We start from the raw sequence: 72,089 nt of genomic DNA, 5'->3' as shown, positions 1-72,089 counted from the left end.
CAAGTTAAATTTTGATGGTTCATCTAGGGGAAATCCCGGTGCTTCGAGAATTGGGGTTTGTATTAGAGATCATTTAGGCTCTCTCTTGGCAACTAAGTCCTCTTCCATTCCTCCAAGAACTAATAATGTAGATGAATCTCTTACTTTACTATAAGGACTGACATTGGCAAAAAAACCTAGATTTCATAGGTTGCATGTTGAAGGAGATTCCTCTATAATAGTAAAAGCTTGCATTTCCAGATGTTCATTTAACTGGAAAATTTTCTACATTTTAAAGCAAGCATGGTCATTAATAGACTTGTTTGAGGAATGTTGCATTTCTCACATATTCAGAGAAGGTAATAGAGTGGCAGATGTTCTAGCCAATTTGGGATGTGATAAGCTGGTAGTGGATTCTGCATCCCCAAGTTTCAAGCTAGAAAAATTTCCTCAACTTGCAAGCACTATCAATGAGGAAAGGAAAATTATTTAAATAGTTGTCACACTCACCCTACCATCAACCTCTCACCTGAATGATTTTATTTTGGATTTTTTGAGAGAGCATTTAATGAAGATCCCCATAATGTAGTAAGTGGATTATAAGTATGGCACAATCGAACTTTTTTATGCAATTCATTGTTGGAAGTATGATGGCAGTTTCCCTTTGAAATTTGTGAGATCTAAATCATTTCTAGGATTAATTTCACACATGTGGCTTCCTCTATCACCCTGCAGAATAATTAATAAGCTCAAAATTAAGCATTTTTCCCTTTCTTGCTATTTATTTCACAGCAGATGAAGATATGAAATGATTTGGCAGAGTTTGAGAATTTAAGATAGACAATGCTTCCTCTGGGTTTCACTCATAACTGGCATACATTTGCTTCAATAGTATGCCTTGTTTATTGCATTATGGACTACTCCCTAAGAAATTATAGAGTGCCTGTGTTAATGGTTTATTGGGAAAAGCCACTCAAGGATCATATTTTTGAAGATCAGTTGGGTTTTGTTTTCAACACCTCTTGTCAACACTGCATATGAAGCATCAAGCAGATTATTGGGGAAGAAATTTTGTATTCGCAGGAGAAAACATTTCTCTTTTCTTCACAACTATGCTCCATATTTCTCTCCAATGTAGTGGATTTTCTGGAGTCTTGGGCTCTATTGGAAAATATTGTTCATAAAATGATTCGAGATGATTATTTGAATGATAATCAACTCTTGGTTGCCATCCATCAATATGATTTGTGGAATGGTCAAACTTGTGTGGGTGGACTTTTCTCCAGGCAGCTTTTGCTCTTGCATGAGGAATATCCTAGAATATTTGATAGTATCAAGTGGTCTCTTTCCTTCCAAAATGTGAGACCCTTCCAAATTGCTGCCCATAATGCTAGGAGAAGCTTAAATCGAGAATTAAATAGGAGAATTTTCTCTAAAATGCATGCCATCCTTGCAATTTTAGGTCATGATCATGAACAAACAGTCATCTGTTATTCCTTGGGTAATGCCAGTGGCTGATGAAATTTCTATGCAGGTGAACAACATTTCTCCTCCTCCTTGGCTCTCCTTTGATCAAATCAATGAAATCCACGGTTCACAATTGATGATCTAATATCGGCCTTCACTACACTCAATATCGGTGATGGATTTTTGTCAAGACTACAAGGTTTGGGGCCTTCCGGTTCAACTCATTGATTCTTTGCAGTATCGATATGGGAGTCATTTTGTATTTCAGCTCTATATAACCGATTTTTTTAGTGCTTTTTTAAGCTAGTAAATTACTTTGCATACTAGTTCTTCCTGGTATAACATATCTGGTTGCATCTGCGTTATGGTATTTAATGCTCTGATAACATAACCGATTTTTTATTTATTGTTTTCTTTGTGATTCAGTACTCCAATCTGCTATTGGGTATTGTCAGCACTCTGGTTTTACATCTCCATTGGTAGTAGCTATTAGTCTTTTGGAATCCGGTATTAGTGATGTATTGGTAAAGGTCCCATCTGCTATCTAGTTTTGTCAATGTTCCGGTTTCTCATCTCCACTAGTAGTAGGTGTTAGTCTTTTGGTATCCGGTATCAGTTTTGGTGATTTTGTTGTATCGGTAAAAGTGTCTCTATGGTTACCAACTTCATTTTTGGTGGTTGTGATAATTTTGTACCAATATTTTAGTTTTGGAATATTTCATTCGGCTGCGTTCCTCTTTCTATGCTTTACAAATACTGGAATATGCTCTTTGGACACTGGTGATGGTTGGTTTGCAATACTATGGACTCTAGAGATGGTTGGTCTGCAATATTGATAACCGGTTGTCAGGGCCAATTCTAGGATCTCTCTTAGTTTATCCTCTTCCACTATTCCCATATGTGGCCTTTTTGTGGATTGCAATGGTTCCTTATAGCTCTATTTTATCGTTCTCCTTTGTATTTGAGAAAGGATATAGGGTTTTCTTCCTCATTCTTTCCCTATTGAGCTCTTGAATCAGTTTCTTATTTATATATATATATATATCTATATGTGGCTTGCCACTTTTGCAAAAATAAAATAAAAAATAAAACATTAGGTTTTTAATTTATCATGAGATGGTGATTTTATTTATTTGATGTAATTTGAAATTAAGGTGAATTTAGAGAACCTTGGTCGAATTGGCATTTTAAACGAGATGGAAAAATTATTATCAATTTAGGTTAGCAAAGATGTAAGTTTATTTACTGTATTCACATTTATTTTTTGTAACTGCAAATCCTTGATCAAATTTTTAGATGTTCTCATGTGGTGGTTTTTGTGGTCGTTTACGTCTTCGAATGAGGATTTGTCAGTTGGTTACATTGTGTAAGGGCTTGTTTGGCCAAGTGATTTTATATTGTCTTGAACTCCATGTTCTTTTCCATGTGTATAGCTTGGTTTTGGGAGTTCATCTGATTTGTGGTGAAGTGTCATGTGGGAGAGTGGCTTTCGAGTGGGGGTTGCTCCCAAAGTGGTAAGCAGGACAACCCATCAAAATTTTGTCTAAGAAAGTGATAAATTAATAATCTATTAGGGGGTTTGGTAGATGGAAACACTAAATAAGATAATTGTGCCTCACTCATGGTTGAGTGCTAGTATAGGCTCAGGATATAGTGAGAAGGCCTAGAATGGAAAACTAACAACCTTGTCTTCACGAAAGGATGTGTTAGGTCCACATGAGACTTGGATGGGGCCGAGGGTTTGGGAGAGGTTACCAGGATAACCCATAATGGGGGTCAGGATCTATGGAGGCCTTCCAAGATAGCCATACCAAGCTATGTGATGAGACTCTTCCCTTATGTTCACTAGTGTGCATTTTTTGTTGATTTTGCTTGGAGCACTTTTGTGGGAGTCATATCTATTTGTTTATGCTTTTTGTGAGTACCTGATATTAATTTTAGATCATGTGACACTTAGGATAGATTACAAGGATTTAGTTTTATTGGCGCTCTAATTGTTCTCTTGTATTTACTGTATATCATGTTTCAGATGGATCCTCTTTCTTCTTCTTGGATCATTCATGTATCTCTTGGACCCTATGTGGTCATATGTATTATTTTATTTTGTATGCCTTGATGGCAGGATGTAATTGATGTGAACCTTATGTATTTTTCATCTTTAATTTATAGAATGGTCTTGCTCTTGAAGCAGACTTGGAGATGTAGCCCATTAGGGGTGAACTCTGATATCAATTGGTGTTGTATGGTGTATGTGTTCATTTGGTTCCTTTTAATTTTGGATGAATAAATGGCATTATGGTTAAAATATATAATGTAATTTAGGTGATATTAATCTTAATTGTATGTATAAGGTTATTAATTAAATGTAGTAATATGGATTATGATGGATGCAACTTGGTGATGTAATGTAGCTAATGTCAGATGTATATATTCAATCATGCTAGTTAAATCTCTTATGGAATTTAATTTCTTTGTCCTCATGGTAATCATTTTATCATGAGTAGGTTTAATCATTCTCATTGTTAATTGGATTAATAAAGATTAATGTTCATTGGATTAATCGAGTAATCTTCGTTGGAAACCCTTTAGGTGTTTAAGTTAAGTCTTCTGCTTGTGCAAATGTTATTGCAATATTTAATTTAATGCATCTTTAAGTTCTCTAATGTTAAAAAAAAAATTATTTGCACTCTTTTCCAGATTTTTAGTTGAATCCTTTAGGTTTTCTTGGCGGGGCTTTACAGGTTAAACTAAAATGATGTGAATGTACCGACTTTATCTTTGATACTCAACTTTCCCTATAGGATACATAAAGATCCTAAATATTTTAAATTTACCAACGTATGTGATATTTGTCCTACTTTAAATCCAAATAGATTGTTCTACCCTTAATTCACACACATTTAAATGCAATAAACGAATTTGAAAACCATATTAATATTATCCCTTATAGTAATAGTGTTATGGTTATAATGTATATTATTACTTTAGTTACATTACTAAATTTGTGTTTTTAGTACAAGAAAATATTACTCTAGATAGGAAGTTAACTTATTCTATAAAGAGGTTTATAATAGAGTCTCTTTTTTCTCTTTCAAATAGATATCTAGATAGAATTTATTATTGTTATTTGAGGAATAATATAGATACTATGATTAAAAAAAATATATTATTATATAATAGTTAAATAGAATATTTTAGTTCAAGTTATGTTATGAATGATAAATAAGAAAGTCTTTTAATGTTTCTTCAAGAGGGGTAGTTAGATTGTAAAATTAAAATCTTTATTTATAGGTTCAATATTGTAGTTCAAAGGAAATCAAAATGATTTACACTTGGGTCTTTCTAAATTTGAACACTTTGAATACTTGAAGGTTGATATATGCTTAGGAATAAAGATGCCCAATTTCTCTTAACAAGATTATGTTAAATTTATTAAAATTCTTTTAATAGCATACTATATAAAAATATAATTAGTTAATAACATCAAGCTTAAAGGATCATAGTTAATAAATACCTTTAAATTTGATGCATGTGAATATGAGAGAACCTTACTGCATCCTACTACAACAACCAATTTCTCTCTATGGATTAGAATTGGGACAACACAAGAAGTCTACTACACCATACCAAGGTGACATCAGTCAAGGAATTATTGTCTATATGTTCTGTTCACTAGAAGTTCACCCTTTCAAGCAACCAAACCTTAGACCTATGAGGGATATGTTGACTTGGTCAGCACCTCCTTCGAGATTTGCAAGATGTGATTCCTCCCACCTCTTATGGATCCTTATTTATGGCTGCTCTCTCATTCATTGATAGCTTGAGCTTTTGGCATAATGACACAACAATTGGTATCCCAGGAGGTCTCCTTCATTTTTTAGTGTGGATCCTTCAGTCTGTGATGAGGGGGATATTGTTGACTTGGTCAACACCTCCTTCAGGACTCACGACATGTGCTTCTCCTGCCTCCTATGGATCCTTGTCTCTAGCTACTCTCTCATTCATTGACAACTCGAGCTTTTGGTGTAACCACAATGTTGATTCCAATAGGATAGTGTGAAAAACCCTTAGGTACCTTGCAAATCCTGCACATTACCTCACATAGTAGCTATGGGTCAAGGCAGCCCTCATATGGATGCACACTCCCCCACATTGAGTTTTGATGTTTCCTCATCCTCCTTGGGCCAACATAGATCACTCCCAATACTTGGAGGTACTATATAACCATCCTCTAAATTCATTGGAAAGGAAATTTAGTAGTTAGGAAGTTAGAAGATATGGAAGTAGGATATAAAACTTACTTATGCATATAGTTTGTAAAAATCTTGTGGCAGCTTGTGAGATCACATGTGCAGCCATTGGAGCCTAATGTAATTTGCATATGGGAAGGCTTGTAGTTATGTATTTTTGCTATTTTCAGTCGATAAAACTTTGTGTTTCTTTCAATTATTTGTGTTTTGTTGAATTTTGTTGCAAGGCTAGATAGTTCATTCTGGATCCTCCATCCTTAACTGCATCAAGTGGTATCAGAGCGAAATTCAAATCCCTTGAAAGTGTGTGTTTCAAAAGACCCTAGTGTGGATAGATTGTTTACCTAAGGTAAATTGCGAGTGTTTTTAGCTAATCACAAATTTGTAAGGTAGTTGCAACCATGTAGCTAGACCATCAATATGAGGCAGTCACACCTAATCTAAAGGAAAGATGTCACCGAGGAGGATGTTTTTAATAGAATATGTCACTAGAAGGGTAGATGAAATGATAGAAATGATAAGGTAAATGAAGAATAGGTTGGATGTTGTGGAGGAGGATAGGCAAAAGCCCATACACCCTAGATCAGAAGATCAAAATGATAGTAAAGAGATAAGGATCTTAAAACAAAATGAGGATAGTTAGGAAGAAGAGTCTAGTCAAACTAGGTCAAGATGATGAAGCCTATTGATAGGATTGGAAAATGGCCAAGAACAAATATTCCTAGTAATGTTGGTAGTTTGAATACAAAGGACCTAATTGAGTGGGGATAAATGAAATGGAAGAATAATTTAAATATGAAGAAGTTGAAGATCTAGAGCAAGTTGGGTTTGTAAAGAATAAATTGAAGGGACATGTTGTTATCTCATGGAAAGAACTAAAACTAGACAAAAACCAAAGAGAAAAGGAGAGGATCACAAAATAAGAGAGGATGGTGGTGAAATTGAAGAGTTAATTTTGTTGGGAAAATAGGTGTTGTACACCTTGCATAATAGTATTTATAATTATAATATTTTATTTATTATGCAAGTTACACATGGACATGTAATATATAGAGATTCCTTTGAAATATTCTTGGGGTCACTTTATATTGCATTGTAACATTTGGATATAGTATAATTATTTATTATTATAAAAACATATTAAAAAAGAGAAAGCTTAATACCAAATGTTAAATGCGGGGTCAATGGTTAGGTAGCCCATGTTTTTAGCACATTGTTTTGATGTAATACCACATGGTGGTTTTGTGGGAGCTTGATTCTATAAAAGAAATTGCAAGGTAGTTATTTAAGGTTATGCAAGTTAGCCACATTAAAATTTGCGGAGGTTGGAACCATAACATGAGATGCACAGATACATGCTTGTTCACATGGAGTGCTTGTAGGTGGCTTGTAGTTCAAAGGCTTTCATGGCTGTATTGTAATTTTGCATTACTGATTAATTTATGGATGATGGGTTTTTCCTTCATAAGGATTTTTCTATGGTATATCCTCTGTCAGTTTTGATGGATATGTTGTCTATTCTTTTGCATGTGGATTTTGAGAACTTGTTTCCATTGATTTCTTAAACGGGTTACGTGGAAATTGTTATATGAGGCTGCAAGTTTCCTTTCATTTAGTATCAGAGCTATGGTTGTGGTGGTATAACCCTAGGAGTTTAATCTATGAAATACATGGTAGAATTAAAGATATAGAAAGTAATGAGGGTTTTGCATTTTGTTTATTATAGATTTGAGGGTTATGGGTTTGTTATTACGATAGTTTGTTTGTAGATTTGGGGTTAGAAAAATGATGTGTCAAATGGTTTCTTGGTTTTGTATTAACATGAGGGTTTTGTGGGAGAAGTGTGGTATATGACCTCCCCAAAAAAAAAAAAACCTCATAATAGGATTAAGCTTGGCTAGGAAATGAATTTTCATATGGAATTTTCCTTGTTTTGGAGAAAGCTGAAAAATTGCATTTTTTTTAGCCTAATGACATGTTGGAAAGAGACATTGTACCAATAGAAGTTAGTGCATGAAGAATATTTTTGGGTTGTCATTGATGGCAACTCAGATCAGAGATCACATCTGGTATATGCAGTATTGATATTCATTTTGCTTAAGTCTAGAAGGTGGAATACAATATGCAACAGAGTATGAGTACGTTGAGCAGAAATTAATTTTGGTTTTGGTTGCAGTGGAAGATTTAGTTGATTGGGTGTCTTAATTCGCAAGCCTAGCCTCTGGTATTGATTCTCATGTATTGATTCTCATGCAAGATAGAAGATCCGGTATTTCAGGAAGAATAGGGTTATTTTGGTGTAGCATGTTATGCAAAATCTTTGGGATGATTTCAATGATTAGTTTTGAGTTCGAGGTGGTCGAGTTGACATGTGTGAAGCCTTTTGTCAATTTGTTTAGGTCCACATATTGATTTGTAATCAGATTGAGCTGACTTATTGTTACATATTTCATGTTGTGTAGATGCAGTTTTTAGGCCGACATGGAATTGATTTAATCTGCTAGTGCAGATATATAAGACTGGTTCATTTGAGCATTTTTTATATATATGTTAGTGTGCAAAGATTGTATGAGCATTGGAGTGCAATTTCATGTGCGCTATCTTTTATTTAGTGCTCTAGAATATGATAGAGCAACAAAATAGAGAAGTTTAATAGAACAGTGGAAGACAATCACTTTGCGCTTAACCGAAAACTGCATTTTGGCATTTGTACATGCTACTAACCAGTTCAGATATTCTTGTTATCATTGTAAATCATTCGTAGGATAGTGAGTCCTCTGAGGTTATAGACTTCTTTTGTAATTGAGTAGTGAGCTCTAGGCAGTGTGCTTGAATGTATGTGCATTCCCCTCTTGTAATATTATTATACTCCTGATCATAGTATTATAATATTGTGGGTCTCAATCCCACTATTGTTTTTCCCTTTTCGGGTTTCCATGTAAAAATTTTGGTGTTATGGTTTTGTTCCTATTTGCATTTACTTTCTACACTTTGTTTTTATTCATTTGCATCCAGTTGTTTAAGAAAGTTGTTAATTGTAGAACACTGATTCACCCCCCCTCTCTGTGTTTGTTCATTGATTCCAACAATTGGTATCAGAGCCTAATTCCTCTAAGGAAGCCTAACAACTTGAGGAAGATCCAAGTGATTGAATCAATGGAATCCGGTTTATAAAGACAACTTATTATGGTACTTGAAAACCTAGATGTAGCAAGAAAGAAGCAAGTAACCTATGAAGAAATCCGAGTGATGATAAAAATTTCATTGAGTCATTGGAAGAACAAGTGAATACATCTAGAGAAAAGAGAAAGGAGTTGATGGACAGACTCAAGGAGAAAGAAGAGCAAAGCATTGATGATCAAGTTTTAAAAGACAAGGCAGATGAATGTGAAAAACTTGCTAGAGATAATGCAGTCCTGAAGAATGAAATGTAATCCATTTTGATGAAGCAGACAAGGGAGATTGAAGACAGGAACAAGAATGAAGAAACTCTGACTCAGTCATTGAAGGATAGATCAGATGAATGTTGTAGATTAAAACATGAAAATGACCTGTTAAAGATTGAATTGATACAATCCAAGAATAATGAGAAAGAGCTTACGAGATAGATTATAATTATGAGAGATGAAATTACTACTTCTAATGAGTACAAAGAAAAATTCAATGCTAGCTCAGCCAGGGTGGATGAGATGCTACAAAGTTAGAAGAATGAAGATGATATGGGAGGACTTGGATTTTAGAAAGGAGAGAGATTTAGATCTGGTCAAAGCAATCATCAAAAGAACAAGAAATATTTGGTAAGGCAACCTAATGCTTATAAATTCATTGGTAAATGTTCTGTTTGCAATAAATTTGGTCATATGGCAAGTCAATGCAGAAATAGAGCTAATCAAAATAATTCATCATTCTTCGGACAATGTCTCAATTGAAATAATATGGTCAAAAGTCAATTGAATGCAGAAGTATGGTAAATGGGATAAATGTAAGATTTTATGCTTGTGGAATATTTGGACATATTTATAACCAATGCAAATCTAGAGTAAATCAAAGTAATTTCAGGCCTAATCAGAGAAACAAAATTGTTTGTTATGCTTGCAACAAATCCACTCATATTGCAAAATACTGTAGAAGCAATAATATCAGCAAGAATGCTCCAACAAATAAGAACAAAGTAGATGAAAAGGACAAAGTGAAGGTTGAAGAGATCAAAGAGCAACAAATGAAGATGTAGCTAAAGAAAGATGATTCAAATGTAGTAGATGAGTCCATACCTGATTCTGGTGTTGGAACCTCATCTGGTAACTAAGGCATTTGGCCTTAGGGGGAAGCTTTTCATGTAGATCCTTAAAACCCCCTTTCTGAGGTCGATGACCGACCGTGGAAGATTGCAGATGATTGTAGATGGTTATTCAGATGATCTTGAGAGATATCTAAAAGATTTCATGCCGATTTGATGCTCCAGCATAATATTCATGAGATTTAGGGTATCTGGGAGAACTTTAGGGTTGAGAATTTATTACACATTAAAGTTAGGTATTCGAAGGATAAAAAGGCATTTTAAATTTCATTTCTCACATTGTATTTGAACAAAAAGATCAGAAAAGTGTAGCGAAGAAGATTGTGCAGCTAAACCAAAGCTTGTAAAGATTCGGTGATGATTTCTTGCATCCAGTTGAAGTCAAAAAGGTATTTTATGAGTTCAATCTATTTGTTCATAACCTAGAATTAGATAATGGCATCATCTGGTTATGGTGTGGTGACTATGTTGGTTGTTGAGATAACTGATAGGGAAAGGCTGAAATTCAAGAAACATTCATACAAATCGATGGAAGATGATCCGAATGGAGCATTTTCATTTGTTCTGTATGGGGTTTTGCATGTTGAAGATATTAGGGCATATATCCATTGAAATATCTAGGAGCTTGGTAATGCTAAAATGATATATCTATACACCAAGAACATGATAGATGGTATGGGCAACCTTAAACCCAATTTCAGTCTCTGTGGGATAAGGGTTTCATTTAGTTTGTGAACTTTCCAGTTTTTGATGAACCCGAATGGGTTAGGTACAATTTGAGTAGGGTCCATGATGAATTTATATGGCTTGATAAACCATACAAGATCACCAATAATGAAATCCAAGTTATGACATGTCTAAATGCAACCGATGAAGTTCCTAGTCTTAGAAACGTGAAGAAAACGATAGTGACAGAGGTAACCGGTTCCCAGGATGATAGAAGATCAATGACAATAAGTGATATTATTAAATATGATGTTAGATTTACCTCCATGATGACATGATACAAGGTATATCAATCTAGTAGAACAAACTCAATCTCCGGTATGACAATGTATGCAGCCTATCAAATTCTTAAGGAGAACAAGTTGTATGACCTGTGTGGAGTACTTTTGAGTGAACTAATGAGAAATCTAAAGAAGATAAAGTGGGATAAGAAGCATGTCTTTAAGTTTGGTACTTTGATTATCTATTTAGATTTCTATTTCATGAAGGAGATCCCTAGTATAGGCAAAATTCAATGGGCATATGACAAACCAGTGGTGGTGCAGATCAAGGAAGCCTTACAGGGATTAGGAGATGCTCAAGCACAAAAAGCTATCCTGTGGGGTTACTTAAAATCCTTATAAGGAATGATGCAAATCAAGGAAAGGATCCCATAGGATATTGTAGATAAATATGAGGACACCATATGCTTCATGGTGGAAATTGACCATTGTGAAATGGAAGTCATTGAACCAAGAATAGTATGGATCATGCCCATGGGGTATGAAGTTGATGCTAATACTCTTGATATGTATGCTCAACATCTTTTGAGAAAGTTGGTGGATGAAAAGGAAGAGAGATTTGGATCCTACAAGGAGAAAATTTTAAGTCTGCACTACCAATTCACTGCTCGAAATGTAGAAGAGAGTAAGGAAAGAAGTACAGAAACTTGCTAAAGATATGGGCATTACAAAGGAAGCAGTCTGCAGAGGCCGTGAGTAGAACATATTGAAAGAGGAGGACGTGGTCCAACCCAAGAAGACTAAACCAGTGTCTAATCCTCCTAAGCTAAGGAAAACCAAGTCAACACCTTCTTCTGGTGCTCAAAATCCTACCCCTCCACCAAAGACTCAAACCAAATCAGCTGGTGGAGTAGATAAGAGAAAGAAAGGGAAGCCTGAGAGAGTCTACATGGAAACCATTGCTGAAGAAGAGACAAAATCTGATGAAGTAGTGAGGGAAGTTAAGAAGACTGCTACTTCTACCAGGGTAGTCAAGAAGCCACCATCTGATGAAGGTCAGCCAAGCAAAAAGCCAAGAGTTGGAGCTAAGCAATCCAAAAAACCTCATCCTAGCAAGAAGCCCAAGTCTGAGCTTGATGAAGCTTTGAAGTTTGGAAAACAAGAATGTAAATACACTATTGTGCCACCCATTTAATTAGGTTAGATAGTTGATGTAGTAGTAAAGGAAGGGAATTTGAAGCATATATCTAAATATTATGAGAGTTGTGATGAGAATGATCAAAGAGAAATAGAAGAAGCCATTGTAGAATACATGAATTTATATAGAAAAGCCCTAATAGAATTATCATCTATGATTATGAAGGGTTTATATGAAATTTTGGATGCCAAAAGGCATACGACTAGTTTAGAAGATGAGAGAATAAAAGAATATGTACTGGTTAACTTGTGCTATGTAATTTCTAAGAGAAAAGTAGACAGACTTCTTAACCTTGCAAAGAGTAGATTTAGAAGTAAAACTAGAGTTAATAAGATCATGTTTGGAAAAGTTGCTGAAGTGGCCAAGGAAACAAAAGCAATTTTGAAACAAGTTTTGGAAGAGCACAAGTATGACATAAATACGGTGAAATTTGACACCCATTTGAAAGTGCATACATGGAATGATACCTCTGTTCTGAATGAGTAGGCAAATGTACAAACTATAGTTGGAGATGATATTGATAATCATAAGGTTACAAACTTCGATGAAGATGATCAAACTCCTCTAGTGAAAAATATTGAATCAAAGAATCTAGCTAAGGAGGTTGGTGGTGAGGATGCAAATAAGGGTGAAGAGGTAGAGAAGGACAAGGATGGAAACAAGATCAAATAGGTTCCAGTGGCAAGAGACACTATGACTGTGGACAAGGGAAAGCAAATTATCAGTGACACGGATCTCATTAAAGGGCCTATTGATCTTAATTCTCTTTCTCTTGTCCAAGCACTCAAGCTTGCAACACTTTCACATGACAATACGAGTGAAGACTTATTGAAAGATCATTCTGAGGATAAAGAGCTAATATCTATGGCTACAAGTGTTCTTGAGAAAATTCTGCCATCTTTCAAGCAAGATACAACAGACTCACCCTCCGGTAAGTTGAGGAGTATGTTTAAATCAATAGATTCTCATTTTGTATCTTTAGAGAGAGTTGTCAAAGGAAAGGTTCTAAGCCAATTTAGTTTGACTACTGGTTTGAAGGCCATTCAAGAGGCACTAGACGAAGGCAGTAAGATTTATAAGTCATGTATTCATTTTCCTAAGTTCACAATCGAGATTGATAAGCAGATCAAAGAATATGAAGGGAAATTAGCCAGTATTTCTGAATCCTTTGCCCCCCAATCAATTTTTGCTAGCAATGTGGAAGCTCAGGTGATTGCTCTACTTGACAAAATCAAGATCCTTAATTAGGAAAAAGATAGAGTAGTTGGTAGAGTGAGAGAACTCAGGAATTTAATCACTCCTCAGTTGGATACCTTACTGAGTAGTCAGCACAATGCTATGAATAATCTGAATAAGAGTGTTTTGTTTGATCTTAGAGGAGATGAGATGTACGCCTATCTATTTAGTGCTCTTATAAACATTTTGGATAACCTTAAGAAAGGTTGGGATGATCACTTGTAATTCCTAAAGACAAATTTTGCAGACATTTTTAAATTTGTTAAGTTATTGAGTATACCCTTGTACATAAATTTTGGTGGATACCTAGCTTTTCTATTGATGTCAAAGGATGTAGAGAGAGGAATAAAAAATGATGAATATTCTCAGGGGGAGCTTGTTGAGTTGTTATAGTTTTGAAGTTTTGCAGTGTATGCCAATTTTGATCTTACAGTGTCATTTTTCATTAAGTGTTGCCATCAATGCCAAAGGGTAAGATTGTTGGCAAGAGAAATTGTGCTAGTAGAAGTTAGTGCATGAGGAATGTTTTGGGGTTGTCATTGATGGTAACTCAGATTAGAGATCACATCCGGTATATGTAGAATTTATCTACCAAAATTTTTGAGTACATTGAGCATAAAACAATTTTAGTTTTGGTTGAGGTAGAATATTTAGTTGATTTGATGTCTTAATTCACAAGCCTAGCCTTCGGTATTGATTCTCGTGCAATATAGAAGATCCGGTATCCAATATTTTAGGAAGAATGGGGTTATTTTGGTGTAGTTTGTTATGTAGAATCTTCGGGATGATTTTGGTGATTTTTTTGAGTTCGAGGTGGTCGAGCCGACATGTGTGAAGCCTTTTGTCAATTTATTTAGGTCTGCATATGGATTTGTAATCGGATTGAGGCAACATATTGTTACACATTTCATGTTGTGTGTTATGTGGTTTTTAAGCCAACATGGAATTGATTTAATGTGATGGTGTGGATATATAAGACCGATTCATTTGAGAATTTTGGATATAGGTGTGAGTGCGAAGATTGTATGAGCGTTGGAGCACAATTTCATGTGTGTTATCTTTGATTTAGCACTCTAGTATATGACAGAGTAGCTGAATAGAGAAGTTTGACAGAACAATGGAAGACAATCACTTTGCACTTAACCAAAACTACATTTTGGCATTTGTAGATGTCACTCATCAGTTCAGATATTCTTGTTGTCATTGTAAATCATTTGTAGGATAGTGAGTCCTTCGAGGTTGTAGCCCTCTTTTGTAATTAAGCAGTGAGCTCTAGGCAGTGTGCCTGAATGCATGTGCATTTCCTTCTTGTAATATTATTATACTCCTTATCAGAGTATTATGATATTGTGGGTCTCAATCCCACCATGGTTTTTCCCTTTCTAGGTTTCCATGTAAAAATTCTGGTGTTATGGTTCTGTGCTTGCTTTCATTTAGTTTCTGCACTTTGCTTTTATTCATTTTCATCCTCCAGTTTAAGAAAGTTATTAATTGCAGAACATTACTTCACCCCCCCCCCCTCTCAGTATTCATTGATTTCAACATGACATACTATCATCAAGCTTAATTTGTAGGTCATCATAAAATAAAAATAAAAATAAAAATTTCCCATCGGTATTAAAATTCATTTCCTAGAAAATCTAAAATATTTGTTTTTTGAAATTTGTCGGGCTTCATTGAAAAGAGTTTCAAAAATTATAAAATAAAATAAAGTTTTGGGGGTCATGGGTGGTTCACAGACCTCCCCATGCCCTGTCCCCATAGGGTAGTGTTGACAACACATACCCTATGGGTACCATTGTCAGTGGTATAATAGGGTATCACTGCCAACAACACCCACAAGGTACCATCATCAATGGGCTTTATGGGTCAACTTGACCACCCTGTGGGGTGTAGAAAACAAAAAAATGTTTTTTATAAAATTGCCTTTTTTAATGTTTTTTAAATAAGTTCACCCAAAACATAAATATTATTTGTCTCCTAATATAAAATAATTTAAATGTCATTCAAGTTGTATTGTAATATGAGTCAGGTCAAACCGACCCATAACTATTTTTTTTTTTTAAATTTAAAATTAGTTTTTATGGTATATTGAAGTTTTCTGGAGCTCATTTATTTGTAAATGTAGCCTAATGGAAATTTTTTTCCCAAGGAGCATAACTTGGGTGAGGAGTGTCAACTTTTCAGCTTCTTATAGTTGTTGAAAAGGTGACTCAAAGTAGTACGTAGTGGTATGATCAATTTTTCCATATTTTTCTATTTGATAGTGTAATGTTAGTTGGAAGTCAAGTGTACCTTTATGGCTTTGAGAGTTCATAACTTGAGGAAACAGAGTTAGAGTTTGGACTTCTAATAGTTGATGAAAAACTCAATGAGAGCACTATACAATGGAGTAGTTTTGGAGATGTTTTAGCATGATTTATTTGTTGATATTTTGATCTGATCTATTTATAGGTTCTTTTGACTATGGTGACTTTATGTTTGTGACATGTTACATATATGAGAATTGGAATTTATATCATTGTATAATCAGTATGTATCTCATATTTTTCTCATGTTGACATGGTTATTAGTATTTGGTTTGGGTATGTATGTTGCATTATTGGGTCTACAAGTTGTGTAGTGTTGTAGGCAGTCTATACTTATAGGTTGTATTTATGGTTTTATTTTGGGTTGTCTATGCCCATAGACCTTTTATTATTGATGCATATTTATATTGGTGGATTGGTTTAGTCACTTGGTTTGCTGATTTTGTTGTCATGTTGAGGAGGAGAGATGTTGTTACTAGGTACATTCATGGTAGAGGACCTACATTGTTGACTATGTGATGCTTACATGTGTGACACATTAGGAGTTATATGCTTGTTTCAATGGAGGTGATCATGGTGTCATGGATGTTCCCTATGTTTAGGGACTTTAGAATGACATTATTGTATTTGTGGGTGCTTTGTTGGTGATGTTTAATAGATTCCTAATTGATTATGGTGGTATAGTTTGAGGATCTTGGTATTAATTTGGATTTTGGGAGCTCATGATATGCATTTTTTATTTCTCTGATTGTGTGAGGGCCTTAGTCGATTCTCATGTAGAGGATAGTTTATTATGATGTCATGCATAGATTAATTACACTTTCAGTGGGAGATTTTGATAGTGATGATGTGGAGGTGTAGGGTTGGTTTTTGATGGTTTGTTGGTAGTTTTGTATCTTCTTGGCTTGGAGATCTTGGTTTACTTTATGTTATTGATATTTTAATTCTATGTGTATGAACTTGGATGATCTTCATTTAGGAGATGGTTATCACAATACTATGGAGAGATTGGTATTGTAGCATAGAAATTAGGAATCATCACAAGATAAGTAGATCAATCAAAACACAAGACATGATAACTCAATCATGAGAGCACTCATTGCAAATGAACCTAATCCTAAGCACACTCAATAGAGATATGAAAACAAAGCATTCAAAATGAAAGATTATGCAAACCAAATGCAGAATTGAATGCTCCTTCCATGCGGCTCCATTGTTCTTCTTTCCTCTTCAATGGATTTGTGGATCTCACCTACAAGTGCACATACAATTGAAAACAAGATTGATGAAAAGCTCAAGAGTACTAGAAGTGTAAGTTTGATAGTTTGATTAAGGATTCGGATTCGGGATTCAAGATTCAAGATTCAAGATTAGCTTTGATTGAAAATCATCCAATTTATAGAAGAATTGGATAAATGACAAGATTAGCATGATGCAATTCAAATGGAAATTGCAAATCAATATGACAAATTATGACAAATTATGCACTTTCCATGCACAATTTGATTGATTGATAATTGATGACAAATTATGACACATTCTATGTCAAAATTGATTGATTATCAATTATGACAATTTCATGACAAATTGAAATGTCATTCCCATAGAATTAGGAGATGAAATAGGAGGGAAAAGAATTTAGAAATTTAGAAAATTAGAAAATTGAAATTGATGAAAATTAGGAATTAGAAATTGATGGAAATTAGAATTTAGTGAATTAGAAGAAATTAGGTAAATTAATTAACAATTTGTCATTTATTAATTAATTTACAAGAGGAAGAATAATTAGCCAACTAAATAAAGATTTAATTGTAACTTAGGATTAATAAATAATTTAGTAATCCTAGAGGAAGAAATGGCAAATTAGGTTAAATGAATAAATCATAAAACCCTAGAAGACGAATTAGAAATGCGAAAATGACAATTAGGTCTTGATTGAAGATAATTAATGTCATGATTTTGAATTGATAAATGACCAGTGTGACAAAATGATTTGATTAATAAAATGCGCCAATTGACGAGGAACAATGACAAATTGATCCAAATTGACATAATTGAGACAAACAACAATCGATGACAAATCGGTCGCAAAATGACAAAATTGATAAGAGGACAACGATCGATGACAGAATATATTGCAAAATGACAGAATTGAAGATGACCACGATCGATGATAAATCGATCGCAAATGACAAGATCGAACATGACAACGATCGATGACAAATCGATTGTAAAACAACAAGATTGATAAACCGATCACCAGATGATAAGATTGAAAAGAGGACAAAACCCTAATTAGGATTGATGATGTCCAAAATGATAAGATTGATGATAAGATTGATAAGAGAGCAATGATTGATGACAAATCGATTGCAAGATTGACAGGAGGACAAAACCCTAATTAGGATTGATGATGTCCAAAATGATGACAAATTAGCATGCACATTGATGCAACAAGATAAGCTCGATCAAAATCATGATTGGATAATGTTGTCGACAAGACCAAATTTGAGGACGAGATGATTGAAGAATGTAGAAGAATGACTCGATGTTCGCAAATGATAAAGACCAAGTGCGAATCATAGGAGAAATGTTAATGCGATGCAAAAACCTAAAATGAGGCAATGCGCAAATGTTAAAGTATGATCCCGCAATCGTTGACCATTTTTAGGTGTCTACATTTTGCCCCTCTTTGAGACAATGCGATTTTAAGCGTTGTTTCAAAGAACAATAATGAAAATGCCCCAGACAATAATAATGACATATGCAAAATGCCCTAGACAATGATAATGACCTATGCATGCCCCCTCGAGGAATTGGCCGGAAACATGCAGGAAAGAGGCCAATTGATCGATAATAATTATAGAAGACGATAGGTTCAAACGAACTGCCAAGACTGACGGAAGAAATGTTAGTAAGCAGAAATTAGACAAAGAACAGATAGAGATGATGAAAAACTTGCTTTCAGTAATGCACTTTGTAGGTGAGAACCTTTATTTTTATTTAGCAAAATGGATGCGTAGCATCATGGCATTGAAGGCCAGAGCTGAAATGCAACCCTTTTTGCAAAAGACAGACACATCACAGACAAACAACGATCACAATCAAAAGGAAAGGGACCATGAACCATCCCGGTCACTCTAAATCACTCAGTGACATCATCGAGCAACATAGGAACATGATCGAAGCCAAAGATAAATCAATAAAAAGATAAGATGCACAAATTCAAGCAAATCAGACAAACATCTTGATCTTCATTGTCAAAAGTTGAAAGTGCTGATAGGACGATCATGTTGTCTGGTTTCAGGACATGCAGTATCCCATCTAAGATAGGACACAGTCTGGTTTCGAGTATACCACACCCTGTATAAGACCCATGATAGCAGTAACAAGGACAAATGATTTTGAGGCTGATATTTGATTGATATGACAATTGTGATCAATTTGAATGTTTGGTTTGATTGAAAAAGTTCATCTGATTAAAGCATGATTTTAGTTAAAGCGCAGTGTTGAATGGATTGCGAGTCATTAGAGGAATGCTTAGTGACTTGTCTTATGCACAAGAGGGATATTTTATTGCAAAATGTTTGTTTTTGGATTTCCGAGTTTTTACAATTTTTTTTTTTTTTTGTGTTCATTTTTCAGGACTTTATTTGACTTTTTAGGGATTTTTTCAGGACATTATTTAATTTTTTTTGGATTATTTCAAGACATTTTTCAATTTTTTTGAATTTTTTTCAGGACATTTTTAAAATGTTTTTGATTTTTTTCAGGATCATATTTGATTTTTACGATCTTTTTTCAGGACATTTTTCAATTTGTATGATTTTGCCCCCAATGTCTAGCAAGGCAAGGAATATGACAGGTGAATAAATAGGCTTTCTGAAATGTTGGTGGATAGAGGGAAGATAAAGGCCTTGTAGTATGGAGACAATACAGATGCAATTTTCAAGAGCTATTGCATGATGGGACAAAAGATTGGATATGACAATGTAAAGTAGGAACATGGCATGAGGGACATGTCAAGAGGTTTTTGAAACTATGTTTAAATTTTGCGTCCTTATGTCAGATCAAGATCAAGGAATGAAAAAGAGTGTATGGATAGTGATAAGATATGGATAGGATAAGCAAGACCAAGAATGGATAAGGGACATGGACTGAAGGTTGGGGTAGGATACGGGATAGTGGCAGAAAGTTGCAATAAGACAGGGAATATGGATGAAAAGTTATAATAAGCAAATGGATAAATGATCAAAAGCTATGATAGACTAAAAGCTGCAAACAAGATGTGTGATGCTCATGAAGATCCTCAGCCTTGTCAAGATCAAAGGTGGAAAGGGAAATTGGACATGAGGGACAATAGGATAATGGAGGAGTATGACATGGTATGATAGGACAATGAAGGGCAATAGGATATGATAGGATAAAACCTGCCCCCAAGTGTGATTGTGCAAGAAGTTCATAGATTACGCATGACGCCTGTTTGCCAGGTTCTCATCACAGTACTTGCCCAAGGCGCCTGTTTGCCAGGTTTTCACCAGAGGACGAATAATTTTTTCTTACTTTTTTCCTTTTGTCTTTTCAATTTTTTTTTTGTATTTTTTGACTTTTTCAATAGAAGATAGACACATGATAGGGGATGGAAGAAGGACTCAAGCGTCTTTTTGTTTGGATAGTAGCCTTGAAAGAAATGGACCATGACCTTTAAAAGTATGCTCAAAGACGTTGGTAGGATAAGGACATGGAAAATGAGATGAAACGAAGGCAAGGATTTATGCAAAGGATTGGATCAAAGGGATGGAAGGATGGAAAATATGCATTGGATAATGGATAGGGTATTGGAAGAATTGGGCTTCAGTGGATGGAAATGTTGGCAAGATTGACATTGGCACACACCTTGAGAGGTGATGGACTGATAGAGGAAAGATGTATTTTGGATATTGAGATTTGGATGGAGGAATAGCTTGGGATTTTGGGACATAAGGGCCCAAAATGGATGAAGAAGGTGGTGGAGCAATAGACTTGGAAGGTTTGGATGGATGAATAGCAATTTTAGATGCCAAGTTGATTATTTCTTTAGGCTTTTGTGCTTCAAGGAGTCGCTTAGGGATCCACATGGTTTTTTATTTTTCATGCTTTGGCGGTTCCTTGGAGTGCATTGCTTGCACAAGGGATTTAGGAACCCATATATATTTTGACTTTGCTTTATTTTGCTCAGTGGGCCTTTGTGGCCTTTTGGATATTTCTTTTTCTTCATAGATCATATTGTTCTTTGTTTTGACATGTCGATTATATTGGACATGTTGATCCTTGAATACATGTGGATTTTTAGACTTATGACTTTTATGCTTGGCATCCAAATTGCTTGGAAGAGGGAATGAATGTCGATGTGGATGGGAATGATATGGAGGCATGTGGGATGGATGGAAGGTTCTCCAAGATGTGTGCCTTTGCTGATGTTGCATAGGAGACGAAGGGATATAGGGACCTAGAATGGATGGAAGCGATGATGGGGAAGGTGGACATTTGGATTTTGACTTTGAAGGGGTACCAACACCTTGAGTGTGAGCTTTGTAGCCATGACCATTAGTATATTCTTTAACATGAAGGGATTCTTTCTTATGAAGGTCTACTCCTTTGCCTTTATGAATATCTTGACTTGTTGGATACTCTTTTCTTTGGGAAGAAGACGCAAGTCCATTATGAGGTGGATGTGATATGAGAGAAATAATGAGATCTTGAAGTGGATTAGATTGGACCAAAGTGGAAGAACCCATTATGCATGTCGAGGGTTCATGAACATCTTGCACTGACACGTTAGAATCATGAGGGGGATTAGGATCATGAGGGGGACTAGGATTGTGTAGTGGACATGGTTCAATGATAGGCTCTTCAAGAGATGGAATGGGAGAAATAATGGGATCATCAAAAGGAATGAGATCTTGGAGTGTATATGGAGCATTAGGACAAGGAGATGGAGGAACAAGTGGATCTTGTGGAGGATCTGAAGGAATGATAGGGTCTTGTGTTGGAAATGAACTTGGAAGGATACTTTGATCTTGACAAGGAGGAAAATCATTGGATTCCTCTTTAAAGGTACTTTGCTCTTGAATTTCAATGGGATCATCAGAAAGGATGGAAGGGATATCTTGATCTTTCTTAGGAAGTGGAATGCCAATGGGATTTGAAAGGACATTGTGTTCATGAAATGGAAGGGGATCATTTGGGATTGGATGGACTGGGATATCTTGATCTTGCTCAAGGAATAGAGTGTCAATAGGACTTTGGATAGGATGGACAAGAATAGGAGAATCATCATGAGTGTCTAGGAAGATGGGGTCCTGGTCAACAATTGGATGGGATGATAAAGTTTCAAGATCTTGATCTTGATCTGTTCTAAGACACGTTTCTTTATGCTCTAAATTATCCTCTTGACATGGGGTTAGACTTTGGATATGCATGGAGGATTCTGACAAGGAATTAATGTTTTGGCATGAAGGAAATGCACTTTGAACATTTATGATGGATTCTGGCAAGGAATCAATGCTTGAACATGAGGAAGAGGGACTTCGAATGGGATCCTCTAAAACAGATAATGGCAATAAAGTGCATGGTTGCATTGGGTCTTGTATATCTGAAACATGACAAGGATGTGCATCATGAATTGGCTTATCGTGGCAATCAATTATGGATAGCTCTTGGATAATTGCATCCTTGGGTGTATTATTTGATGAGGACAATATAGAAGGTTCTTGTGAAACTTCTAGAGGTGTAGGGATAGATGCCACTGGAGAGTCAATTTGTTTGCAAGGGGATGAGGCATTGCTAGACATAAGTGTATTATCTTGATCTTCCTCAATAAACTCACTTGGTAGTTTCCTTAAAAGCATTGCAATAAAGCCACCTTTCTTTCGAGGTTTTGACATAGTTGTATTTGGAATTTGAACTTGTTTTTGGTTTGATGTCATGTTTTGATATTGGACTTGGTTCAATTGTTCCAACATGTTTGAAACTTGGCTTGGTGTGTGCTGCAACCTTTGTTTTTGAATGTTTGGTTGTTGTTGTTGACATTAATATGTTGATTGAACTTGTTGATATTCCACCATTGGTTGAACTATTTGTGGACATTGTATAGTTGGCTGGACATATTGTTGAAATTGAACCATTGGTTGTCTTGGTTGCATATGTTGGACAATTGGTTGAGCCATTGGTTGTATTGGTTGAAAATTGGATTGATAGTAAACACCTTCTTGTTCTTGTTGTGGAGGCACATAATGTTGAAATTGATGTTGTCTCTTTTCTTGAAATTGTTTCATCATCTCTATTTGGGAGAGAAGAGCTAGTATGTCTGATCGTTCGATAAGAGATCTTACATCAATTGGCTTGATATTTGGATTTCGACCTGGAAATTTTTGAAACACTTTGGACATTTGTGATCTATTCTTCGCAATGTTTTTCACTCTTTGTTCCAATATCTCTTCTTCTTGAGCTAGCTTCTCCTCTAGTTTTTGTATTTGGAGACTTGTTTCATCATAAAAAGTTTTATCAATATAGCCTTGTTGTTGGGTTGGATAGAATTGTGATTGCATTGTCGGTTGATATGTCAAACTTTGTTGCATCATTGGTGCTTGGAACCTTGTTTCAATAGACATGTCACTATGCAAATGCAATATTTTTGGAATTTTTAAAGGATAATATATGATATGCAACTAAATGCAAACTAAATAGATGAAAATGCAATCTATGTTTTTGGTTGTTTTTCAAGATTTTGACAAACATTTTGGAATGCAAATCTAAAAGAGGGACCCTTAGGAAATTGGAATGATATCTAGACCTTAAAGGACAAAAGGACGTAAGTGACAAAAGGACAAATGACAAAGTCTCCCCTATATGCTTGGATACTAAGCTAGGTTTGACCAAATGATATTGATGACAAAAAGACAAAGGTTTGATAAGGTCTAGACTTCCTAACAATGACTTAGGGTTTATCAAAGATTTGGACTACTCAAGTATGACAAAACCTGGTTTTGACACTATATGCAAAAGGACAATTGCTATGATATGATAATGACTTAAGCTTAATGAAGAGACTTAGGGTATGCAAATATGAATGCATGACAATAGTATGACTTTAATGCAAGAGGACATATGCAAGTGGATGACTCTTATTAATATGCAAAAGGAATATGACTTAGGTGAAACCTAACCTTGGTACTTGACAATGACTTTTGCAAAATGCAACCTATGATGAACTTAAATGTAAGTGACATGCTTCTTGAGACAAGATTTTGAACAATGTTTGATAACCATGTTTGAAGATGTGTTTTGAATCTTGATAAACTTTTGTTGGATGAATGTCTCTTGTGCTTAATCTTATGTTATATCAATGTGCTTGTTCTTTTTGAAATGGGATGCAATTCAACTTTTGACAAGCAAAGAATACAAGATATTGCAACTTAGACTCAAGACAATCATGCTCATTTCCACATTTCTTATGGTAGGCAAGGACATTAGGTACTTGAGAGGTAGACTCATTATGGGATTCAAGGAGAATACATAGATGCTTGACCCCATAGGCTCCCCTCCATGGCACTCACTTCTCAGGGCAGCCAAGCATCAATCCCCATGGAATCTCCCCATGGCAAACTTAGTATCTCTTCCAAGTATCCGAATTTGTCCTTCTCAAGCAACTAGAAGGGTTTTTGGCCTCTAAAAACAAGGTATTTAGTAAGGATTTCTGTTAAGCATTACTCCTTGATGTCATGCAAGCATGATTGAGACATTAAGCCCATCAAGATACCAAACAAATGTAGTCCCGTAACCATGATTTAGACCAAGAGGCCCTACTTAGATGCTGATATGAGAAAGAGTTCAAGGGTCATCACTTCCCAAGTAACTGCAATTCCCACGTAACACTTCCTTCAAAGCTTTTGCTCATCAGGTATTTTTTTATAGTGAGTTAGAATGCCAAGGAATTCTAGCCGTACTCACTTTGGGTCATTCCCTTCTCACGATTATCACTCGCTTGCTAAAGCAAAGTGGTCGGGAAGGCAGGCCCTCTAATGGAGACAAACAATCAACAACACAAGCATGGTATCGAAGATCTGGATTTCTGATCACCCTATGAAGGATGAGAGCATACTCTCCTACTCCAATGTCATACTTAACAAACAAAGCAAACAAAGGTTCATTTCCACCTATTTATAAATCACTAAGTGCCTAATTAAAAATCTAAAACACACAATTTGGTTGTTTCTCCAAGGCAACCTGCAAAACCCAAGTTAGATGTTTGATTTGTTGTCTTTGACCATCGAATCTGCATAACACATGTTAGTAGTTTGATTTTTAGTCTTTGTCATGCGTATGCCAAGATCCTGCACAAATAATCAGTACCAAAATCCAAAGCATAGAAAACAGAATGCAAAAACACCAAAGATTTCAAGTAAAAACTGCATTTTTCACCTCTGATCTAGACTTTACACAGGCGCAGAAGTCAGGACACAAGCGCAGGATGTCTAACACAAGCGCAGAATGTTTCAACACAGGTGCAAGATGTCTCAACACAGGCGCAGAATGCTTCACACAAGCGCAGAAGTGTCCAGAATGCACTGCATGGCTCTGTTTTTGAGTTTTTGACCTGCAAATCAACTTAGAAGCACTCCAAAACACAGTAAGATGGTTAGAAGGTTAGTATTCACGTCGGGTTCACCAGTTAATGTAGTGTAGAAATTAGGAATCATCACAAGATAAGTAGATCAATCAAAACACAAGACATGATAACTCAATCATGAGAGCACTCATTGCAAATGAACCTAATCCTAAGCACACTCAATAGAGATATGAAAACAAAGCATTCAAAATGAAAGATTATGCAAACCAAATGCAGAATTGAATGCTCCTTCCATGCGGCTCCATTGTTCTTCTTTCCTCTTCAATGGATTTGTGGATCTCACCTACAAGTGCACATACAATTGAAAGCAAGATTGATGAAAAGCTCAAGAGTACTAGAAGTGTAAGTTTGATAGTTTGATTAAGGATTTGGATTCGGGATTCAAGATTCAAGATTCAAGATTAGCTTTGATTGAAAATCATCCAATTTATAGAAGAATTGGATAAATGACAAGATTAGCATGATGCAATTCAAATGGAAATTGCAAATCAATATGACAAATTATGACAAATTATGCACTTTCCATGCACAATTTGATTGATTGATAATTGATGACAAATTATGACACATTCTATGTCAAAATTGATTGATTATCAATTATGAAAATTTCATGACAAATTGAAATGTCATTCCCATAGAATTAGGAGATGAAATAGGAGGGAAAAGAATTTAGAAATTTAGAAAATTAGAAAATTGAAATTGATGAAAATTAGGAATTAGAAATTGATGGAAATTAGAATTTAGTGAATTAGAAGAAATTAGGTAAATTAATTAACAATTTGTCATTTATTAATTAATTTACAAGAGGAAGAATAATTAGCCAACTAAATAAAGATTTAATTGTAACTTAGGATTAATAAATAATTTAGTAATCCTAGAGGAAGAAATGGCAAATTAGGTTAAATGAATAAATCATAAAACCCTAGAAGACGAATTAGAAATGCGAAAATGACAATTAGGTCTTGATTGAAGATAATTAATGTCATGATTTTGAATTGATAAATGACCAGTGCGACAAAATGATTTGATTAAGAAAATGCGCCAATTGACGAGGAACAATGACAAATTGATCCAAATTGACATAATTGAGACAAACAACAATCGATGACAAATCGGTCGCAAAATGACAAAATTGATAAGAGGACAACGATCGATGACAGAATATATTGCAAAATGACAGAATTGAAGATGACCACGATCGATGATAAATCGATCACAAATGACAAGATCGAACATGACAACGATCGATGACAAATCGATCGTAAAACGACAAGATTGATAAACCGATCACCAGATGATAAGATTGAAAAGAGGACAAAACCCTAATTAGGATTGACAATGTCCAAAATGATAAGATTGATGATAAGATTGATAAGAGAGCAATGATTGATGACAAATCGATCGCAAGATTGACAGGAGGACAAAACCCTAATTAGGATTGACGATGTCCAAAATGATGACAAATTAGCACGCACATTGATGCAACAAGATAAGCTCGATCAAAATCATGATTGGATAATGTTGTCAACAAGACCAAATTTGAGGACGAGATGATTGAAGAATGTAGAAGAATGACTCGATGTTCGCAAATGATAAAGACCAAGTGCGAATCATAGGAGAAATGTTAATGCAACGCAAAAACCTAAAATGAGGCAATGCGCAAATGTTAAAGTATGATCCCACAAGCGTTGACCATTTTTAGGTGTCTACAGGTATCATGGTTTAGTGGGAGCTTGTGGTATTGATGTGTATTCACCATTAGATGGTGGATGATTTTCTTTAGTGTTAATATTTTATATGAGTCCTTAGATCCTGTTGTTGCAAAAGGTTCTCTCACATTTCAGATACACTGGTAGGAGATAGCAATCTTCATGATATTTGGAGATGGTTGACATAATGGAGCCATGAATGACTCTTAGAGTCCTTGGTTGAGATGTCATTTATGTTTTCATTTGAAATTTTATCCTTGTTTTATGGGATGGTATTGTATTATGTCATTATATACTCTTTATTGCATACTTAGAGTTTTGGCATGATGCACTTATTAGATATGTTCATATGGAGAATGTTATCTCCTAGGAGGGGATGATTAGATAATGTTTCTATGATTATGTTCCTGATTTTGTGGTTGGAGCTTTGACATTAATCTTAGTTGGTTCTCTTTGTATTGGGTACATGATCATTTGCAAGTGATTAATTCATGATGGTGTTGTGTTGCATTTGGAGTTTGGAATAGATTTTTTGGTTACATGTACTCATAGATATTTGGAGACATAGGTGATGTTGGTATTCTCTTGTGTTTAGAGATATGTGTTAAGATGATTGATGGTTAAGTAGGAAGATAGGGGAGAATTTAACCTAGTATGGACTTGAGAGGAGATTGTTCTTAGTGTGAGTCATGATGACTGGGATAGTTTTATGAGAATTCTCTTTCCCTACTCTTGGTCTACTTAGCTATTTACTACTTGATATCTATAGCCCATTGTTCCTTTAAGGTGCATTATTTTTATGCTTATCTTTCATAGACATGGATCTTGAGATACATATAGATGGTTAAATTTGAAGGATTCAATTTGAGATATTTTTGGTATTGGTTGTGCATTTGAGTTGTTAATATGATGATATTTATTGATGTTGATTTTAGGAGATGGTTTATTGGGCTTATTCCCTTAGATTGGGAATGGTATTGGTTTGATATTCTTGGTAATGAGAGGCTTACATCCATGTTGATTACATGATATATATGTTAGTTTGGTCTAAGAGATTGAATGAGTTTGGGTGTTGTTATGGATTTTCATATGGGGCTCTATGGAGGAGATCATACTTTACACATATGACATTTAGAGGTGCACGTAGAAGGACACACTACAATTTTTGGTTTACAATATTTCTCTCTTTGGTCTTAGTTATCTTCTTGGATGTTGGTTTCACATTACATTATATTTGAGGTTGTTTGTGATTACTAGTTTGTGTTCACATGTTGTCATGTGGGAGATGACGTGGAGGTCCCTTTATCTATTTTATTCTATTGAGTGTAGAGACACTGTGAGATTATTGGAGACTTGTGGTGAGAGTTATACTTGCAGATTATTGGTTTACATGTTATAAATCTTGTGTTGGATGTTTCATGATAAAACATGGTTATGGTTACACTTTCTATATGATTATATTAGTGGATTCATTTTAGATTTGATATTACCTATGCAGTGGGAGTTTCTAGGTGTGTATGTGATAGGTATGGTACCTGGAGCTTATGGTTACATGTGATGGGTTGTATATCTTGATGATGTGATATTCACTTGATATGTTTTGTGTACCTTAGAGGTATGGATAGTTGGATGTGTTAGAACTTGTTGTGGGTGCTATTTTAGATATGATTATTAGTTCTTTACAACTATCGATGCATATTGATACCTTTGGATTGAGTATTTATGTTTGGATATCAGTTGAGGAAAGACTTAAATTTTGTTGTCACAGATTATGTGGCTTTCCCTTTAGATGTCATCTTAAATCTATGTGTAGTGGCAATGGCATGGTGGAGGGTGAGAGAATTCATGTATGATATGGTGGTCACTTTGTTTCTTGTTGAAAGTATCTTGATAGAGAACATGGAGGACTTTGACTCATTGATAGTATATGTGGCTAGAGGGATTATTACCCTATTTATAATTGAGGTTACTTATTTCCCCTTATACAATGTATATAATATATGGGAGAATGTTGAGAAAATAGGTGTTGTACACCTTGCATAACAATATATATAATTGTTGGATACTGATATTGCTAAGATATGTTGTTGTCATTGATGTCAACATATTCCTGTGTTTTATTGATCTGGTTTGCAGTTTTTTTTTTTATCAGTACTTTACAGAGTTTGGTATTTCCTCCTGTATATTCTGGTGTGATCAGCTATTAAGTTATGATTTTGGGACATTATTTGGGATGTTCATGTGTATCTACATTTTAGATGATTCATGACTTGGTGCTCCGCAAGTTACCTTTCTAGTTTGAGTTGTTGTTGTTTGAGTGTTCTTGAGTTTCAGATGTTGATCAATGAAGATTTGATAAGTGGTGTTGGTGTAGCTATCACAAATAGTTTTAATGTTCTTGTTGGTGTTTCCTAATCATTTCCTATTTGTTTTGGTGGTTCACAATGATCCTTGTGCGTGGTATTGGTGATTTTTTTGATCCGGTGATATTCTTCATGTTATGCAATATTCTTGGTGGTGTAGCATGTTGTGGTTGATCTTGGCGTGATTTCCAGTGGTGTTGCATGTTTGAACATTTGATTTAGGTTCATGTTATATCATATATATCATTATATTAGTCTAGTGGTCAATATTTGTATTGTGTGATATAATTTTGTAATTGTCAGATGAGGGTTTAGCCGACCTTGTTGCCAAGGTTGATGATCAATATATATAGGTGATTTAGTCATGTAAATTGGGTATTGATGTGGTGTTTGCATTATCAGAGAGTGGTATATGTGGTGGTTGAGAAAATTTATCCTTTGGTGTGGTGTATTGAGCAAAGCAGACAAATGTGCTTAACTAGAACTATCATCAAGCATAAGGAGATGCTATATTTGTAGTTCATGTAATCCAGATTGTAGTCCAATCATTATTGTAATGTAGTAAACCTTCCTTGAGGGTTGTAGCCTTCTGGGTCATCCTATTTTGACCAGTGAGCTCTAGACAGTGTGTTTGAAGGCATGTGCATTCACCATTGTAATATTTTCACATACTACTATAGAGTATCATCTTATTGTGGGTAGGTTCCCATCGTGGTTTTTCCCTTAACCGAGGTTTCCACGTCAAAATATTGGTGTTGTGTGTTGTGCTATCAATTTGCTTATATTTGTTGTTACTGCAGTCAATCAAATTTGTTTTTTTTAGGTTAAGTTTTATAATCCAGTGAAAACTGATTCATCCCCCCTCTCAGTTTTCCTTCATTGTTGTTTCAAACAATAATTATAATATTTTAATTATCATGTGAGTTGCACATGGATGTGTAACGTGTAGAGATTCATTTGGAATATTATCGAGGCTATTTCATGTTGTATTGTAACATTGCGATATATTATTGTAATTATTTAATATTGGGGAAAGTTATTTAAAAAGAGAAAAAATAGCCAATATTAAATGTGGGGTCAATGGTCAGGTATCCCACGGGTTTAGCACATGGCTTTGATGTAATACCACTTGGTGGTTTTGTGAGAGCTTGACTCTATAAAATAACCCATAAGGTATATATTTAAGGCTAAGCATGTTATCCAGATTAGCATTTGTGGAGGTTGGAAGCATCGCATGAGATGTGTGGATACATACTTGTTCACATGGAGTGCTTGTAGGTGGCTTGTGGTTTAAAGGATTTCATGGGTGTATTGTAATGTTGCATTGTTGATTAATACATAGATAATGGATGCCTTTGGAGGTTGGGTTTTTACCTCATGATGGTTTTCCCAAGGTATATCTTCTATCATCTTTGATGGGTATGTTGTCTATTCTTTTGCATGTGGATTTTGAGCACCTATTTGTATTGATTTCTCAAATGGGTTATGTGGAAATTGTCTATATGAGATTGCAATTTTCCTTTCAAATTCATACCTATTGACTTTAAGTTGGAAGTGCTGAAGAAACTCCAAAAAATGAGGCAAAGGGAGAAGATAGATAAAGACTACACAGAGGAGTTCCACAAAATGATCATCGGGATTGGGCATAGTGAAGTCAAAAGGGAGAAGGTAGTGTAGTATATCTTAGAACCAACATCCAATAGTAACTGAGCTTGGTCCAGATGACTGCAATGGAGGAAGCCTACCAATTTGTATTGAGGGTGGAAGATAAGGTAGCTAGGAGGTCAGAGTGGATGTCGGGATGTAGAAACCAAAGGATTAGTCACAACAAAATGTAATGAGGTCATATAATAAACAAAACCAAGGAAGGGACACTTCACAACAAGAAGGAAAGTAATGATCACATGGAATGTTTGAGCAGTGGAAAATACTTTACTAAGATTGATCTTATGAGTGGATATCATCAAATAATAATCCGGAAAAGTGACGAGTCGAAGGTTGCATTCAAGACTAATGAAAGATTATACGAGTGGCTAGTCATGCCCTTTGGACTAACTAATGCACCAAGCATATTCATGTGGTTGATATATGAGTTGTTGAAGGAGTTTCTAGGTAAGTTCCTTATTGTCTACCTAGATGATATTTTCATCTTTAGTAAGACAAAAGAAGAGAGTTTGTGACATATAAGATAAGTGTTCCAACAACTAAGAGAAGATAATTTATTGACCAATATCAATAAATATGGTTTCATGAAGACAACGTTGACTTATATGGGGTTTGACATCTCTGTGAAAGGTTTAAAAATGGATCTGGAGAAGGTGAGAGAAATTATGGAATGGAAAACTCCAATAGACATTAGGAAGGTAAGATATTTTCATGGTTTGGTAATTTTTTTACCAGAAGTTCATTAGAAATTTTAGTACCATCTGCACACCAATGATTGAGACAATGAGATGAGACTAGAAGGAGTTTACGTGGACATCTAGAGCACAAAAGATTTTTGGGTTGTTGAAATAGAAGGTGATGGAACAACTAATACTAGAGCCTTACTGAATTTCAAGGAGGTCTTTCAAGTGGATTGTGATGTCAATTATAGTGCAATAAGAGTTGTCCTAAGTGAAGAAAGAAGGACAATTGCATATTTTAGTGAGAAGATGAATGATTTCCAAGGAAGATACTCAGTCTAGGACTAGGAATTATTTGCCATAATTCAAACCCTAAAGAAGTGGAGGAACTACCTTTTACTGAAGGATTTTGTACTATATAATGACCATCAAGCTCTTTAGTTCTTGAATAGTCAAAGCAAATTGAATCAAAGGAATGTGCGGTGGGTGAAATTTATGTAGAGATATAACTTTATCCTAAAGCATCAGAGTGGGAAGTCAAACAAGGTTGTTGATGCACTAAGAAGGAAAATGAATTTGATGATGTAAATTAGAGTATCAATGATGGGATTTGATGAGTTGAAGAATTTGTATGAAATTGATCCTAGTTTTATAGAGGCCTACAAGGTAAACAAAGATATGATAATTAATGATAGGATATTCATTCAAGATGGCATGATGTTCAAAGGGAACTAATTGTGCATTCCTAGGAGATTAATATGGGAGAACCTAATTAAGAAGAAACATTTTGGAGGGCTAGCAAGACACTTAGGCACTTACAAGATTGTAGCTTTGGTGAGTGATAATTACTATTAGCCTCAAATATATAAGGATGTCTAAAAATATGTTTAAGATTGTAAAACTTGTCAAGTAGCTAAGGGAACCAATCAAAATATTCATTTGTATCAGCCTCTTATAATTCCAAAAAGGCCTTGGGATGACATCAACATGGATTTTGTGTTAGGATTGTTAAATACTAAGAGGGGACATGAATCCATATTTGTGATAAAAGAATGATTCTCCAAGATGGCACATTTAATTTCCTATAGGAAAACCCATGATATGCCAGATATTGTTGATCCTTTCTTCTGAGAAGTGGTGAGACTACAAGAAATATCATAGAGAATTGTTTCAGACTTGGATGCCAAGCTTACCAGATAATTCTGGAGAACACTATGCATGAAGATAGAGACAGGCCTGAAGTTTAGTTTCACATTCCATCGCCAAACTGATGGATAGATAGAGGTGGTGAACAAAATCTTCGGGAGCCTATTCAGATGCTTAGTAGGAGACAAGGCTAGAAACTAGATTTAATTATTTTGCAAGTGAAATTTGCATACAATAACTTAGTAAACTGGAGTATCAGGAAGAAACCATTTGAGATTGTTACCGAATTGCATATTGAGGGAGTGGTGGAACTTAGAGACATAACCTTAGAAGATAAAAGGTGTGAGGGCCTACCTTGAGCCCGTCATAGCACTTATCTAATTTTCATATTAGACTTATTATTTGATATATTATCTTGATACATTATGGATTTAGATACTATTTGAAAAGTGATTTTATATCATGGGATATGATGTATTTCTTCTTACAGTGATTTGGTATTTATTGTGATGATGATATGATGCATTTATACATGTCTTATGAAAAATTAATTTATATGATGATTATGATGATTCAATTTAGTAATAGATTTTATAAGGAATCGTTAGGAAAAATGTTCTGGGCATTGAATCCTTTGGGGGTCATAAGGATGTTTGGGTCTTGTGAGAGACCAAGTAGAAGAATCTTATTAGCCTTGTGAAGGCATTTGGTTATCAGTGGTTTAAATGCAGTTTTTCTCCCTTTAGAATTGGGTCCACCTCCACCCCAATGTTTTAAGTCACTAAGTGACATTGTGCAATCCTTGGGTTGGGAGTTCTTTATTAAGTTGATTTCTTGTAAAATATGTTTTCTTGTGTTGGGTTTTGTGTGTGTGTCTCCCACTTAGTTCTTAGTTCTCGTAGCTCGGGGGTGGCCTCTTGTAGGCCTAGGTTGGGAGGTGAGCCTCCATGGTCATATCTAAGTTTACTTGTAGGTCTACAATTTATTGAAGGATGGAGAAAGATAGTTTTTCCTAAAGTGGTGTTTAAAGAATGTTGAAAGTGCACTCCTTTGTTCATTTACCTATTTAAAGCTTCTTGTTGTATTTAGTGATTTTAATAGAATGTAAAGAGGAAAGACTCACATATTTTGTTGAGAGAAATGTATTTTAAAACAAAAAGAAAGGAAGTTGTATTTACTTTTGTTGTTTATTCATTACATTGAAATCAAAGAAGCATTCAAATAATATTCCTATTTGTTGTTGAAAAAGGGCATTATGATAGTTGGTTAATTATTTTTGTCAATGAATGAAAAAAGGTTAAACATAAATGATAATGAACGTTAGTTTCAGATTTAAGAACAAAATGAGAAATATTTATGTTTGATACTTTCATTGTCATCCCATTTTATTTACTATTTTCTAATTAATAAGGAAAGCACAAAATGTAGTTGCAGAAAATAAATCTCATATTTTGAACTTGAGTTTATTCATTATTTGCATATAGTTATATTGTTGGTTAGTTTTTAAAAAAAAAAAAGAGACTACGGATGTTAGAAAACTATTCTGGAAATATTCAGTGAGTCCATCTTTGAGAAAATATAAATATATGCATACATTTTCAAATACATTACTTGTATATCAAATTTTGTGGAATATAGTCTATTGTGGAAAATACATTTGCATAGTAAATGTATGTTGATATATATATATATATATACACATTACATGTAAATTATTTTAATGCTGCTATAACATGCAAATATGGAAATAGCATAGTAAAAAAAAAATGTCATATATATATATATAATGCTTGTCTATAAACTAAAGTAGTTGTTAAAAATATATTATAATAGACAATGGTGTTGTTAAATAAAATACATCCTGTTGTTTTTTTATATAAAAAAAATAAGCTTCATAGGTAAACTGAGAGTATATATATATATATATAATTCATTTAATAAAAATACTGCTAAAAAATTTGTTTGAGAAAAAAAAATGTATGTCTTTGTTGTGTATATATATATATGTATGTATGTATATGTATACATACATACATACATACATACATATATATATATAACGAAGCCGTTTAAAATTTAAAAAAAAAAAAAAAAGAACTTAACAAGGGGATGGGGGAGCCGAGAGCTCCACCCCACCCCCCGCTACCAAGAGGGAATCCCCGCAGTGGAGGCTTGACCACCACTGTGGGTATCCGCAATGGGTGGCTCGAATGCCACTATGGGTAACCACAGTGAGTGGCTTGGCCACCATTGTGAGTAACCACAATAAGCGGCTCAATCGCCACTATGGGTATGCATAGTGAGTGACTTGGCTACCACAGTGGGGGGGTTTGACTCTCCCCTCATGCCCTCACTCTGCTAACAACCGCCATGATCCGCTATCTCTCTCCCAATTTGAGCTACAAAAAAATGAAAACCCTAACCCAATTTCAGGTTAAGGTTAGTAAAAGAAAACATAAAAAGAAAAAGAGTGTTAGATGTGTTATATATATATATAAAAGTATAAAAGTGTAGATAGTTATGTTTTATATAAATAAAGAAAAAGGGAGAACCCACATGTTATTTTTAAAAGAATAATATTAGAGGGGTTGTTTTCAAAATAAGATTTTGGGGGGAAATTCTCCATGGTTAACGAGATAATTTTATAATAGCTCATGGAGAGTTATTTTATTATTAATAGGGTAAATTATTTTATAAGAGAATAATTGAAGTTTATATTTTCTTGTTTAGATAATTATATAATTATATAATTATATACATTTATTAATGGGTATTTTAATTATATGATTATTTAAACCTCTAAGGGGGTAATTTAATTGTATATGATTAATTTTATTTATAAGAGGACGATTTCAATATTATGTTTATTATTAAGGGGGTTTTAGTTATCATTTATGGAAGATGTTTTTCTCTAGTCCCTTATTAATGTTATTTTGATGACGTTGGAAACTTTACAATTATTTACCTAATTAAATTATATTAATACAATGAATTTGTATGAATGTTAATTTATTGGAGACAAAAGTCTAGGGAATTATGGCTTTTAGATGGGGATAGGAATATAATTTTTTTTCATTCCTCTACCAAGTTGAAGAGGAGTAGGAATAGGATTGCTTGTATACAGGATCAGGAAGGTAAACTATTGACCGAGCAGGATGATATTGCTAAGGAGGCAGTTAGGTTTTTTAAAACCCTTTTGACATCAGAAGTAAGAGATGCCAGCAATTTTGATTCCCATGTCCCCTCTCTGGTAACCATGGAAGATGATAGGATGTTAATGGCACCTTTCTCCCTAGAAGAAGTTAAACAGACAGTTTTTTCTATGAACCCTGACAAAGCTTCTGGTCTTGACAGTTATACACCTTTGTCTTTTCAGAAATGTTGGGATTTTGTTGGAAATGATGGTTTATTGGCTCTTGAGGAGGCTAGGCGGAATAGGTCTATTTTGAAAGAATTGAATACAACTTTGATTTCAATTATTCCTAAAAAAGAGGATATAAAGTCTTTTGTTGACTTTCGGCCTATTGCTCTGTGTAATACCTTATATAAAATATTCACTAAGGAAATTTCTATGAGGTTAGCAAAGATTTTACCTAAGATTATTTCTTTGGAGCAAGGGGATTTTGTTCCAGGGAGGGAAACTGCAGAAGGTGCAATTGTGGCGCATCAGGTGTTGGATTCTATCTCCTCCTAGAAAACTCCAGCCATGATTCTCAAGCTTGATATGATGAAGGCCTATGATAGAGTAGAATGGCAAGCTTTGTGTAGGATATTGTTGAGGTTGGGTTTTTCCAATGCTTGGGTAAAGTGGATTCACTCTTGTATATCTTATATAAGATTTTCAATGATTTTGAATGGTTCTCCTTGTGGTTTTTTCTCTTCTTCTAGAGGTTTGAGACAAGGAGATCCCCTTTCTCCTTTTTTGTTTATTCTTCTTGCTAAGTCTTTTAGTTGGGCTATCAGGGTTGCTAGATTGGGGGGTCTTTGGAAGGTATTAGGATTCAGAATTATCCTTAGAATATTTCACATTGTCTCTTTGTTGATGATACTCTGTTATTTGGTCATGCCTCTTTAGCAGAGGCTAGAGTAATTTTGGAGATAATACAAGAGTATGCTTTGTTCTCTGGCTAGAAAGTAAATGTTGACAAGTCAAAAGTTATTTTCCTAAATACTTCACTGCTTGTCCATACGAGATTGCATTCCTTTTGGGGTTTTGAGATTGGTAATCTACCATGTACATATCTTGGGATCCCTTTCTTTCTTAAGAAAGATAAGCTTGGCTTTTGGGATAAGGTTATTTCGGTCATTTCGAAAAGAATTCTTTCTTGGAACCATAAATGGTTGTCTTTGGCTAGTAAAATGATTTTAATCAAATCTGTTTTGAATGTTGTTCCTATTTATCTAATGTCAGTATTAAAATCACCAAAACCAGCTATTGTGAACTTGCAAGATACTCTAAGGTTGTTTCTTTGGAATAACAATAAGGATGGCAAAAAGAGGTTGTCTTTGGTAGCTTGGAATAAGATATGCCTTCCTAAGGAATTAGGTGGTACTGGTATTCATAATTTGGATAATCAAAATTTTGCATTAGGGGCTAAATTGGTCTGGAAACTTTATGATAGGCCAAAGTCTTTGTGGGCTTAGATTATGTTTGCTAAGTATCTGAACAATGGTCCCAAAGAAAGTATTTTTAAATTTTCTAATCTGCCCTCCGGATCTGTCATATGGAATTTTTTATGTAAATGTAGAGCAGTTATTATTCCCCATCTCTCATGGGTTGTGGATAATGGAAGGAAAGCTAGGTTTTGGGATGAAGCATGGAATGGACATTGTTCCTTGATTAGCATTAGAGATTGGTCTCCCTTGATTGCAATCCTTATTTCTCTTTGGGGTGTGTTTGTGGCAAACTATTTTGATATTGTTCAGAATGGTCCTCTAAAAATGGCTAAATGGAAGTCGATTGATTTCCTTGATGTGAATCTGCATTTGAAAGTAGAGTTTGATAAGATTCTAGGTGAGAGGATTGTCACTCTCTCGGATTCCGAGGATGAACTTATTTAGACTAGGAATGACTTTGGAAAGTATTCTGTTAAGGATGGTTATAACTCCCTTTTACCTACTAAAACTTGTTTGTATTGGCCTTATAAGTTGTTCCTGCACTCAGCTTGTTTACCTAAAGCTAGGGATTTTTCTTGGTTGGCTGTCCAAGATAGAGTTCTAATAGGAATGAGGTTGGACATATTAGATATTACTGTTGTTTTTCCTTGTGTCCTCTGTGATAAGAACCTAGAGTCCTCTTCACATATATTTCTTCATTGTGATTTTGCTTATGAGTGCTGGCAATGGTTGCTAGGAAAATTAGGTTTATCTTTTGTTATTGGTAAGGATCTTATTTCTCACTTTTGTTCTTGGCCTCTCATGTTTTCATCATCTTTCTATGCACGACTTTGGGTTATTTCTCCCTCAATTATGCTCTGGAACATTTGGCTTGAACAAAATAGTAGGATTTTCAAAAAGGTTTGTTCTTCTGTATCAGATGTTTTACAAAAAATTGAAGCCTCTATTTTGGAGGTTGCATTGTCATACATTTATAAGAACTTGGGTAACCAGTCTTATTTTTCCCATTGGGATAATAGAGTTACCATGGTTTGGAAATCCCTCTCGATCTTATGCTCTCATGGCCTAGTCTCCAAGAGTAATAAGTCCTTAGGTCAGAGGTTGTTGACTAAGTGGAAAATTCCTCCTTGGGGACATTTCAAACTTAATTTTGATGGTTCCTCCCGGGGAAACCCAGGGTAGGAAAGAGTTGGGATGGCTATTTTGTATCATAATGTGCAACTCATTCTTGATAAATGTCATGACATTGGTATTAGTACTAATAATTTCACCGAGTATCAAGCTTTATCCTTTGGCTTGGATATGTCAATCTCATTAAGGATAAAAAACATAGTGATTTAGGGTGACTCTATGGTAATAATACAGAGTGTTATGAAGAAGAAATCAAATTGCTAGAAGTTGCAATATTTGCTTGATCATATTTTACCAAAGTTAGATTCTTTTGATTCCTTCTTAATATGTCATTCTTATAGAGAAATTAACACAGTGGTACATTTTCTGGCTAATCTAGCTATTGATAGCAAAGCACATTTTCGTAAAGTTGATCCCAAAGAAATTCCTTCTAAATTTTGGGAAGGAATTCAAAATGATTAACGCTTCACATGGTTTTATTGCATTTTATAGATGACTATCGTTATATGCCCAGTATATGAAGTAGAAATTGTATTTCTATTTTATGTACTAGTGATACATGATGTCATCCATAGGGTGAGAGTGTGGATATTCATGATACACTCAAGAGTGGCGGTGTGTGGATGTAAAGGCTTGGATTTTTAGCTTAAAATGGATATTGGCATGTGTGAGGTATTATCCGATGTACGTACTTGGGATATTATTGTCTGATGATGTCTCTAGTACTAACTTGCAGATTATTTGTGTGAGTTCAGTCGTGGTAGGAATGACATTGTTCTATAATGTTTGTAATCATTTTTTGGCAAAGGTGTTTTCTCCCATTAAGTTATCATTGATGGTTGTCGGGTTTCAAGTGTTGTTATGTATTGTGAAATATCACATCGATGTAGTTTTCAATATTGAAATGGTATTTTGTCTATCTTTTTTTGCCATTGACAAGGTGGTAAGTTGCTAGCAAACATTTATTACTTCAATTAAGAAACTTTTTCTGTGCCTTTCGCTTAGATTATTTAGAAAGTGGTAGGCTGCATTTTGTTTCACATGTACTATGGGTTGTCTTGGTGTGATTGTTTCTACAAATGTTGAGTCTCTTGTCTTCTGTAAAATATAGAGCGGTGCTTGAATCTGTGATTTCGGAGGAAGAAAATGAGGATAATCATCAAAAGCTCAATAAGGTTTTTAACCTGTTTTCTCCTAAGGTGGCTAATGAAATCCACAAGATTTTGGAGAATAGTTGGTTGGAAATATGTGTTAATATTTCTTACTCTAAGATTGTGTCTTGATTTGTTACAATTTGTTATTATGTTTTACATGATGTTGAATTGGTTCATCTCCTAGTCTCCATGTTCATGTTTCCAACAATGTGTAATTGGGATATGGTTTTTCCTGCTTTGGATAGTTATCATTTTGATGTGGGGACTTTCTATTACGGTGGTTTTCTTCCTTGTCATAAGCTTTTGGGTAATGGATAGTATGGTCAATTATTATTTGAGTTAAGAATGGAGCTGATATGTGATACTTTGGATGATACCCTGGCATGTATGGAATTTCTTGTGAATTGGGTACCTGCTCAGATTGTGGATAAGGCTTTGGTTATTTTTGTAGCTTTGCACTCACTACTTTCTTTGAGCTTTCAATTTTCTGCTCCTGCATGGCTAGAATTTCCTCTAAGGGTTGTTCCTCCTCCAAATGCAACTAATGATCCCCCAGCTGAAGGCACTAGCACTTGGTTTTTGAATGTCTGATACTTTTCTATGATATCTTGGAGATGTGGTATGGTTTTTTGATGCAAGTATGGGAAAATTTGGTATAGAATTCAGATTTGACAAATCAGGTTGAAGAAGTTTTTTCTCCCCAAATGGTAAAAGCATACGGGCATCTTGGTGCCTTTGCATGATTTTCTCGAAGATATATTTGTTGACATCTAGCTCTTCATTTTGTAATCAGTTGAGCTTATGTTTTGTTGGATATAACTATATGATGAACTGTTGTATCAAGAAAAGTCCTAAGGGACCTCATTGTATCTCTCAAATGAATGGGTTTGGGCGGGATATATGATCAATTGGATATGTAACAACTATTTTGTAAGGGTAGAATAGTTTGGTTTATATAAGGCAATAACCAGAGGTTTTCTTGCGGGTTCTTTCTTGCTGGTATGCCTTTTGAACCCATTGTAAAAAATTATAAAATATAATAAAAAAGTTTAGTGGCTTGTCCACTTTTATTGAAAAAAAAAAAATCTCTTAATATAATTAAAATTGGAGGATTTAATTGGGAGAGTTAATTAATTTTAAAGGTTGTGTTGACTTTATAGGATTAATTTATTCAATTTAGATAATGGTAATTATTGTAATTGTTAGGTAAATTAAAATATAATTTGATTATTAAATAGCTTACGAGTTTGAGATAAGACCTAAGTCTCCTAGTTAAATTAAATAATTTATCACTCACTTTAGATACCCATTCTTAATGACACTTGAGATACCTTTTAGTGAAACTAATGAAGATATCACCTCTTTTGAGCATAAAACATCAAGTAATTTAGTGTTAGTTAAAAAAATTAGTTGTTGTGTTTTAAAAGTTTGGGCATCACAAAAGGAGTGCCGAGGTAGAGGAATTTGTAGACTACATGGAGACTATGCACAAGAAAGTTAAGCAACATCTAGAGGCTAAGAATTTTAAGTACAAGGATTGAGAAGATACCAAAAGGTTCCATAAGGAGTTTGTTGTCAGAGATGGAGTCCTCATGTATCTCCAAAAAGAAAGGTTTCTGATAGGCACATGTAGTGTCCTAAATTTTACTCCCTTACAATTTTGTCCTTACTTGGGGCCTCACCTTGGATTTTTTCCCCTAAGGTCTAATTGAAGTGCTAATTCTACTCACACTATACATTTTCACTCAAGTTTTCATGTTCTGCACTTCTCCCCCCAAGATCTTGGGCCTCTAATGTCTAGTACCAGAGTGCTAGCACCCCGGTCCTCTTTGAAAGGGCCCATTTTGGGGCCTCTCAATGGTAATATGAATTGGGTGAGAACCTAGATCTCGTGTTGGATCAGGTTGAAAAATTAATTTGTTTTTTGACTAGCATGTATAAAAGGAGGTCTACCCCTCTCATTTAATCATCACATATTCATATCTAGCATTTGTAATTTGAATTCAAGTGAGAAAGAAAACAATATTCTTTCAAGAATTGGATCAGAAGTAAAGTCAAGGTTCAAGCATTGGAGATGGCATTCATGTTCTATATTTTATGAAGTCTATCTACTTGAAATACTAATTCCTCACGGAGACAAAAAAAGCTTCATAAAGAGGTATATCATTAGTGTTTCAAACAGTTTTCAACATTTCCCTCAAAAGGAAATCATTTCCATTACAATACTTGATTTACATTTTAATTCCTATTCACAAACATTTTCCCTTCTCTACTATGTGCAGGAACAGGTACAGAGTTGTAATTTTCAGGATCGACATCATGTACTGAGATGAACAAGTTCCCCTTTAGATGGCAAAAAGTTAGGAGGACCAGAGCGACAAGCATTCCAGTCCCAATGATTTAGGTTGACCTTCTAGGAACATATCAAAACACTCACATATTGCTCAAATCTAGGTTTGTGGCTTCATTTGATGACTGTAGCTCACTGTTTATGTGTATTTTATTCAATTTACATACATTTACTATAATTTCAACATATTTAATCAAATTAATTCAATTTAAAAGGAAATAATCTAGGCACATCTAGAACACCTAGAATCTAATTAGAATCTTGATCTTTTAGGCTTAGATCTATCAAATTCCATCTTTCCCTATTGTATTAGTCCCCACGCAAAAAATAGCGATTCTACTATATCATTAGGTGAAACCCTAATTTTTCACCACAAAATATTTTGGTGAACCCGACATCTTATACCTTAATTTATGATTTATGTTTTTGAATCTGAGTGTTTATGCATTTATTAAAACAAATTTACATTTACAAGTTTAATTTCCAATTGAATTACAAAAAAATAGAGGTTGAATTCACAAAAACCCTAATTTTTAATTCAAAAATTGAACTTGTGGGTTGCTTAATTTGGATTAATTATTTTAGATTTGATTATTCATGCAATTTAAAATTCAAATTTTCCCTCCCAGATCTTATTTTCAATTGAATTACATAAATTTAGTGGTTGAATTCACAAAAACCCTAATTTATAATTCTAAAATTTATTTGCAGGGGTTGCACAATTTTTCAAATCTATTTTCAGATCTAATATTTATGATATGCTATGCTATGATTTAGAGGCATTTTTTTTATTTAAATTCATAGATCAAATTTCTTAATTAATTGGTTAATCAATCATTTTTACAATTTTTTTTAATTGTTAAATCATAATTTTTAATTTTTAATTCAAATTTCCCTCCTTTGTGCATGAGTTTTTTTACCATTAGCCCTATCTACAATATTCATGTGAGAAGAAGTTGTAGAACTAAGGCTTCCCAAGGTTTAATTTCTAAGGATATGGAACCTAATTTGGATAACTCATTTCATGAGATTGTTGGTGGTTCCTCTAATTCAACAAATGTTGTCATGTATCCTCATTCTTTTCATAATTATCATGTTGTGGATGAACCACTAACTAGGGTTTCAATTGACCAATTGGAGAAGATTGACAATGAATTTAAAAATTTTCAACAATGGATGAGTCAACAATACTTGAAAAGTGAGGCAATCTGATTGATTGCAGGATTAAAAAGAATGGTTCAAAGTGATAAAATTGGTGTTGATTTGTTGTGTGGCCTTTCTCATATTGTTAACACTAATATCATTCACATCAATTCAGTGGACCTCACAGTCTTATCTTCTTGTCCAGATTGATGAGTTAATTATTCTCCTTTGGGAGAGTAGTTTTTTTGTGGTTCAGTTGAGATGATTTGTTTATCTAAGGGGGAGAGTTTGGTTTTTTGTTTTGAGAATATTTGTCATTGATGTCAAAGGGGGAGAGAAGCATGTGAAAAACTATTTTATCTTCTTGATCTTAGGTGGAGTTTGTTGGAGATGTTTTCTTTCTTTGCATTGATTGTTTTCACATCCATATATTTCCATCAATGCCAAAGGGGGAGATTATTGGACATTGTTGCTATTAGGATATGTTGTTGTCATTGATGTCAACATGTTCCTTTAATTATTGTTCTAGTGATTACATATTGGGATCATGGTTCTATGTATGGAGAATTTCTTGTACCATTATATCTTTCTATATTGGTTTCAGTGATCTGGAAGCTTAATTGATCATATCCTGTGATCCGGTTTGCAGTTTGGTTTTTCTTATTAGTGCTTTGTAGAGTTTGATATTTCCTCCAGTATATTCCGGTGTGATTAGATCCTGAGTTAATTTTTGGGAGAATGTTTGGAATATTCTTGTGTATCTTTGTTTTAGATGGATCGTGATTTGGTAGTCTACAAGTTATCTTTCCTTGTGACAGTTGTTGTTGTTTGAGTGTTCTTGAGTTTCAGATGTTGATCGATGAAGATTTGATAAGTGGTGTTGGTACAACTATTATAAATGATTCTAATATGCTTACTAGTGTTTCCTAATCGTGTCTTATTTTTTTTGTTGGTCCTCATTGATCCTTGTGCATGTTCTTGGTGATTTTGTTGAACCGGTGATATTCTTCATGTTATGTGATATTCTTGGTGGTGTAGTGTGTTGCAATTGATCTTGGTGTGATTTCTAGTGGTGTTGTGTTTGAGCATTTGATTTAGGTCAATTTTATAACATGTATATCATTACATTGGTCTGGTGGTCGATATTTGTATCATGTGATGTAATTATGAGTTGAAGGTTTGGTCGGCCTTGTAGTCAAGGTTGATGAATTGTATAAATAGGTGATAAAGTCATGTAAATTTGTGATCGGTGTTGTGTCTACCTTATCAAAGATTGGAAAAGGTATGAACAAGCGAATACATCTTTCAGTATTGTGAATGAGTAGATATTGGAGTGTTGCAGAGAAAACAAATGTGCTTAACCAAAACTATCATCAGGCATTTGCAGATGCTATTCTTTCAGTTCACTTGATTCCAGATTGTTGTCTGAATAGTTTGTAAGTCAATGAAACTTCTTTGTAAGGTAGTGAACCTTCCCTGAGGGTTGTATCCTTTCGGGTTATTATATCTTGAGCAGTGAGATTTGTTGGTATTTTGGTATGGTTTTGTCATTGATGTCAACACCTACTAACACTTATCAACTCTAGCACTTTGAAGAATCAGCAATGTTCACCGGCAAGCAAGTGACTTATGCATAGTTACTGGTATCTGGTACACCGGCAGGATATAATGTTCACCGACACTTGAAATGATATGGAAAACACTTGGTTATGTTGAAGACATCGTTTGGACACTTTGTCTTGGAGATTTGTTCATTGGCATATTCGTATTTGCATATTTGTTGTTACCGGCAAATAGGTCCAAGTTATGCACCGACAAGCTTATCTATTCCAGATCAGCACGACATGCTTTGGAGATGATTTTGTTGTTATTGTAAATGCATTAAGCTGACACGTTGAATCGGATATTGCATTGGCTATTGATTTACTTGTAATTGTTTTATTGTAATATTTTTTGGAGCCAACCTACTAAAATTGGTCTTAGGTTATGGTATATATGTAAGATCTTATTTGTAAGATCGATAAGCGATTGGGATAAGGAATTGTAAGAAGGTATATGTGAGAATAAGAAGAGCTATACACATAGACATCATTTGAAGGTGAAGCAAGGTGTTTGTAAAGACAATCAAAACTACACCAGTACTGAATCCAACATATGAAGATGCTATTTTGAGTAGTACATTCTTATTGGATTTAACCATCCAATTGTAGTCAGTGTGACTTCTATTTGTGTTTGAGCAGTGAGCTCTAGGTGCTTGGCCTTTTTGCGTGTGTAGACCTCATTTGTATACAAATATTGGTGTTATGTGTTGTGGATGTTATTATATTTTTGTTTCATGCATTAATATTTACTGGTACTGTAATGAACTGATAAATTGTCTACCGGCATAAAGTTTTGTTTACTGGTATTAAGCATTAAGGTTGGTTAAGTTGTTTTTGGTTTGAACTTATTTGACAACTGATTCATGCCCCCCCCCTCTCAGTTGTCTCCGGGACCTAACAAGCTCTAGGTAGTGAGCCTAAATGCATGTATATTCCCCATTGTAATTATTTTCACATAATACTATAGAGTATCATCTTATTGTGGGTAGGTTTCCACCGTGGTTTTTCCCCTAATAGAGTTTTCCACGTCAAAATATTGGTGTTGTGTGTTGTGCTATCAATTTTCTTATCTTTGTTGTTCCTATAGTTTATCAAATTTTCTTTTGAGGTTAAGTTTGTTATTCTGATGAAAACTAATTCACTCCCCCCCCCCTTCTCGATTTTCCTTCATTGTTGTTGCCAATAGAAAGTCCCTCAATTGGAGCTTTATAATGGTAAAAGTGATCCCTTAACTCATGTGAAAACATTTCAAACTTTGTGTAGTGACTTTGCTCATGATCAAAGACTTATAGCTAAATTGTTTACTCGAACCTTTAGGGATAAAGATTTGCAATTGTATTGTTCTTTACCTCCTTATTCTATTACATTGTTTCAACAATTAGATAATGCTTTAATTCAACAATTTCACAATAATATTGGTCCTAATATTACTTTGACTGATTTGAATCATTGTAAGAAAGATGTTAAAGAAAAAGTGATTGATTTTATTGGTAGATATAAATATTTGTATTCTCAAATTTCTTATCCTATTCCTGATCAGGATGTTCAAAGAATTTTTATTTCTAATTTACAAAAAAACATTAGGGATAAGATTTTTTTTTTTAGTTTACTTCCTTTATGTAGTTGTGCATAGTGCTTCATAATTATCAGCTTCAAGTGAGTCAATTTGAATCTTCTCCTTCAATGGATCCAATTGATAAGAATGAGAGTTCTCAATGATGTTTTGCAAAGTTTAAACCAAACAAGGAACATTTGTTGTGTCTGTATACAATATGTCCCATTTCTATCACGAAATAGGGAGCCACTTAAATTTTGCAAAGTGAAGTCCAAAAACTCAAGAGGTGAATAAATGACTAAGTGAAATAATCACGGGTTGTAGAAAGAGATAGAATTTTTTTCAAAAAAAGTTTATGGGAGCTAACATATTCTAACATAAAAGTGGCTTGAAGCCCGCAAAATGGAATCATGTTGTGATGAGCGGAAAGAAATGAAATCATAGTATGAATTCTGAAAAGTAATGAAGAAAGGAATCCCATATTCCCCCATGGTCCCACAAGTAAGAATTTTAAAATCCAATGAGCATTCTTAAGGGGACTACTGAGGTAAGTGGAAAGTGAAGGTTTTGTGCAAACATGATGTCCTAGGAAAGTAAAGTCAAGGTAAGTCTACTACTTGATATTTTAGGAAGCTTACGCAAAGATGATTTTGGGGACATCTTGAACATGACATACTTAGTAAATGCAAAGGATAAAGATTAAAATTTGCCAAAGAAAATTTCAACAGAGAACGAAATATTTACGGAAATGGAAAATAGGAAGCGTTAACATAACGATCAATGAATTAGCTTGAATCCCTCAAGATGAAGGTCATGAGTAAAAAGGTGAAGATCTCAAAGATGAAAGGGGACACACATCCATATCACCGAAGAATTTAAATTCTAAAGATATTGTATGAAGGACTTGGAAAGGACCATTGGATTTATTTTTTGAACCACTACCCATAATTCGAGGTTGTTTCTATTAAAACAATAGAGTAAAAATCTTTTTTTGAACTGCAACTAACTTGTGTAGGGTTTCTCGCAAAAATTATGCAACAGTAAAATTGAATAAGGGAATCACAATAGAGATTCAATGAAGGTGCATGAGACATCTCAACTGTTACTTTATTTAACATCTGAAGATGATTTGAACAACGAAACAGGTAAGTACCCTTTACTTGAGCATCATATTTGAATAATTTAGGTACTGAAAATTGTGATTAATGATAAAATCAATTAATTTAAGTGCTTAGAATAAAATAGTCATGTGCATAGTAGTAATTGGGGAACATTATTTGGGATCATAGAAGCTGAAACTATGGGCATGCAAAGGATGGAGCTTAAGAGAGAATTTGAATGGAAGCTGACACATATAATACCCCATGAGAGATTTTATACAGACACATTTTTGGGTGACTACAACCTCAAGGATGTTATTAATAGGATAAGAGAGCCAATTACAACAAAACAAATGAAGAATTTAGGAAAAAAAAGATTAATATAGGTTGCATGGTTTCTAGTTGCCAGGGATGCTCATGAACTAATAAATCAATGCATTTAGTGTTATGATACTCAGCTTTGACAAGTAATTTGCAACCACATAGTGTACATAGACTTGACACTAGGAGGATTTAAGGAACTACTAGGGATACCCACACCTACATCCGTAATATCTAGAACAAGAGCTCAAAAAGAAGAGGATTTTAATAATGCAAGACTGGCATCTGAGAGAACTATAAGAGGAGTTGTATGTTAAGAAGGAAGGGAGGATATTGTCTAAATTTCCTACCCTAGTGTTGAGACAAGAAATGCATCTGAAAGTATATGACATGATAACATTTTTAAGAAGGATCAAATGATTAGGATTGAGTGGGCAATTCTATGAATGGATGTTTGTATAAATACATAGTATCAAGTGGATTTTGGGGACTTTGGATTGGGCCCAATTCATTAGTGATTAAATAGATGACTATGTTGAAGAAGCCTTGGGAAGTTTATTCATGTCCTCTTATAGAGTATATGCATGTGCTACTAAGGCAAACATTCTGGGTTTGAATACTGGGGGTATTCTAGGGTCAGGGCCTAGTATGAATTTGGTTTATGATAACTATCCATAGATGGAGAAGAATCAATCCACATTACATTATAAAGAGGTGAATGATTATTTCATAATGAAAATTATAATAGAATTGGAAGGAAGAGCAGGAGAAAGAGTACCAGAAGAAGTCCAGGATGTAATTAAGTATTACAGAGGATGGTACATTCAGTTTCCTACTTGGTCCTACTTGAGGGAACAGGGGTTCTTGGGTCAACCTTTCAAGTTGCCAAGATACCCTTCTATGTGGGCTTGGTTGACCGAATTCTGCAAGCAAATGTTGGAATTCCATGACAATTATTTGAATTCTCATAAGAAGTTAGGGTTCAAATTTATTGTACAAATGGGTGGTTTTGTATGCAGAGCACTACAAAATGAAAGAAGGGTGGAAGATGACCTATTGGCAAGGAATTTGTCTTACTTCCAATATATAATAAAAGACTATAACTCCTTAGGTAAAATAAAAGTGTACATTGCCACGAAAGTGAAACATGTTCTTGATATGTAGGATTATTGGATAGCAAAGTCGAGGGGGAGGTTCGAAAGAAGAAATATTAGAAGTTAACACTACACCAATTGAGGATATTGGGATCAGATAAAACTAGGATAGAAGCACCCCCTAAAATAGTGGAAGTTGATGAATAAATCTTAAGGCCAAATGATGTAACGGACAATATAGAGGAAAGGCCTATCCTAGAGCCACTGCCTAATGAACCTAAGATAGTATACATGGAAAAAATAAATCAACCTATTTTAATAGCAACAAATAAATGGTTATAAGCATATAAGGTTGAATTGGTAAAGTAAGGGCACAAGATTACTTCCAAGAATAAAAGGAAGAGAAAAGATACTAAAGATAATGTTGATTTCTTATTGCATAAAATGAGCATTGATATGACTTAAATAATAGAGCATGGTACTCTAATGGAGGATGTAGAGATATATCAAGAAGAGGTTGAAGTTGTGATTATGGACGTCCATTTAAATCAAATAGCACTGAGCAAGATGGAAGAGATTCAAGATCAAAGTAGCAAAAATGTGCAAGCATCGAAATCAGAGGGCATTAAGAATCCACAGGAAAAGGGGCCTTTGGAAATTGTTTTGTGGGATATACCTATAAATGATTCTCAGTCCACAATGCAACTATTTGTTTCACCACCCTCTTTTCACAATACCTTGAGTACTCTAGTGGGAATGCTTAATGTGCTTGAAGAAGAAGATTTAGAGCTTTTTATGGAGTTAAACAAGGTGCTCGAGAAATATAACAAGGGCAATATAGAATATTTGTGGAAGAAGCTAGAACAAGGCAAATCTTCACAATACGCGACATCAAAATTTTTGGTTGTACAAAAAACAACCACTAGTCAAAGTATGGTAGATAATCTTGTGAATTCTGGATGGAGAATCTGCTAAGGTGAGAAGTCGAGAGACCAAGGTGAATCTCATCAAAATGAAGAAGGCCCACTCAATGAAGAAAAAAGAGTAGTGATTGAGGATGAGGACCTAACACTTGGCAAAAATAGTCAAGAGACACAAGTCGGAGAAAATGAAGAAATACGAGTCTCAGGAAAAGAAGGGAAGTAGGTCGTGGGTGAAACAAAGCAAAATATAATTTTAGATGCGGAAACATCAAAAGTTCCACAACATGAAATGCAAGAAATTCCATAGGGATTTCAATTTGAAAAGGAAGTAAAGTTGAAGGAATACAAGAGATCTTGTAAGAAACAGTGGGCAACAGACCAAATTCAAAAAATAAAAAAGAACATCATGAAGTAGATCCATCCAAGAATAATTTGATTACCGACAATGAACCAAATAACGAGAAAAAATACAATACTAGAAGAGTAAAAAAAACATGAGGGAAAATAAGGAAAAGAGTGAAACACGACATAAGAGGAAATTTTTAGCAAGCATGGAAAGCGAAAATATTCTTGATTGGCTATAGTAGAAAACATTGCCTGGAGAGGAAATATAAGTAATTCTACTGGATTTTAATAGTTTGCTATCTGAGGTACCTAGTGTGAAGAAAAGGAGGAAAGAAAATGTTAGGTATGCCTGTAGAGCCGATAACAAATAAAGGTGATGAGGAAATGATAGCCTAGGATTACCAAATAACAATAATTTAGTTAGGATGACCCTCAAGGTTTGGAGGTGCAAGAATCACTCGAGAAGGCATAGAAATCACGGAGGACATATTGAGAAGAGATCAGAAGAAACTCAAAGAGAAAAAATGGCAAATAGAACTTTAGTACAATTTATTAAGGGAATTATCTAGTCAGTGAAAACTTTGCAAATAATCCCACAACATCCAGTCTTAATGTCCAAGGAGGAAGCCAAAGCGGTAAACACATTGAAGCGCAAAGCCAAGTTGGTAGATGAGTGGATTAATGAGGTATTAATTCATTACAAGGCCTTGTTATGGGAAGAATTGGAAAGTACAAATTACAATAAATAGGAGATATGACTATGGATGAAATTGTAGATCGGGGAATAATTAAAGTGGAGTAATTATAGGAAATACAAACATGGATCACTTCAGATACATGGCAGCTAGAAAGATTGTGGGAAGGTATCGACAAGTTTCAAAAGGTGGGAAAAGAAGCTGAAGATATTCAAAGGCAAAATAAAATTCTCATACAAATACTGATGGAAAGGTTGATTGAGGATGGAATTTGCTTGGGAGAAGAAGGAATAATCCTTTAGTTTAAAGACACTTGGGACAAAAGGCTATCCAATCTTGCTAAATACAATAGTCTGTAGATTTCAAAAGACATTGGGCAATTGCAGTCTATAATAAGGGAGTATGATGAAAACGTTGTTAGGAATCCCATAGATACTAAGAGGGGGGGCTGAATCAGTATCTAACCGGTATATAGAATTTCTTAACTTAAAACATGCAGAACATAATATAACAGTGTACCAGTATGCAAGAGATAATGCAATAAACATAATCAAGAACATCCACATGAAAAGAACACCATAACACAAGGTTTTAACAAGGAAACCCGGTGTTGGAAAAACCTCGGTGGGATTTGTGACCCACAATATTCACTCACTGGCCAATATTGAATATTACTTACAATAGGGGCCTGCACATGCAGGAAGGCCAACTGCCTAGAGCTCACTGCTCAATGGGAAGTCTCACTGACTTACAATGAGGATTATACAAATCCAATATCTTGTACTACTTTACAATAGCATCTTCAATGCCTAATCCAATACCGGTTGATGCTCTGCTTCTTACATAAACCCCTTAACCTATATTTTGCATAATAGGTCTACCTAATATTTTTCCTTAATGCTTACATCTCATATATCAAATGTCTACAATGATCTCTTTTATATATAAGAGTCATTTTACAATTTGCCAAGTCGGCTTACAAAGTTTTTCAATAATAAACAAAATATAATATAACAAAATCCTATCGGCCTCTATGTCGGTATACTTCCTTTCTTCTGTGCCAGTGCTGGTGTCCTGAGTGTCAGTGTAGAGTGTGATCTGTTGATGCCGGTATAATGCCTTTGTCAATGCCATAGGATTGCAAGGTTGCCATCAATGACAAAACATTCAATCACATACAATGTCTCATTAGAGTGTGCATATGCCAACAATCTCCCCCTTTGGCATTGATGGCAACACTCATGAGAAATTTCAAAAGATGTATCCAAAAATGTGAAGTCCAAAAATGTTACCAAAAATGTGTGAGCTCCCCCTGAGCATATGATTCCTGTTATTTAAATTTTCTCATCCCACTACTCCCCCTTTGGCATCAATGACAAAGGTTGTCAAGATGTCAGTAGAGTTTGTAGTTTCAACCTTGTAACTGGGTGGTTACAATTTGAAAAAGATCTCCCAAAATCAAGTTTATACTATCCATAAACTTTTTGCTATCCTTTATTGTTTTCTCTATTCTCTTCACTATACTGGTGAGATGCTGCAAATGCTCTGCCGATGTTTTCTTTCCTTGTATTAGTGCCTCAGATACTTCCTTCCGTAGTGATGCTAGATAGTCCAATCTTGGACTTAGTTTTGATCTCAAATGCTTTTCCTTATTCACTATTCTTTCTTTCTCTCTTTCCAATTTAAGTAATTCTTCTTCAAAATTTGTTATCTTTTCCTCAAAAACTAATAGTGTATTAGGTGAGTTGACAAAACTATCTACAAGTTTATTGATCTCATCTTGTACCTTGCTCATCTTCTTGTCTATATCTACAGTCAAAAAGTTTGTTTTACAGGTATCTTTGTATAGATTTTTGTACTCTTTCAATAAATTACATAATTCTGGTAGAAGTGTGTCAAAATCTCTATTACACTTCTTTATTTGCTCATCAAAGAATTTCTGTTTTTCAACTTCTACTTTATCCTTCAATGACTCTTCCTTTATTTTCTCAATGTTTTCTATGATATATTTACACAGTGTATCAAGTTGTCCTAAAGAATCTTTATTGTCTATATTACAGTTAGGAGCAATTACCTTCAGAATTGGTATGGTTTCATCAATTGCCTTGTAAGCTTGTGAGCTGTAGTCGGTTATTTTCTTGATTGAATCTACTAGTACCTCAATCACATTAGTTGATTTGTATCCTGATGATGAACCAACAATTTGAGTACCGGTGGAAGTAACCAAGCTTTTATTGACCTCTGGTAGGTCTGTTTGTGTCTGCATTTCTTTAAGCAATGGTTTTTCTACTTCACTAGTTACCGGTGGTACTATTTCCTTATGTACCTGTTCCTATTGCTGTTGTTCCTATTCCAGAGCCTTTTTCTCTATTTGTTTTTGTGTTTGTTGTATTGCCTCAGTCTAAGTTTGAGTCTCTACCTTTTTCTCTTTGTCTTCTATCGGTTTCTCCTATGTGTTATCAGTTTCCTCAGCTATCGGAGGCTCACTAGCCATATCAGTCTTATTAGTTGTATCTTTGTCTACCACAATGTTGATCTTTTGAGTATCAACATCCACAGTAAATAAGAATTCAGGATTAGGATTATCATCCTCTACATCCATACTCTCAGCGGTCGGTTGATCTTCTGTAGCTATTGTTTTTACTGGTGGAGTAATTAAAGGAGGTGGGGGTAAGTTGTCTCTAACCTTGATACTAGGTGGTCCACCAACTTTACCTTTACCCTTGTCTCTATCTTTTTGATAAACTTTTATGGGTTTGGGGTTCCTATACTCTTCTTGTTTTTCTTTCTCAACTAGGAATATATCCCATCCATTTTCTATCTCCTCAGTCACCTCATTAACTCTTCCAATCATTAAAGCAACGTGCCAGTGTGCAGTAGAAAATACTATTTGGTTGGCTTGAGCAATTAGGTCATCAATTTCTTTGGGTGAGTTTACCGGATATATAGCAAGTAGCTTTTCAATTTTTATTTTCTTGTCCAGTTCTATTACTACTTGTCTTCTTGCTTCTAGTCTTTTAAATAGTTCATCTAGAATTTCATTGACTACTTCCATCAAAAACTTCTTATACATATCCATATGCAATATAACACTATTTTCAACTTGTTCTTTTTCATTAGCTGTTAAGGAGTCATATAATTTCTCTATGTTCTTCAATTTACCTTCCTCTATAATTTCATTCAGTAGTATATCAAGAGGGGCCAAGTCTTTGTTTGTCCTCTTCTTCTTTTTGGGTGTCAGTTTCTTCTTCTTTGGTGTAGCCTTTCTTACCGGAGATCTCACTGCTTGTTGTTTTTGTCTTGTCCTCCTAGGTGAGGGTGTGGTTGCCGATGAGGGATCTCTTTTTCTTATAACTCTATTGAAAGTTGCAGGCATGTCATTCTCCGAAGAAGTACCTACCGGTGATAGGTGAGTTTCAGGTTGTGGAGTTGCTAACTCATCCTCTGTTATACTGGTTTTCTTCAACACATCTTCTTTGATGGCTTTTGCTTGTCTAGAACCTTTCCTTACAACTGCCTCAAACTTTTTCACTCTTTTCTTTGATTGTATTTGGCTTTCAATAGTTTCTACACTACCAAATACTTCTTCCTTAGGTTCTCTAGGGGCTTCCAAAAGTGCTTTAGCATATGTTTCAATTATATGATCATCTATTTCATAGCCCATCTCGGTTACCCAAACTGTCCTAGGGATGACTGCTTCCATCCAGATTTCATCTTTCTTGATTACAAAGCATATTTCATCTTTGTATTTGTCGACAATCTTTTGTGATAACCTGATTCTTTTCTTCATTTTGGCCTTTAATGCTTGAAAGAAGTCATGAATATTGTTTTCCTTGTCTTCTCCCATGTTATTGAATAGTTCTGTTAACTGTTTGCCTACCGGTATATCATATCCAAGTTCTTTGTAGCCTATACCGGGAACCTATTTTGTTATATGTAGTATCAGACATACTAACAGATTTCCAAACTTGAAAGTTCCTTTCTTGTCCTTCTTAATCTTTCCAAGGTTGTCAATTAATTCATCCTTTAACCACTCACATATATCAATCTTTGCATTATCTGTGACCATATCATAAGCACACTTAATGCACAAACTTGAAACTAAATTGAGTCTATTTGCATGAGTAGCTTTATACCCTAATATCATGCTGATAAATCTCACATTAATGTCTGTTGCATCATTAACTCTTAGGGACCTCTTGTCGAATGTTGCACCAATTAGGTTTGTAACTAGGTCATTGGATACCTTCTTGGTTTTATCTGGCCTTTTACCGGTGATTGGTAACCCTATGATAGCTTTCACAGCTTCCTTAGTGATTTTGTGGACTACATCTAACTAGAAAAATTCACCATGTGCCCTGCTTAAGACTATCCTAATCACATCCTTGGGGAATTCAGGAATTCTAAGGATCTCTGTAAATCCTAGGGTCTTAATGATCTTGTGTTCATCTTTTACATTGCCGGTTTTATCACATATCATAGTTTTAAACATGGTTTTAATCTCTTCATCTCCTGGTTCCTCAATGTTGTAGTGGATGTACATTCTGGGGTCTTCAGCATAAACAACTCCCTTAGGAATTTGAGAAAAAGCACCTAAGGTATCATCTTTCTTTGCTACCTCAGAAACTAACTGAAATACGGGCCTAGGTCTTTTTATCACTTCAACAACAGTAGGGTTTGCTATATATTCAATTGCAGAGGTGGATGCCATGATTAAATACCTTTTACTGCCTTTAGGATGGATGATTGCTTGGAGTGTTCTTGCTTCTTTCTCAAAATGTCTTAGCTCAGAATCTTCACGCTCTTCGTAGGTTTGAAATCTCGATGAAATGAAATGGAGCCAAAACCTTGATTTTATAGTGTCTTTTCGCCATCTACCACATTAATTGTATGCTAGTTAAGTATTCTCTTAACATTGTTTGCCGGTAATAAGTAATTTCCAACTTCTTATCTCTAATTGAGGGAATAATAGCACATGTGTCATTAGATTGCCAAACCCTCAAAGAAATTTTCTTCAATTAGATGAAGAACTTCCTGCCGGTGGAGCACTACTTTGTCCTTCCAGTGAAGCATCGCTCTGTCTTGTCGGTGAAGCATCACTCGGTCATGCCGATGAAGCATTGGTTTGTTCTACCGGTGGAGGAGTATTCCCAATATTTAGATCAGCTTTTCTAATCCATTGTTTTGAGAATTCTTGCTTAATCTCTTCAACTTTTTCTTTACCTTTCAAGCTATAACTTTTGTTGTCTATTGGTGTTCCTTTACTTCTACAAAATTTAGCAATATGCCCAATCTTGTTACATGCATAACAAGTTACATTATTCTTCTGAATAGCTTTCCCATAACCTATGTCGGTTTGTGTTCTACATTGATTAGATAAATGTCCAAATCTTCCACAAACATAACATCTCACATTCATCCTGCAATTTTCAGAGTTGTGACCTACTTTGTTGCATTTAGAATATTGACCGGTGGGTGTCTTGATATTCTAATAATTTCTAGATCTACATTCATTTGCTCTATGACCATACTTATTACAGTTAAAACATTTTCCATTGAATTTATAAGCATTAGGTTGTCTTACCGGTTTGTTGTGATCCTGAGTATTTGCAGTACTGAAGCTTTCACCAACTTCAAAGCCAATTCTAGAAGTGTCACCTTTAGGTTTTTGATTCTTCAGCAAGGTGCCAAGTTCCTCTGAGTTTTTCTTGAATTTTTCTTTATGTTGATTTGCAGTTTCTAGTTCTCTTTCTAAGACTTCTTTTTGTCTCATCGGTTCATTTGAGTCATTTTGAGTATGCATCAGATCTGTCTTCAACATGTCATTTTCATAGCTAAGTCTTGTGTTCTTATTTACTACATCATTTAGTCTTCTGGTCAATTCTTCTTCTTCCTATCCTCAATCTCTTTGCAAAATATCATAGTCATATCCTGCATCTCATTCTTTGTTGTCATGTTCTCTTGTTTCAACTTGCTTATCATATCATTAAGTGATTCCTTTTCATCATTCTCATTTTGCAATTTTTCACAAAGTTCTCTTCTCTTATTTCTTGCAACAGTAAAATTTTCTTGAATTGTCAAAAATGATATCCTGAGCTACCCTTAAATCATCTTCTAGTTTCATATTTTTCAATTTCTCTGCATCATAGTCTAAAAGAGCTCTTTCCAATTGCTTCATCAGATTTTCCATATTTACCAGTGTCAAGATCTTCCTCAAGCTGTTAGGCTTTTGAAAATAGAGGACCAAGCTCTGATACCAATTGTTAGGAATCCTACAGATACTGAGAGGGGGGGGGTGAATCAGTATCTAATCGGTATATAGAATTTCTTAACTTAAAACATGCAGAACATAATATAACAGTGTACCAGTATGCAAGAGATAATGCAATAAACAGAATCAAGAACATCCACATAAAAAGCACACCATAACACAAGGTTTAACGAGGAAACCCAGTGTGGGAAAAACCTCGGTGGGATTTGTGACCCACAATATTCACTCACTAGCTAATAAGAGAATATTACTTACAATAGGGGCCTGCACATGCAGGAAGGCCAACTGCCTAGAGCTCACTACTCAATGGGAAGTCTCACTGACTTACAATGAGGATTATACAAACCCAATATCTTGTACTACTTTACAATGGCATCTTCAATGCCTGATCCAGTACCGGTTGATACTCTCCTGCTTACATAAACCCTTTAACCTATATTTTGCATAATAGGTCTACCTAATATTTTTCCTTAATGCTTACATCTCATATATCAAATGTCTACAATGATCTCTTTTATATATAAGAGTCATTTTACAATTTGCCAAGTCGGCTTACAAAGTTTTTCAATAATAAACAAAATATAATATAACAAAATCATGTCGGCCTCTGTGCTGGTATACTTCCTTTCTTCTATGCCAATGTCGGTGTCCTGATTGCCGGTGTAGAGTGTGATCTGTTGATGCCAGTATAATGCCTTTGCTGGTGCCATGTGATTGCAAGGTTGCCATCAAAGACAAAACCTTCAATCACATACAATGTCTCATTGGAGTGTGCATATGCCAACAAACGTCACTTTGAGAGAGCTAAATACTGAGCCTTTATGGAGTGTTTGTCGAGTCCAAGAACATAATTTTTCCTAGTAATGGATTGTGAAAATGAGGAAGTGAATCAGGTATTGGCTAACTTCAAGAAGTATCCACTGCAAAAGTAGAGTGCTGATGAATTTAAAACTAAGAAGCTGAGTGTTGATTGAGTCCACGTCAGGATAGTCTAGCTGGCAGTTTTGTCTTTTTCTGTAATAATGTTATAAAAGCATATAAACTCCTTATTTTTCACAATGTTTGAGAGTTGTAGACTTAAAAGAGCTCTATTGTTTTAGAGACTCTATTTCTTGATTCTCTTATGGTCATAGTTGTCTTAGTTGTGTTCTGTCTTTGCAAATGCTTGATCTGGTAAAGCTTGGAGTCAATTAATTATGCAAATCTGATTATTAATCATTATTTTTTATGAAGGAATATATAACTTTGCATAGAATTTCTGGTGTGTTATATCGCTATCTTTATCAGTAACAATCTTCTTTTAAAGATCGCACAGTTTTGTGGATGATTGGGAAAATGTTCTAATTATTCATGAAATTTGTTCTTTATCATTTCAATCATTTCAAAAGAGTAGTAAATTGTGAAAATAACCCGTAGATAGAATTTATTTCATTTCAAGTTTGTTTTTCTTTTATTTTAATTAATCAAGGAGAAATAAGTTGAGATAAATACTCCAGAGTTTAAAAATATTTGTGAATTCTAGAGAAATTAATTGGAATCCCCTTATAAAATAGTTGATGCCTACTTACTAATTAAATACCACAGGGTCTAAAAAAACATCTTGAGGTTTGGGATTGATATTTTCTCGGTCTTTCAAGTAAATAAACTTCATTTTTAGGTGAAATTTTATAAGTGTTGAGTGAATTCAAAAGCCGCATGAACAACATAAAGATCAATGAAAAGATCAATACTTAAATGGTAACCATGACATCAGGTGTGGCCCCTTTATCCACATACTAAATAGAAAATAATTTTCTTCTCTTTTTGAGTCTTTGCATAGCATAATGACACAAATGATAAATAAAAATATGTTGAGACTTCCTCCCATCAAGCCAACTGATACCTCCAAATATTTTCAACCTTATCATGATCCCAAAGTATTTTTATAATTTCATCGTCAACTTGGTCATGATACTCAAAAGTGTTATACCTTAGAATTCAAGACTTTATTGATAACAATACCATATCCATTGCTGGTGTGAATGACAAAGGAAATAAATCTATAGCTCCTCCTAATCAAAACCTCCAAATCTTTACTAATCCTTTGCCTTCCCATTCTACTAATGTGGTTGAGTCTCAGTCTCTTATATATTCTCACAATACCCTTGGTGTTGAGTCCAATAATGTGGTGGATCTTGCTAAAAAACATATACCTCCTTAGGACCTATGCATTACCTTTTATCCTAATGAGACTATTATTGCACCTAATGGCCCACTATATATCATTGTGAAGATCAAAGATAAACTCTCACAAGGAGTGCTCATTGATCCAACATGTATAGTGAATGTGATCACTGAAGAATATCTCTATACTTTACAATTTCATCAAGTAACATATGATAAGTCTAATGTAGTGGTCAAGGTATATGATGGTTTCTCTTTCCCTACTATTGGTTCTAACACTCTTCTTATTGAGGTTGGTACTAAGTACTTGGATGTCATTTTTTCTATCATATTGTAAAGTGTAAAATTGGATCCTAGTGACTCCCCACCTAAGAGAGAGAAAGGAAGCCACTGGGATGATTTTCACTTGGAGAAACTCTACATTCAAAAGAGGGGCTTCAATCCACTAGATCTAGATCCAAGGGAAACAAGGATGTGAATTTCAAGTGGATTGCAAGGGTTGAAGTGTGATTTACCCTCCTTTGTAAATGAAAAAGTTGACTTGTTGACTATGTGGAAAAGAGAGAGAAAATGAGTCAAATGAAGAGCTACCAGTTTGGGATCATGTCATAACTTTAGATCTAAGCTAATTAGACTGATACAGATCTGCCCTACAAATTTGGACAAAAGTCGTCAGGACCGTGGCAAGAATGTACATGGTCCGCCAAAAAATTCGTGAAACAAAAATGGTTCCTTTGTCTTTGCAAATGAAGACCAAACCTACAATTATAGCTATGCACCTACAACCTACACATAGAAAAGAGAGGAAAAGGGGTTGTGGATAGGGGTTTGCCTTAGTCAAACCTTGGTTGATGAATCAACCTTGAAAGAAAGTAATTGCAAATGCTTGAATGTAAACAATGGAAATGTATACCTTGTAGATCTGCAATTTGTCAATGATGATTGCTTTGCTTCTTGAATGTAATCACAAGTGTTGCATAGAATGGCATGTAACATGACAAAAACCCTAACACACATACATACTTGTAAATAAATGTTGAAATATTTCTCCAATGGATGAATGAAGAAGACCTAAATGCTTGATGATTTATATCTTATCATATGCTTGCTTATGATCCACTTCGCTTGAATTTTGCCTCCTCAAAATGAGAAAACCAACTCCCTTTTTATACATGCCTTAGAAGATTAATTCATCTCACCAAAGGCCAACATCAGGGAGATTTGGGATCCTGAAGTGCAGATAGGGTTGGGGGGGACCTATCTTGGGGCCACCCTAAGAGGGTGGGACAGGGGTGCCACGCTCCTGTCCTGCCCTATCTTGGGGCTTGGATAGGGTCTTGCGGATATCTCAGGGCTCAAACATGAAGGGGGTAAGAGGTGAAAATGTAGAAAGGGGCCTTGGTTAGGGAAGAAGAATGTCATCGCTAAGGTGAGGACCTAAAATATACTTAAAATTGTAGGAGGCACAATTTTACGACACTACATTTAGCCCCCACTTTAGCGGGAGTATGGCTTACACCACTATTGCCAATAAAGTAGAAGGAAAGAGAGATGAAGATGAGAGAAAGATTACAAGGAGTATAAGATGTCACTAATATTAAGCAACAAAGCCCCCCAATCCTAGGATCTTAACTCACTCAAACATATGCAAGAGCACATGAAAAAAAAGGAACAAGACGCACAAAACAAAAACAAAGCACAAAAGACACACGACAAGACAAGACACGAGATGACAAACCAATTAGCCAAAGAGACCTCAATACTTAGATATCTCAATAGCTAATTAGGAAACAAAGACCAATGCCATCACATAAACACAAGCAATCACATAAAAGAGAAAATATGACATCATCCATGAACCATCAATAGAAAAACTATGGGTTCATGAGAGGAAGAAGAGAGAGAACATGAATACACAGTTTGGTGATCCATGAGAAGAAAGGCGAACAAGAGAGAAACCATGGACATCTCACCCCTAAAACTAGGTGATCCATGGAGAGAAGGACATAGAAATCTAGCCCCCACAGCTTGTTTGGGTGATCCATGTAAGGGAGGAAAGTGATAACATCGTTAGTTCTATTCAACCTCAAGTACATGTGTGCAAGTGAGGTTTGAATTGCCTCATAGGAGTCTATGCCTGAGTATGCTACAACTTGTATAGAATGTATAGTACATGTGTCAAGAAAGGCATGATATATCTCTCTAAGAGTGTGTGCTCTAGTTCTGAGAATGACCCATTGTACAAGAAAAGAAGAAGTGAAGACATCTCACTCTAAGAGGCTTCCCTATGGTTCCAAGAATGTCTCACTATACAATAAAAGTGATGACACCTTGCTCTAAGAGGCTTCCCTCTGGTTCCAAGAATGTCCCACTATACAAGAAAAGTGATGACATCTTTCTCTAAGAGGCCACCCTCTGGTTCCAAGAATGTCCCACTATACAATGTATGAGAGAAGTATAGTACAAAGGAGCAGTGTGGGTTGCCCCCCACCTTAAGATGTCAACATAGGTTGATTTTGATATCTTAAGGAAAGTAGAACAAGGATACCTACCTTCATCACAAAGAAGATATCCATTTTGCAACAATGTCATAAATCCAAGCAAGAGAGGGAATACTCTTCAAGCAAGGATAAGATAGTTGAAAGGAGATATATTGATTTAAGTGTAAAGGTGATCCTTGGAGGAGAATAGATATTTTTTCAAAAGACATCTACCCCCAAGAGGAGTTGTCTTAGACAAATATAACACCTTCTAGAATGAAGCGCAGAAGAGAAAAATAATACAATCCTTCCTCCTATTCCTAGCTGAAAGGGATTCTTGATGAAGGATGACTCACATCTAGCCCCAAGAGGGATGGGTGAATTTATCATAGATGTACATTACCAAGTGTAAAAGAGGTTGTAATCAAGGACTTACACCTCTTGTATAAGAGACAATCCTTGACTAAACAACCAACAATTTTGCACAAGGAATGACATCAAGTAATAAAGCTCACACCATCCACACAATAGGGAAAAGTGGATCCTTAGAGAAAGAGAGAGGGAAAGAGATCATTATCCCCCAAGTTTAGGACAATGAGAAGAATGACACAACTTCTAGAGATATATTACTCATAAAAGACATACCGTTTCAAGCAATGAATTCATCCTAACCAGGGAACGGACATGCGATCGCATGAAGGATAACTCCATTCAAGAAAGGACATCAAGTTAAGAATAACACAATAGAAGAGGTGATTTCAAAGAGAGAGAAAGAATAAGAAGAAGAAGAAGGTTCACAAAATTCCTCAAAGGAGAGATTGTTCATAATAAAGATACCATTTCAAGCAAGGAGAAGATCCCACTCACATAACATACATGTGCTTGCATGAAGGAATACTCCATGCCAAAAAGGACATCAAGTTTAGGAATAATGAAATATAAGAGGTAATTGTCAAAGAGAGAGAAAGAAGAAGAAGGTTCACAAAGGTTCTCTAAATAGAGATTATTCATAATAGACATACCATTTCAAGTGAGGAGAAGATCCCACTCATGGAACATACATGCACTCGCATGAAGGAATACTCCATGCTAGAAAGGACATCAAGTTTATGAATAATGTACTCCATAAAGAAATTAGTAAAACCTTAGAAAGAAAAAAAGGAATATTATTGCCCCCCAAGCATAGAGGAAAGAACAAATAGACTATTACCTTGCTCACTAAGTATGACTGCACCTGAAATTGTACCACCACGAATGACAAAGAGCCCTCAATAGGTAGGCTAACTATGTCACATAGTGAGGAGCAACATAATAGGAATTTCAATGTTATTTTAAATGATCATGATGAATATGCCATTCATTTTCAGATATTATTTGTAACATGTCTGAATCAATGTAATGTTGTATTTGTGTTTTCAAATCTTGACACTCATTAATAGCATGGCCATGGGTTTGATGATATTTACAAAAAGAAGAATTTTGAGAATGTTGTTTATATTTTCTTAGTCCTTTAGGATGAAGAGGAGATATGAATTTGGATTTTATAAGATTGGTCAACACATGTTCTTGTTGTAACTCAAAATTAGAATGAGAAGGTGTGGGTTGACAAGACAATAGAGGAGAAAATGTGGACAAAGGAAAGTGTTATTTCTCATGACTTTGTCGTTCACATTCAAGCATTTGGCCATTGCATCCATGTGTATTTTCAAAAGAAGGTTCACTCTTAGAGGCCCAATCAATTTCAAGATTTGTGTTAAGAGAAAAATTTGGAATATGAAATTCAGGCATCTTTAACTTTCTAGAAAAGCTAGGAGTGAAATCTAAGGACCCCCAATCATCCTCTAAGAGTTATTGTTTAGGAACTTCTTAGGTAGGAGATCGGGTATTTGAGTGAATTGAAGACAGGATTATAGAAACTAAGAAATCATATGATGCTTCACTTATGTTCTCATAAATTACCTCATTAGTATATGTGTAAGGCACAAAATGATAATCACGAAGAATTTTTGGTTTTGTAGGAACATGAATGGAATTGATTTGATTTTTGGGAGACAAAGCATTATTATGAAAAATAGTATCATCCTCTTGTTCTAAGGTATCTTTATGTTCAAGACACTCATTAGAAAAAGGACTTTCATATGTAATTAATGCTTCATCTTTAGAGGGAAAAGCATGAAAATAAGGTATGGTATCACTAGGATAAGTAGTCATAATATCATCCTCTTGCACTAGATAATCCTTATGAGGGAGATACTTTTTAGGAGAAGAAGGAACACAAATATCCAAAAATCCATCTTAAGGAGGGAGATCTTTGGAAGAAGTGTCCATATTCCCTTTTTGCACCAATGTGCCCTCATTAATGAGATCAATTTTGGGAGAAGGTAAACCATAGCTATGAATGGAAAGGGAGAACTAAATTACCATCATATGCATGAAAGGGAACATCATGAATATCTTTAATGTAACTCAAAATTGAAATAGCAAAATAACATAAGAACTCCATACTCATTGATGATCAAGCAAGAATAATGTTCACCCCATACATGCATAGAAAATTTAATAAAGGAGGGAAAATGGAATTTGAACTGCAAATTTGAAATTTGAATTTGAAACTATGAAATTTGAATTTGTGTTCAACCTTAGAGGGTGTTAAAATTGATAAAGTACAACAATTTTCTGGATTTAAGCAGAAAAGCACAGTCAATTCTGTCTCCTAAAATTTTGGGGAAAAAGCTGAGGACCATGGCAAAAGTACACACGGTCCTACCAACTTTTTTTTGAAATTTTTAGGGATGATAGGTATTATGATATTATTGTGGAATCCAAAAATAACAACTGATTTGGAGATGCCTAGATCAGTCAAATTCGTAGTCAAAGGTCGAAAATAAAAAGATCTTAAAAATTAGGGTTTTATGATTTAACCACTGAATTTTCAGCATAAAGAGACGGATTTGAATTGCAATTTTGAAATAGAAATTAGATCTGAAACAACCAATTAAAATGTTGCACTTCACAAGCTTAATTTCCTCAAAATGAAAAAATAGGGTTTTTATGCAATTAACCTCTAAAATCTGCAAATAGATCAAACTTGAAAATGAAAATTTGAAATTCAAATTGCAATTAATCAGATCTAAGAATGATAAATCAGAATTAATGTGTAAGACATTGGGTTCACCAAAATGTAAAGTGGAAAATTGGATCCTAGTGACTCCCCACCTAAGAGAGAGAAAGGAAGCCACTAGGATGATTTTCACTTGGAGGAACTCTACATTCAAAAGAGGGGCTTGAATACAGTAGATCCAAATCCAAGGGAAATAAGGATGTGAATTCCAAGTGGATTGGAAGGGTTGAAGTGTGATTTACCCTCTTTTGTAAATGAGAAAGTTGACTTGTTGACTATGTGGAAAAGAGAGAGAAAATGAGTGAAATGAAGAGCTACTAGTTTGGGATCGCACTATAAATTCATATTTGAGCTAATTAGATTGATACGGATCTTCCCTATGAATTTGGAGAAAAGTCATCAGGACCGTGGTGGGAATGTACATGGTCCTCCACAAAATCTGAGAAATGAAAAGGGTTCCTCTGTCTTTGCAAATGAAGCCCAAACCTGCAATTACAGCTACACACCTACAACCTACATAGTGAAAAGAGTAGAAAAGGGGTTGTGGATAGGGGTTTGCCTCAGTCAAACCCTAGTTGAGGAATCAACCTTGAAAGAAAGTAATTGCAAATGCTTGAATGTAAACAATGGAAATATATACCTTGTAGATCTGCAATTTGTCGATGATGATTGTTTTGCTTCTTGAATGTAATCACAAGTGTTGCATAGAATGGCATGTAACATGACAAAAACCCTAACACACATACATACTTACAAATGAATGTTGAAATATTACTCCAATTGATGAATGAAGAAGACTTTAATGCTTGAATGCTTGATGATTTATATCTTCGCCTATGCTTGCTTATGATCCACTTTGCTTGAATTTAACCACCTGCAAATGAGAAAACCAACTCCCTTTTTATACATGCCTTAGAAGATTAATTCATCTCACCAAAGGCCGACATCGGGGAGATTTGGGATCCCAAATTGTAGATAGGTCCGAGAGGACCTATCTTGGGGCCACCCTAAGAGGGTGGGACAGGGGCACCACACCCTTGTCCAAGGGGATGGGGGTGCCACCTCTCTATCCTTCCCTATCTTGGGGCCCAGACAGGGTCATAAGGCTATCTCAGGGATCAAACATGAAGGGGGAAAGGGGTGAAAATGCAGAAAGGGGTCTTGGTTAGGGAAGAGGAATGTCATCGCCAAGGTGAGGACCTCAAATATGGTTAAAATTGTAGGAGGCACAATTTTATGACACTACACGTACCTACATCAAATCAATTTCATGTGAAGTTGGTACATCCTTGTCTCTCTTTAATGAAAATGATCCCTTCTACTACTCATAAATGTTTAAAATTTCCTCATAATAAAAAAATCATAACTATCAATCATAGCATATATCAACTCACGGTGAGTGGTGGATATGTCAAATTTGATTACTTTTTGTCTAAACAATTTGAGCCTCTCAAACCTTGAAGTGATGCTCTTTTTCTATCTTATCAAAAGTGGAAGAATGAGATGATCTTATGTTTGAGTAACCCTATATCTTAGACCTATTTCTTCTCCTCATGATAGACCTAGTCTCCTTCCTACACCTTCTATTCCTCCTATATATGCTACAATTCCACCTCCTACATCTTACAGAGGGAAGCACCTGACATCTCCTATTTTTTAACCTATTAGACCTTCTCCCATCCCTCCTCCTTTAAAGGAAGAGAAGAAGTCTATTTCCATTGATCCTAAATCTTCACAACCCTCAACTAAAACTAAAAGAAATCGTTGTGTGAGATAACACCAATGAAGACATCGTGCTAAGGCTCGTGAACTTCCTTCTCAACCTATTTCCTCCTCTAAGACACAAAATGTTGACTTAGTTGCATTTTTTGAGCCTTTGCCTAAACCTAGGGATGAAGTTCAACCTAAACCACCAAGATTAAAAATGCCAAATAAAGATGATGGTTCATTTTCTATTCATATTTGAGATCCTATTTTTATTAATCTTCAAGAAGAAATAGATGAAAATGATGTTCATGTTGATGATAATGATTTTTATGATATGTATGAGCTTGTTGATATTGACAATGATATATCTAAATAATTTTCAAAAGCATTAATCCTAGCTCCTAGCGACAAAAAAAGTGACTCATCATTAGAGCATGGTTCTTGTTTGGAACTGGGAGTATCTTCATCTACTATGCTTGAAGTTTCTCCTCTTGCATCTTGTCCACCTTCCCAAAACAATGTTTAGCAATATTGGGAGTTGGATGAATTGCTTGATTAGATTAATTCATGTCATAGATTCTCTCTCTCCTCTCTTTCTTGTTCATAATGTGTTTCCCCCATGATATATTTTTCTGTTAAGTTAGGTTCTCTTTGGATGATCCTTTTCACTCTATTGGTGCAAGGTAATAAATAGACTAGATATATTGTGACATTCTTCTATTTGTTGTCCCTTGTGTTGCCTACTTGGGAACAATGCAAAGCATTGATAACTCTTTTGGTCTCTTCCATGTTGACTCAAAAGACACATGTTCCCTTCTTCAATTGTGCTTGTGGTTACACTTCATTTTGAGGATGAGGTCAATCCAATACATAAATATTCATGATATACATTATTTATCAGAAGAGCATACTAACCCTAGATTTAATGGATCTCTTATGTGTTTTATGTTTTGTGACCATTTTCCTTTGATTTGTCCTTTCTTGGGGGCATGTCATTTTGGTAATGTGCTTGTCTTTGGATGCATGCCACCTTAAAGAAATTTCTCCTAATAAGGTGTATGTAATTACTTTAATATGGGGGCATACACTCCACTTAATATTTCACTTTATGTACACTTTATCACATGTCTCGATACTCAAGTTACTTTACACATTGAGCCTTTTGCTTATTAATTTGGTATTTTCTTTTTTCATGACTCATAGTAAGTGAACCTTACTAGTATAGCAGTCATAATTTTCTTTCCTTTTTCTTTTGATGTCCCTTTTATCTTCATGTTGAATTAGTGAGATCCTAAATTCCCTTGGGGGCTTAGTGTGTCTTGTCTCTTTGATATCTTGATAAAAGTTTTCAATGCAAAACTTTGTACTTTACTGAGAGTATACTTAATCTGATACTCCCATTAAAGTGGGGGCTAAATGTAGCATCCTAAATTGTACTTCCTTACACTTTTTTCCTCACGTGGTCTCTCACCTTGGCATTCATCCTCTAAGGCCTGATTAAAGCTCTGATTTTGCTCACACTATGCATTTTCACTCAAGTTTTCATGTTCTGCACTTCTCCCCCCAAGATCGTAGGCCTCTAATGTCTAGGACTAGGGTGCTAGCACTCTAGTCCTCTTCAAAAGGGACCATTTTGGGGCCTCTCAAGAGTAACATGAATTGGGTGGAAACCTAAATCCCATGTCAACTCATGTCAGAATATTAATTTTTTCTCGACTAGCATGTATAAAAGGAGGTCTACCCCTCTCATTTGATCATCACACATTCATATCAAGCATTCATAATTCAATTTTAAGTGAGAAACCAATTGGCCTTCTTTCAAGCATTAGAGAAGAAGTAAATTCAAGGTTCAAGCATTGGAGATGGCATTCATGTTCTATTTTTTATGAAGACTATCTATATAAAACCCTAATTCCTCATGGAGACAAACAAAACTTCATAAAGAGGTATATCATTAGTGTTTCATAAATCTTTCAACATTTCCATAAAAAGGAAATCATTTTCATTATAATACTTTATTTACATTTCCATTCTATTTCATGGTTAATTCTAAAACTAGGGTTTGATGTAAGGCAATCCTTTATTCCCAACCAATTTTCCCTTCTTTACTATTTTACAAGAATAGGTAAAGAACTATAATTTTCGGGATCAACATCATTTGCAAATATGAATAGGTTCCCCTTTGGATGGTGAAAAGTTCGAAGGACCAGAGGGATGAGCATTCTAATCCTAACAATTCAGGTTGTCATTCTAGGAATAGATTAGAACACTCATATAATTCTCAAATCTATCTTTGTGGCTTCGTTTGATGACTATAGCTCACTGTTTATGCATATTTGCTAAAATTTACATACATTTACCCTAATTTTAGCATCTTTAATCAAATCAGTTCAATTTAAAGGTAAAGAAGAGGCACATCTAGAACCCTTGGAATCTTATAAGAATCTTGGTCTTTTAGGCTTAGATCTATCAAATTCCATCTTTCCCCAATGTATTGGTCCCTAAGCAAAAATTAGTAGTTTTACTACATCATTGAAAGAAACCCTATTTTTTCACCCAATACAACACATACAACAAGTTGAAGATGATTTTTTTTTACCTTGTAAGACCCTCTAAATATTTGATTCAAGAAATGCTTATGAGGTGGAGTTACTATAAGGCATTAGCATTTCACCAATTTTCAACAATGCATATATCTACCAAATTCATGGATAATAATTTGATGGGAACATAAAAAGCTCTCTTTAAGAATGGTTACTGCAACAACAACCAAAATAGATAGAGAAAATTATGGATAGTCAGACAAGTGCAACACTTGGAACAAGGAACATAGCAGATATCTACCCAAGTAGAAAGGTAAGCCAGTAGAAGATGCAACATGGATCTTAGAGGTCAAACTAGAATGACAGATCATTTCTAGAGATGGCAATGTGTATGGTATACTTTTAAATAATTGTGGGGGTTTCATATAGGAGCATCTTAGAGAACCTTATTGCATCCTACGACTACCACAACAACCAATTTCTCTTTGCAGATTGGAATGAGGATCACATTGGAAGTCTAATAAACCATACAAAGGTGAAAAAGGTCGAGGACTTAATGTTCGTAAGCTCTCTTCACCAAAATTTTACCCTATTGAGAAGCCAAAGATTGGACCTATGAGAGATAGCATGTGGAACCCTTCTATACTTAACAAAGCACACAATCATGTCACATAGTAGATATGGGTCAAGGAAACCCCTAGATGGATCCATACCTCTCTACATAGAGTTTTGATGTTTCTTCATCCTCCTTGGATCAACACATACGTTTCACTAGATATTGGGCTCAAGACCTAATTAAGGCCAACGCGGATCATTCTTAATCCTTAGTTTTATAATGGAGAAAAATATCAAAAGCAACCCAAAGATATAAAACTAGATACTAGAGAGGAGGTAGGGAGTGTCATCTCACAACTCACTAGTATGGCTTACACAAAATTGAGAAGTCCTCTGATATAAATGAGGATACTTAATTTTACAAGTTTTTAGATCCATCAACGAGCATGTATTGCACAAAAATATTTAGTATATATATACCCCCAAGGCAAGAGAGTGGTCCATTATCTTGGTTTATTTTACTCTCATGTTTCTTTAAATTTTACTTTATTAAGGGACTCCCCAACATGACTTCTAGCATGCCACTTTTAGTTGGGAACATTGTGGGGACCACTCATGTACTTGTGAATGATGTGAAAAAATGAATTAAAATTATAGAAACAATGTAATGCAAGACCCAAACTCATAATTGACACAAACATCAAATGGAATTAAAGATATATGCTTAAGATCAAATGATAAGTTTAGTAATACCATTGCAAAGATCTTAAGAGACTCCATTGTTACTTAAGAATTGCTTGAATGCTTGATGTATATTTTATCTCATATTTTATAGCATAACTTTTGTTGGCATTGTGTTTTCATTTATGTCAACTAGTATGGGATGTCAACTAGTATGTTCCTTAGTATACAAGTTGGGGTTAACTGCTGAGTAAGTGTTGGAGACTGATATGGAATGTGAACCAATGAGTAAGTATTGGAGACAACTATGGAATGTTGATCGGTGAATAAGTATTGGAGACTGGTATGATATGTCAACTGGTAAGTAATGTGTTGGCATTGTGTTGTTGTCAATCAATAAGCATGTAACAGGTAAGAAAGTAACATTGATCTCATAAAGAGTGTGCAAGCAATCAGTATGTAGTTTGATGTCATACACTAGGAATCCCATCAGATAAAGATGTTCTCATAGGATGAAGAGAAGACTGACAAAGAGTGTGCTCAACTGAGTTATATGTCTGGTTGAAGTTGTGTCTACTCAAACAGGGAAGTCATATTGGTGCAATACCGAAAGCAGAGAGCACAACATAATGACAGCCAATTCCTATCAGTTATTTGGCTAGCTGGTGACAAGGATCCACTCCCACCGGGTGTTTGGTAGATTGAGTGCAATAGACTATCTACTTCTACCATTGGTTGAAGGCTTATACCAGATGACCCAAGTGGAACATGAAGAAGCCTCCTATATATGAAATCAAAGATATGCACCAGATCAACAAGAGAAGGCATGATGAGATACCAGGTTAAAAGATGAAGATTAAGTTCTGATGAGTTTATCACTTTGACAAACCAGTTGAGGTGAGAACCTAGCTGATGAAGGAGAAAGAAAGGTTTTGCATCTACAGACATGGACCTACTTCAAATTGTTGATATCAATATGGATGTTGATGTCAACTAGAATGCAGATGTAGATTGGTACATAACATTGGAGATTGATGGCATGGAGTCATCAAGGATGTTACCAATATGCAAGAAGATGTATTATCAACCAGTAAGTAGGTCAACCGGTAAGAGAGCAAAGAGGCAAAGTGAAAAGCTCTTATTTGATGGAGATGAGCATGATGACTCACTCTTGGTACATGTTGTGATTGGCAAGGTTGGTGACCGGGTTGATATAGTCCAACTAGTAGAATAGAGAAGAGATGGTATGAAGGTTAACTGGTTATTGTATAACCGGTAGGGCAGATGAACCGATAGTACAAGGTGATTACCGGTAGTGAGTTATTGGTCGGTGCCTGAGCCTGAACTAACACAGTGAACTGAGGTAGATGTCAAGAAAGATAAAACATGGTCTCCAGGTGGAAAACATACAGTGGTTGGTTATTAGTGTGTTGGTGAGGCAGCTGCCGACTAAGTTGACATTAAATGAAAAATGTTGAAATGGTGGATCTATTGCAGGTGTGTGGCTCAAGGTGATTAAATGGCATGTGATTAGATCTCTTTGAGCAATGATTTGGACATCATTTTGTTGAGAAGAAGAAGGAAGCAATTGCATTTATTGTGTTCAACAAAAGCAGATTCGAT

Source organism: Cryptomeria japonica, chromosome 10, assembly GCF_030272615.1.
Source record: "Cryptomeria japonica chromosome 10, Sugi_1.0, whole genome shotgun sequence".
NCBI lineage: Eukaryota > Viridiplantae > Streptophyta > Pinopsida > Cupressales > Cupressaceae > Cryptomeria > Cryptomeria japonica.
Note: the sequence above shows the minus strand (reverse complement) of the source record.